Below are 72,089 nucleotides of genomic sequence, written 5' to 3'. Positions count from 1 at the left end.
TCAGGTATTTGGATGTGAACAGCGTTTCATTTGTCAAGTTATTCTGCATCAGCTTTTCAGTAATTTCACTTAGGAAAAAATGTTTGAGTGTTTGCTCCTAATCCTTTGCTCCATCAGAGCTTGGGTCCCCATATCTTTCTTTCTCTCTCTCTCTCTCCCTCCCTCCGGCTCTCTCTTTCACTTTCTTATTGTCTACTCCAGACCACCAGGTTCCGGTCCATTAGAGGACCCCAACAGTTGATTATATTTTCTGAGCCTGCATAAGTGGCCGTTTGTAGAAGATATCCTATGCGTCCCAGTAGCACACCCAACTCTGGTCACCAGAGCTGTGTGCTGTAGGGGTGCCCCCTATGTGGGCTGCATGGGTCCTTCTGTTGTGGTGGGCTGACTACTGTGGGTGGTGTGGTAGGCATGGCTGTCACCCAGTCCGATTGGTTGCCAGGCTCTGCCTTGTGCAGAGGCTGCAGGCTACTAGTGGGTGGGATCAGGTCATGAGGCTGCTGGCTTAAGAGCCCCAGTGGGTTCCAGGGCTACTTCTAGCCTACTGGTGAACAGAACCAGGTTCTGAGCTGGGTGGTTGGAGGGCCAAGGTTTCCAGATTTACTGTTATCCTGCTGATGGGTGGGGCTGATTCCTAACAAGGCTGGCTGAGGGTTCTGAGGTGTCCCAAAGGTGGCCCTGATCCACTGATGAGTTGGGCCAAATCTCAGGGCGACTGGCTGAGCCATCCAAGACATCTCAAAGCTTGTGCTGGCTTGCTGGTGGGAAGAGCTGGAGCCCATGGGGTCCAAGAACTAGTGCCAGCTTACTGGTGGGCAGAGCCAATTCCTGGGGTCTCTGGCTATAGGGCCTTGGAGGTCCCAAAGCTGGTGTCAGCCTACTGGTGGGTGGGGAAGGATCCCAGGACCACTGGCTAAGGGGCCCAGGGTGTCCCAGAGCTGGTGTTGGCCTGCTGGTGGACAGGGATGGGATCCAGGTGGTCCTGAGGCTGTGACAGCCTACTGGTCGGACCAGGGTACACCAGGTCCCTGGTGGGACCAGGGCCCAGGGGATCCCAGAGTTGGTGCCCACTCACTGGTGGGTGAAGGTGTTCCCAGGGCCAGTGCTGGTCCACTGATGGATGGAGCCAGGTCTCAGGATCTCTAGCTGCAGGGCCCTGGAAATCCCAGAGATGGTGCTAGTACACTGCTGTGCAAGGACAGGTCCTGGGCCCTGTGGTGAACAAGGCCAGGTCCCGGGGCAGCTGTGGGCTCAGGAGGTCTTAAGGTAGCAGGTCTGCTGGTGAGTGGGACTGTATCTCCTCTCAGCTACATGCTTGGCCTAAGGTCTCCCAGTACTGGTACCGACAGGCTGGTGAGCAGGGCTGGGGGCAGGTCCCTGCGCTAATAAGCTAGATCAGTTCAATTAGGTCGCTCAGTCCTATTCCACTCTTTGTGACCCCATGAATTGCAGAACAGGCCTCCCTCTCCATCACCAACTCCCTGAGTTCACTCAGACTCACGTCCATCGAGTCAGTGATGCCATCCACCCATCTCATCCTCTGTCATCCCCTTCTCCTCCTGCCCCCAATCCCTCCCAGCATCAGAGTCTTTTCCAATGAGTCAACTCTTCGCATGAGGTGGCCAAAGTACTGGAGTTTCAGCTTTAGCATCAGTGCTTCCAAAGAACACCCAGGACTGATCTCCTTTAGAATGGACTGGTTGGATCTCCTTGCCGTCCAAGGGACTCTCAAGAGTCTTCTCCAACACCACAGTTCAAAAGCATCAATTCTTCGGCGCTCAGCTTTCTTCACAGTCCAACTCTCACATCCATACATGACCACTGGAAAAACCATAGCCTTGACTAGACGGACCTTTATTGGCAAAGTAATGTCTCTGCTTTTGAATATGTTATCTAGGTTGGTCATAACTTTCCTTCCAAGGAGTAAGCGTCTTTTAATTTCATGGCTGCAGTCACCATCTGCAGTGATTTTGGAGCCCCCCAAAATAAAGTCTGCCACTGTTTCCACTGTTTCCCCATCTATTTCCCATGAAGTGATGGGACCAGATGCCATGATCTTCGTTTTCTGAATGTTGAACTTTAAGCCAACTTTTTCACTCTCCTCTTTCACTTTCATCAAGAGGCTTTTTAGTTCCCCTTCACTTTCTGCCATAAGGGTGGTGTCATCTGCATATCTGAGGTTATTGATATTTCTCCCAGCAATCTTGATTCCAGCTTGTGCTTCTTCCAGCCCAGCGTTTCTCATGATGTACTCTGCATAGAAGTTAAATAAGCAGGGTGACAGTATACAGCCTTGACGTACTCCTTTTCCTATTTGGAACCAGTCTGTTGTTCCATGTCCAGTTCTAACTGTTGCTTCCTGACCTGCATACAGATTTCTCAAGAGGCAGGTCAGGTGGTCTGGTATTCCCATCTCTTTCAGAATTTTCCACAGTTTATTGTGATCCACACAGTCAGAGGCTTTGGCATAGTCAATAAAGCAGAAATAGATGTTTTTCTGGAACTCTCTTGCTTTTTCCATGATCCAGCGGATGTTGGCGATTTGATCTCTGGTTCCTCTGCCTTTTCTACAACCAGCTTGAACATCTGGAAGTTCACGGTTCATGTATTGCTGAAGCCTGGCTTGGAGAATTTTGAGCATGACTTTGCTAGCGTGTGAGATGAGTGCAATTGTGTGGTAGTTTGAGCATTCTTTGGCATTGCCTTTCTTTGGGATTGGAATGAAAACTGACCTTTCCCAGTCCTGTGGCCACTGCTGAGTTTTCCACATTTGCTGGCATATTGAGTGCAGCAGTTTCACAGCATCATCTTTCAGGATTTGAAATAGCTCAACTGGAATTCCATCACCTCCACTAGCTTTGCTCGTAGTGATGCTTCCTAAGGCCCACTTGACTTTCATTCCAGGATGTCTGGCTCTAGGTGAGTGATCACACCATCGTGGTTATCTGGGTTGTGAAGATCTTTTTTGTACAGTTCTTCTGTGTATTCTTGCCACCTCTTCTTAACATCTTCTGCTTCTGTTAGGTCCATACCATTTCTGTCCTTTATCAAGCCCATCTTTGCATGAAATCTGATATCTCTAATTTTCTTGAAGAGATCTCTAGTCTTTCCCATTCTGTTGTTTTCCTCTATTTCTTTGCATTAATTGCTGAGGAAGGCTTTCTTATCTCTCCTTGCTATTCTTTGGAATAAGCTAGATGGAGGGCTCCAAAAGGCACTTGATAGCACCACTGTTCACGTGGTAGAACAAGCTGCCCAAAATGGCTGCTGCCAGGGTCTGTGTCCCTCGGGTGATCTCCAGTTACCTCTTCCTTCTGTGGGAAGCGCTCCAAGATCAGCAGGTGGATCTGACCCGGACTTCTCGCACATTACTGCTTCTGCCCTGGGTGCCAGAGTATGTGAGATTTTTCATGCACCCTTTCAGAGTGGATCTCTATTTCCCACAGCCTTCTTGCTCTCCCAAAAGTAAGCCTACTAGCCTTCAAAGACAAACATTCTGAGAGCTTATCTTCCAGGTGCAGAACCCCCAGGCTGGGGAGCCTGATGTGGGGCTCAGACTCATTGCTTCTTCCTTTGCAGTTGTAATTATCCTTGTTTGTGGGTTGCCCACCCAGTGGTATGGTCTTGACTATACTGCATCTCTGCTCCTCCTACCTGTCTCGTTGGGGCTCCTTCTTTATATCTTTAGTTGTAGAAGATCTTTTCTATTAGCCTTCTGGTCTTTCTCATCAATAGTTGCCACACAAATAGTTGTAATTTCGGTGTGCTTATGGAAGAGGTGAGTTTAGGGCCACACCCCCAGAAACAGGTTGGGTTTAAATACTGGCAGATTGGACAAGTTACTTAACTTCACTGTGCCTCTGTTTCCTCATCTGTAAAGTGGGAATAATAATAGTACTTACCTGATAAGATTGTTGTCAGGATTGAGCAAGATGATACTTACAAATTGTTTATAAAATAATCTCACACACAGGAAGCACTCAGTAAATTTTAGCCATTGTGATTGTTGTTGATGCTGCTATTGACTCTTCTTAGCTGTTTTTCCAGACTGAAGAGGTTCTTTATCCTTTTAGTCTTTTGTAAAACATCAGTTGCTGCACCCCTTTGATTATTTTAATTGCTCTTCTCTGGGCTTTTTCCAGATCCACTAATATTTCTCGTGGGGTTTCATTACTACATCTGTACCAAGTATCCTAGGTTACTTGGCTGAGGGTAATATGAGTATTCATTTCACATAGCCTTGACACTGAAAATGACACCAAAAATCTTATTTGCTTTTTTAGCACATTGGGCTGGTTTGTTTAGGAAATAAACTGAAAACTCCAGCATAATTATGTTGAGTCCTAATCAATATGTGTGACCTATTCTTTCTTCTGCTCTTTGAATATAGCATTCTCGATACTACTGGCCCAGGACTGGCTTTCTTCCTTACCTTCTTTGAAGAACACATGACTCCCATAGCTTCAACATTGTGCATATAGCTCCCAGATCTACCACTGGTCCTAACTTCACTCCTGAATTCTAGACCCAAGTTTCTAACTGCCCATTTTGATAACTTCACTTGGAAATCCCACCAGTCTCTTAAATCAGGAGTCCTCAACCTCCGAGATCTAATGCCTGATGGTGTGAGGTGGAGTTGATGTAATAGTAGTAAAAACAAAGTGGACAGTAAATGTAATGCTCTTGATTCATCCTGAAACAACCATTGCCCATGCCCCACCCCCCAAGTTTGTGGAAAAATTGTCTTCTATGAAACCAGTTCTTGGTGCCAAAAAGGTTGGAGACTGCTGCCTTAAATCCAACCTGTCCAGAGCTGAGCTCTACCTTCTGACTCCCATTTTAATGCTATTAGCTGTCCTGTGCTTTCCAGTCATCCAGGTTCAAAACCCTGGTGTCATCTTTCCATCCTTCTTTAAGCACTCCGCATCCACCCACCCCATTGGTTGCTAAAGCAGGGTAATCATACCTCGGCACTGGATTTCTCTTTCAGCTTTCCATTTCCATTCCTACTGCATCCTATAAATGAAGGCCTCACTACTTTTCAGCAAGACTACCTTTCCAACCTTTTCACTGGTCTCCCCTGTTGCCCATTTTGTTTATTCCCCTATCTGCTGCCAAATTAATATTGGTGAGGTTTTGAGCAGGGGAGTGGATGAGTTAAACTTTTATGTGGTGTTAAGACCTTCCACAATACGGCCTCAACTTAGCTTTTCAGCCTTTCCATCAACATGTGAATTAATTAAATCAGTGTTTATTATGCATCTCCAAAGAACCAAGGACTGCCACAAACACTAGACTAAACTTATGTATACTTTTCAATCAGTAAGTCCTTCCTGAGCATTTACTATGTACCCAATACCGTAAAGTCCTCTTTCAGTTTGTCCTTGAACTGAATCTAGGTACTTACGGGAACTGAATGTCATCTGCAAACATGGAGATTTCCTTGGTACTCAAGGAAATAGAACAGACATACACTGATGCTCACATATGTTGTAATTGAGTACCTATTTTTGTTAGGTGTTGGGCTAGTGGCTGTCAGTAAAGAAATAAGTAATACTTGCTTTCTGCCCTCAAGATACTCATGACATGGTATGAGAAACATGTAAATCAAACATAATATTTCAGGAGGGCTAAGAGAGAGATTTGCAGGAGGCAAGGGGTGGTACTCTGAAAGACCATATAGTTCAGTTCAGTTCAGTTCAGTCGATCAGTCGTGTGCAACTCTCTTCGCGACCCCATGAATCGCAGCACGCCAGGCCTCCCTGTCCATCACCAACTCCCGGAGTTCACTCAGACTCACATTCATTGAGTCAGTGATGCCATCCAGCCATCTCATCCTCTGTCATCCCCTTCTCCTCCTGCCCCCAATCCCTCCCAGCATCAGAGTCTTTTCCAATGAGTCAACTCGTCACATGAGGTGGTCAAAGTACTGGAGTTTCAGCTTCAGCATCATTCCCTCCAAAGAAATCCCAGGACTGATCTCCTTCAGAATGGACTGGTTGGATCTCCTTGCAGTCCAAGGGACTCTCAAGAGTCTTCTCCAACACCACAGTTCAAAAGCATCAATTCTTCGGCGCTCAGCTTTCTTCACAGTCCAACTCTCACATCCATACATGACCACTGGAAAAACCATAGCCTTGACTAGACAGACGGACCTTTGTTGGCAAAGTAATGTCTCTGCTTTTGAATATGCTATCTAGGTTGGTCATAACTTTCCTTCCAAGGAGTAAGCGTCTTTTAATTTCATGGCTGCAGTCACCATCTGCAGTGATTTTGGAGCCCAAAAAAGTAAAGTCTGCCACTGTTTCCACTGTTTCCCCATCTATTTCCCATGAAGTGATGGGACCAGATGCCATGATCTTCGTTTTCTGAATGTTGAACTTTAAGCCAACTTTTTCACTCTCCACTTTCACTTTCATCAAGAGGCTTTTTAGTTCCTCTCCACTTTCTGCCATAAGGGTGGTGTCATCTGTATATCTGAGGTTATTGATATTTCTCCTGGCAATCTTGATTCCAGCTTGTGTTTCTTCCAGTCCAGCGTTTCTCATGATGTACTCTGCATGTAAGTTAAACAAGCAGGGTGATAATATAACAGCCTTGATGTACTCCTTTTCCTATTTGGAACCAGTCTGTTGCTCCATGTCCAGTTCTAACTGTTGCTTCCTGACCTGCATACAGATTTCTCAAGAGGCAGGTCAGGTGGTCTGGTATTCCCATCTCTTTCAGAATTTTCCACAGTTTACTGTGATCCACACAGTCAGAGGCTTTGGCATAGTCAATAAAGCAGAAATAGATGTTTTTCTGGAACTCTCTTGCTTTTTCCATGATCCAGCGGATGTTGGCAATTTGATCTCTGGTTCCTCTGCCTTTTCTAAAACCAGCTTGAACATCAGGAAGTTCACGGTTCATGTATTGCTGAAGCCTGGCTAGGAGAATTTTGAGCATTACTTTAGGAGCCCCTAACTCAGCCTGAGGGCATCGTCGAAAGCTTGATGGCCATTTTTTTTTTTTTTAACTGGAGGATAATTACAATGTTGTGTTGATTTCTGCCTTAGAGTCAGCCATGAGTTTACATAGGTTCCCTCCCTCATGAACTGCCCTCACCTTCTCCCTCCATTCCACCCCTATAGGTTGTCACAGAGCACTGGGTTGAGCTCCCCATGCTATACAGCAACTTCCCACTGGCTATCTATTTTACACACAGTAGTGTATATGTTTCAATGCTACTCTCTCAATTCCGCCCCACTCTCTCCTTGGGCTTCCCTGGTGGCTCAGACTGTAAAGAATCTGCCTGCAATGCAGAAGCTCTGGTTTTGATCCCTGGGTCAGGAAGATCCCCTGAAGGAGGAAATGGCAACCCACTCCAGTATTCTTGCCTGGGGAATCCCATGATGAGAGGAGCCTGGTGGGCTACAATACATGGGGTTACAAAGAGTCAGACGTGACTGAGCAACCAACACTAACTCCTTTCACCATTGTAGCCACAAATCTGTTCCCTATGTCTGCATCTCTATTCCTGCCCTACAAATAGGTTCATCAGTACTATTTTTCTAGATTCCGTGTGCTGCTGCTGCTAAGTCACTTCAGTCGTGTCCGACTCTGTGCGACCCCATAGACAGCAGCCCACCAGGCTCCCCCGTCCCTGGGATTCTCCAGGCAAGAACACTGGAGTGGGTTGCCATTTCCTTCTCCAATGCATGAAAGTGAAAAGGGAAAGTGAAGTTGCTCAGTTGTGTCCGACCCTCAGCGACCCCATGGACTGCAGCCTTCCAGGCTCCTCCATCCATGGGATTTTCCAGGCAAGGGTACTGGAGTGGGGTGCCATTGCCTTCTCCGTAGATTCCGTATATATGTGTTAAAATACAATATTTGTTTTTCCCTTTCTGGCTTGCTTCACTCTGTATGATAGAGTCTATGTTCATCTACCTAACTAGAACTGACTCAAATTTGTTCCTTTTTATGGATGAGTAATATTCCATAGTATATATGTACTGTCAACTACAAATTGGCACTTGCCATGGGTGCTTGCCATCTACCTCTACCAAGGCTTCCCTGGTGGCTCAGACGGTAAAGTGTCTGCCTGCAGTGTGGGAGACCCGGATTCAATTCCTGGGTTGGGAAGATCGCCTGGAGAAGGAAATGGCAATCCACTCCAGTACTCTTGCCTGGAAAATCCCACGGACGGAGGAACCTGATAGGCTACAGTCCATGGGGTTGCAAAGAGTCAGACACGACTGAGCGACTTCTCTTTCACTTTCTATCAAGGATTAAATCATGTGCTGCTGCAGCTGCTGACCTTCAATACCCCCAAAGGAATTCAGGGTGGAGAGCAGAAATGAGGTACTCTGTGCTCTGGGAAAACTGGCAGGACAGGTCCTCAGATAGATATTCTCAGGAGGTAATTTTATGAGCCCAATTCTTGTATCTCCTCATATCTAGAAAAGCACTAAAATCCTTCACGGTGACCATTGTTTCTCATGACTAGTAGAAACTTCATGAGACCAGCAGAATTTTTTTACAAAAAATATGTGCTTGATTGCATGTAGTCTCCCTTTACCAAAATCACATATATACTGTCTGTCCCCACTACCTCTTTGGAGCAGTTTCTCAGCGCTATCTGAGGTGCTGTCTCCTGGACTGCAGTCCTCATATTGCCCCAAACAAACCTTAACTCACAACCCTCACATTGTACATATTTTTTTAGTCGGCAGTACCATGTTTGGTGACCTTTAAACTGAGTTTTGTCAGATGAGAAGTTAGTTCGGTGAGGAATGGGTTGAAGGACTCTTCAATCAGAGGGAGAACGTGGCGAGGCACATGAGAGCACATGAAGCTTTCAGGAAACTAACAAGTTCAGAAAGTCTGAAGCACAGTGTATTTGTGGGAGAAAGGCAGGATATATGGTGAAGAAGCTGTCTGGAGTCAGGATGTATGGACCTTTGTGTGCCAAGCTAAGGAGCCAGAACTGAAAGCCATGGGGTCAGTGGAGGGTTTGGAGCAGGGCTGTGGTATATATAGGGCTTCCCAGGAGGCACTATTGGTAAAGAACCCACCTGCCAATGCAGGAGACATAAGAGACACAGGTTTGGTCCCTGGGTTGGGAAGATCCCCTGGAGGAAGGCATGGCAACTGATTGCAGTATTCTTGCCTGGAGAATCCCATGGACAGAGGAGCCTGGCGGGCTATGGTCCAGTGTCCCAAAGAGTGGACATGACTGAAACAACACAGCACGCAGACACATGGTATATGTAATCAGACTTGTGCTTCAGAAAGATCCCTCTGATAAAAGTATAATGATTGGCAGTGGCCAAGGCAAAAGTCAGCAAAATTTCCTGTAAAGGACCAAATGGTAAATACTGGAGGCTTTGCAGACTATATACCGTCTGTTTTTCAACCACCCATTTGGGACTGCCTTGTAGTCCCAAAGCTGTCACAGACAGGGGCTTCCCAGGTGGCACTAGGGGTAAAGAACCCGCCTGCCAATGCAGGAGACTTAAAAGACACCGGTTCAATCCCTGGGTCGGGAAGATCCCCTGGAGGAGGCCATAGCAGCCCACTCCAGTATATTTGCCTAGAGAATCCCATGGACAGAAGAGCCTGGCGGGCTACTGTCCATAGGGTCACAAAGAGCCAGACATGACTGAAGTGACTTAGCACACACCCACAATGGTACCTGACCCCTAGAACAGAAATAATACCAAAGCTGGTATTATGTCTGCAAAGCTGCTGCAGACAATCAGTAGACTAATGTGTTTGGCCGTGTCCAGTAAACTTTTACTGGTGGACACTGAAGTATGAATTGCACTGGATTTCACGTGTCAGAAAACAGTCTTCTTTTGATTTTTTCAGCCACTAAAAAATGTCAAAAGCATGCTTCACAGCAGGTCATAGCAAAACAGGGGTCATAGCAAAACAGGGGCAGGCCAGTTTGGCTGGCTGATAGTGGATGGGAGTGTAGAGGACTCTTGAGAAACTCGATCTGAATGGGAGGAGAGAAACGTGCTAGTAGTAGAGGCGGGTGTGGATGGGGGGTGGGGGAAGCTGTTTCCTAGAAGAGAAACCTGAAAGTGTGTGTGTGTGTTTAATTTTTGGCTGCATCCCTTGGCATGTGGGACCTTAGTTTTCCACCAGGGATCGAACCCTGCACCCCCTGAGTTGGAAGGCAGAGTCTTAACCACTGAACTCCAAAACCACTGAAAAGTCCCTGAAAGTGGTTTTGGAGAACAGAAAGGGTGGTGAAGACTGAGCCACTGAAGATGGTGGAGGAAGATGATTCTTGGAGTAGTAGACCCTGAAAGAGGCAGGAAGCGGGTGGTGGAATGCTGGGTGGGACTGAGGCGTGCTTCATAAGGGAGGAGGGAACACCACTTGCACTGGGGCTGGAGAGGAGGAGGAAGGCATGGGCACTGATGGCATACTGAAAGAGACTGACTGCAGGGTGAGGACGGTGAAGACTATTTTTGAGGATCTTGATTTTCCTAATAAAAATGGAGGCAGGGCTCGAATTCCAGGTGACTGACCTGTTTGAGCTTCGAAGGCGGGGCTAAGGGAGCCTAGGCTTGGGGGTGGTGAGGGGAGGGAGGGGAGAGGAAGCTGTGAACCAGATACCCAAGTCCTTGCTGAATGTGTGAGAGTGATCAGGAAATCGTTTGAGGACCAGGGAAGGAGAGGGTGTTAGCATTCAGGGCAGGGTGGGGCAGTTAGGAGCTTGGAATGCAACCAATGGGTAGTGAGTGGAGTGCCAGCTCCTCCTTCAGGCAACCTGATACAGGGCGTGAGGTGTGTGTGTGTGTGTGTGTGTGTGTGTGTGTGTGTGCAGGACTGTGGAGTGGTGAGGGGTGTGTGTGTGTGTAGAAGTGTGGAGTGGTGAGGAAATAAGCAGGCTCCACTTGAAACAGCTGCAGAGCATGTGATGTGCTGGGCGAGGCTCAGGGACTGGGGAAAAGGGGAGATGTAGCAGGCATCATGCAGCAACTGAGAGCGTTGGGTACTTTGTTCCTAATAGAGGGCATTCCAGAAGGCACATGCAAGGATTGGCAGGGGGAGCAGCAGTGAGAGGAAAAATGGAGGGCGAGAGTCACACCAGGCAGTGTTGAGTTGAGAGAGAAGTATACTCTGAGGGGAGCCAAGGGCTCCCCTGCTAGGGGGTGGCCTGCCTGACAGAGTTATTGCCCTCTCAAGACTCCTTCTGGAACCCTGCTATAAAGACGTTGCTAGGGAGAGGGTAGGGGAAGGACACTAAGTTGCTGGGGCCATGTAATCAGAGGTAGAGTCTGGAGCTTGGAGAATTTTGCTGACTGTAGTCAGGAGAGCAGACTGTGACTTTTTTTTCCCTTAAGTTCCAAACACTAGGAGAATAAAAAATGGTTTTGCGCTGGGGCAAAAACAGCCTTGGATTGGGTGGTTAGGCCTGAAGAAGCTGAGATGCTCATGTGCTAGGTCTTCTGGGGTGACAGAGATAGGTCTGGGGAGGGAGGCAGTGGAGACACTGGGAATGATTCTCACTTGGGTTTTTTGTCTCTACACAGCCCAGCCTTGTGTGTACAGGGCAGTGTGGTTAGGCTGGAGGCAGGGTATAGGGACAGGCAGCCATGAAATTGGGAAGACAGGGGCAGACCCAGGTACTAAGAGGAGAGAATGGGTTCATAGTCACTGGCACAGATTCTGACCCAACGGGGCCAGAACTCCAAGATAAGCACCATTCCAGAACTTTCTTATTTTTAAGCTTACCATCTTAATGAACTGGTTAATGGGAGTGAACCACATCGGGGCAGCTGGGAGTTGCCTGGATGTTGTTTGTGTTAGCAAAGAGGTTATATGGCCATGAGATGAAAACGTTTGAGAGTCATGACTTCTAGGCAGTATGATAGGAATTGGATGGATAGCTAGTATCAACAGTATGAAAAAAATGAGAAAGAACATGTGTTGGTAGGGGTGAAATGAGCTCATTCAAAAACATTTCTAGGGGATTTCCCTGGTGATCCAGTGGCTAAGACTCCACACTCCCAATGTAGGGGGCCTGGGTTCAATCCCTGGTCAGGGAACTAGATCCCACATGCCACAACTAAGACCCAGCACATCTAAATAAATAAATAATTTTTAAAAAGCATTCTTAATTTTGGCAATTGGTAAGAGTCTCACCAGCATTACGTTCACGATCCAACAGGTAGAGGCCTGAGGGAGAGTGGCAGGTCAGGTCTTGGAACTGGAGTTCATTCCTGCAGAATTAGAAATGAAACATCTAGAGAAAGTCTAGAGAGAACAAAAAGCCCACAAAGACTAATGAGTGATCTGAGAGGAAGGGAGAAAATAGAAATCCACTGTTCTCAGAGTGGTGAGAACTGTGAAAATCTTGGGTACACGGTTGAAAGGCTGAGAACAGGGAAAATACTCTTTGAAGAAGAGAGATGAGATACGGTGTTAAAGGTGGCTTCTGAGCTGGGGAAATCTCCTTTAAGATGGCAGAGGAAAGGAGCAAGAGGAAAAGGAGAAACACATCACATCACAAAAGATTTCTTCCTGGGGAGAGAGGAGACTAGAGCACAGGGAAATTTAAGCACAAACCGACTGAATCTTTGCGAGATTGAGGAGTTTATCTGTAAGAGATGACTTACATCGGGTGTTTACGTGTAAAGAAAACCGAGCATAAAGACACACGCAGAATCCTTGCCTTTGAGTCAATTATTTATGAACTATTACAGTGCTATTTTTCCCCCCTTTGAGGACACAACAAGGAGAATCCAATTTAAATTAAAGATGGAGATTTAGGCCCTTCCCAAGAGGACAACTTCTTATCCTGTTAAGAGACACTGGGGGACAATGTTGAGATGGGTTATGAAAGATCCATTCCTCTGAGACCTTTAAGAATAGGATCAAACTAGACTGAGCGCAATCTGCCACTGCTTTGATTACGCTGAACCCAGGTTTCTCTTCCAGAAGGCGGTGGACTAGATTCGACGGCCTTTCATTCCCTGGCAGCGGAGCCTGGGGGGAAGCTGATGTGGCGGGGGACAGAAGGCCAAAGTCATAGGGCCCAGCGAGCTGGGAGTGGCGCGTCCGCTTTAAGAGCGGCGGCGGCGGCGGCAGCGGCGGCGCGCGCTCCGACGGCTTCCCTGGGGCCCCGCCCCTTTCCCGTGAGCCCTCGGGGAGTGGTCCGACCGCGGGCGGCTGCGGGTGAGGAGCGGGGCGGGCGGTGGGGGGAGTCATGGCTCGACGCGGCTGGCTGCGGGCGCCCCTCCGCCGCGGCGTCGACGGCGGCGGCCCCCGGGCCCGCCGGCTTACGCGGCCGCTCTGGTTACTTCTCGCAGTGGGCGTCTTTGGCTGGGCCAGGGCTTCGGACGGCGCTGGCGGAGAAGCGAGAGCCATGGACGAGGAAATCGTGTCAGAGAAGCAAGCTGAGGAGAGCCACCGGCAGGACAGCGCCAACCTGCTCATCTTCATCCTGCTGCTCACGCTTACCATTCTCACGATCTGGCTCTTCAAGCACCGCCGGGCCCGCTTCCTGCACGAAACCGGCCTGGCTATGATTTATGGCAAGTGTCTCAACCCCGTGTCTGCCCCGGGCGCTCCCCCTTTCTCTGTCCGCCGGCTGCCTCACCTCCTCTCTTGGCTCTGCTCGGCCTACGTACCGCTCCCCTTCCCATTGCTTCCATTTTCCGCCTCGCCTTTCTCCCGGATCTCCGTTTCTCTCCGTCGCCCCCTTTTTTTTCCTGCTTCACTCCTCGTTTCTCTGCCTCACCCCATTTTCTCCTAAGCTTCGTCCCCCGTTTTCTCGGCCTCGCTCCCCCCTTTCCTCTGCCGGTCCACACCATTTTCCCTCCGACCCCACCTCCCTTTTCTTCCGCACCCCTCCTCTCCGCCTCTGCCTACCGAGCTCGGGACCCAGGACTGAGGATGGAAAGGGAGTGGGTGCGGTGTCTCGGATTGGGTTGAGGACTGGGGGAGGGGAAGCCAGCCCAGCTATCCATTTCTCTGGGATGTCAGTTCGTTTAAGGTCCATTGAAGCTGCAGCAGTATCTCTGCTGCTCAGCATCTGGCGTTCCCTTGGAGCCAGAGTCCACCTTTCCCCATCACCCAGCTCTTGCTATGCCCTGTCTTTTGGAGGCTGAGAAAAACCTGAACGGGAAAGAAGCCGAAGGCGGCTTAGGGCAATTTTGATGACATCTTGATGTATTGTACTAGGCTTGTGATATCTGATATGAATACATATGGTTGACTCTTCTAATTCAGGCCGTGCCGAGGTAAGGACAAGAGATAAAGATCTTCCGGCAGCGTGTTGTACTGTAGGATGGTCAGAACAGTTCCGCCAAACAGTAATTAGGAGCACCACGCATATGCAGTGCGATGGGTGACTTGCTGATGGCATAAGGTTGTTGACAGATTGTTGAGTAAATGGCTTCAGTTCTTGTGTCTTAGTGTGCTTTCTTTTTGAGATTTCTTATTTATCTTTATTTTTTGATCATAAGGGGAGAAGGGCAAATCAAACCACAGACTCAGAGGCATTTTGGCCTCTGCTGGGGACTCATGAGAGGAAAAGATGCATATTGCTGTCTTAATCTAGGATGACCAGGAGGGGATATATGGCTGAAGAGAAGAGGGCAGATAAACAGTCCTTTCTGTGCAGTTCATGAGTGAAGATTATCTGCATTTGAAACAGGCTTAAACTGATGAGCTTGTTGAGCTTTGTGTCTCAGACTTGCAGATAGGTGGGAGAAGCCTTGGCATAAAAAGACGTTTCTCCACGCACCCCCCCACCCCCATCCCTTTCCAGTAAATACAGACTTCTGGAATGTGCAGCTCAAGGGTAGCATAGCAAGGAAAGGTAGCTGTGTGTATCAGGAAAATGCAGGAACTCAGACTTATTTTTCATTTGTAAGGTAATAAAATTCTAAGCCTGTGTGCAAAATATCTCTGCTTCCTGAGATTCTTAGATTTTAGACATATTGGGTGGTGGTTTTCATATTTCATGTTTTTGTATTCTATTTGCAGCACTCCTTAAGCTGAGTTAGTCAGATAAACTGTATATCTCTGTTTAATTTCTCTGTATAACAGTGTGTGATTTATTTACTATCCTCAACAAACATTTGCTACTCAGCTTACTATGTTATGCACAGAAAATACAAAGAAATATATGATCCCTACCTTAAAAGAACTTATCTTTCTTGGGTAGACAAGTCATATAAAGAAAATAAAGGATCTTAAATTCCATTAAATGCCAAATGAGTATTATGGTGTTAAAATAAGGAACCGATCACTGTAACCTCTTTCCTATAGAGTATGATAAAGTGGTTCAAGATGGTTAGATCACAGGTCTGCAAATTGTTTCTGAAAGGGGCCACAGAGTAAATATTGTCAGCTTTGTGGATCACATCAATCTCTGTGTTGTGAAAATGTTTGTTTTGTTTTGTTTTTCTTTTTGTAAACCTTTAAAAATTTAAAAGCCATTCTTAGCTCTTGTACCATACAAAAACAGACCACCACCGTGATTTCTAGCCCATGTTTTAGAGTCAGACCTGGGTTCCTATTTCGCTGTGCCAATAGCTCTGTGATCTTGGGCAAGTTCACCTTCTTACACTGTCATCTATAAATTGGGAACAATGATAGTAGCATTATTGTGAGGAAGAAATGTTTTTAGCTCAGTATCTGACCCCTAAGTAAATGCTCATTAAATGAGAGTTTCAATTGCATTATTATTGCTGTTATAACTGCATTTTCTCAGGTTAAGCTCAGAATGATTCTTTTAATTGACTCAGTCTTGTAAGTTAAGAGGCAGACATAGTATTTTTTACAAAAGTCAAATAGAGACTTAGAATTGCCCTGACAACATTTGTTCTTTGGTAGTTGATATCATTAACCTCCTCTAATTCTTGGGCTAAAGGAGAAAAGTGGGATTACTGATTTCCTTCCCTGATGTTTCTAAGTTAATAAAAAGTGATGGAGTACCTTAGTGTTGGTGTTGTGTGAAGAAAAAACAAGGGTGTCTCTTGTGGAATATAAAGTAAAAGAGATTTACCTGGGTGTCAAATCGGGTTGATTTGCCATGACTTGGCATTCTTTAGCCTGTCCCATTTTCTCAGTATGGGTGATCGGGGGCTGTGGATGAACAGCTCCTGACCAACTCCCAAATCCAGTTTGAGAATAGGTGAGGCTCAAAGTACTTTCAGTGCCATGAAAATTAGGACATTTTCTAGTCATAATTACCATCTGCCATTTACCTTTTCTTACAACTTGTACCATTATAGCTATTATGTTAATATAGTACTTTAAGACCTTTAGTTTTTAGCTTTACTTCCAGATGAAAAGACTTCTTACTCTGGGAATGTCCAGATCACCAAGATTCAGTCCACTGATGATTTAGCTACCTAAATCCTGGAAAAATGCTACTTAAAATAAGCCTCTCCTTTATCTTTTTGAGAAGCAAGGGTAAAAAAAGAAAATGAGATTAAATTGCCAACGTGGTCACTTTCTAGATTATAATATAGCCTAGTTACAAACACAATGCTGAAGCACCCAAGTGTTCTGTTCCCTGGGCTAGTTTGCTTAAGAAGCTTCAAAGTGAGTTACCGTTAGTAAGTCTGAAAACTGCAGTGTGCTTTTAGATGGTATAAAAAGCAAAAAGCAAGGAAGCAGTACTTATTATGCCTGAAACTACAGCATCCAGAGTCCCAAGTTTAACTAATGTGATTCATCAATAAATATTTATTGTCTTTGATGTATGAGACATAATGGGAAAATACAGATGAGTCATCCTCCCTGCCCACAAAGCACTTACAATCTAGTGACTGAATAGGAAGTGTTTACTGAGCATTATAACGTTAGACACTGCTAGATGGTCTCCAGATATCTCATTTAAACCTCATAATGACCCTGTAAGATGGGTACTATTATCTTTCCCATTTTACAGATGAGGAAATTGGGGCACAGGGAGGTTCAGTGACCTGCCTGAAGTCACATAACTTGTAAGGATGAAGTTCAATCAGTCAGCCTCAGAGCCCCATTCTCTTAGCCTCTTAAAACATATTACCTCATGTCGAAGAGATAAAGCTTATTTATGAAAACGAACTATGTTAGTATTATCATCACTACGTATGAGGAAACTGAGGTTCAATGAGAGATTATCTACGGTAGAATCACAGACTAGAACTTGATGGAGCCAGAATTGATACTTCTATCTGCCCTCCAAACTTGTGCTTTTTCTCCTTCACTATGTTATATTAAATTTCATAAGATCAGATATGAAGGGAGTTAATACTTAAAGTTACAGGGGTTTTAAAGTGAGTTGTGAGGGAAACCTGTGAGAGAATGGAGACATAACCACCAGAGAACAAGTTAGTGACATGAAAGCCAGGAAGTGATAAGAAAATTATAAAGACTTTGGAAATAGAAAATGCAGATTTTAATTCTGGTTTTGTCAATGCCAAATAATGTTGAGAAAGTCATTTATCCCCATTTTATAGATGAGAAAATAGTGACAGATTCGTAATAGTTGGATTAACTTTTAAGACAGAATCTAACAGCATTCTTCAAGAAGCAGATAAATATTATATATGTATACACACACATATACAAATATGCATATATTTTTAACCTGTAGAAATCTTTATCAATTTTGGCCATACTTAAGTTTCTTCCATATTTTTGACTATCAGAGGCTTCTAGTATGATAAGCTGGAAGGATGTGCTGAAATCCATTAAAAAACCAGTTTCCACTATGGGACTCATACAGTGGTTGGGCCTTGGGTCCAGAGGGCCTGAGTCCTCAGTCCTTGGGAGGATCTCCAGCACAAGAGGGTCAGGAATGTGTAGGAAGGGAGGGACTTGTCTCTTGTGAAAGATATCTCTTTGTGGTTGTACACTTTGTTGCCTGACAGTGGTAATTTTAAATGTCATGATATCAATATTTTTTGTGCCTCTGTGTAGGAAGCGAGAATTTTCTGCCTTATCCCCTTAACAAAGCACTCCTTTTGTGTACTTTCTCTTTACTGAGAACTGCCTTAACTCCATGATTAGGATTTGACCTTTCACAGAGCCCAAGTTAACTTGATCTGTCAACCTTATTCACAGAAATTCTAATTTTTCAGCTGTCTGATGCTGTAATAAGAAGATCTGATTTTTTTGCAACCTAAGTAATTATTCTCCTTGCTGGTGTTTTAACTGCCAGGGTATAAGATTTGTCCAAGTGCTGAGCCCTCCTCAGGACACACAGTGACATTTCAGCATTGGATTGGGGTGCAGTAGAACCTGTGGGTACTCTTCCTTATATAGTTAGGCTTGGGGATAAGGAAAGAATTTATGCTGATATTATTGCTGCTTGTAATAGCTTAACTGTGATTTTTGTACATCAATGTAAGGGGACAACTTAGTACTACTTAGCCTCTTAATTAGGAGGTCTTATGGGATAGTAGAAAAAAGAGATATTTCCATATCATATAGACAGGATGACTGTGGAGTGATAACCTTTTCTCTCCCAGATTATGTTTATCAAACACAGTATCCAGCCATCACTTTTTAATTTTGTTTTTTGGAGGTGAAATATTTTCAAAGTGTATCTTTTCCTGGTAGCTTAGTGGTAAAGAATCTGCCTTCCAGTGCAGGAGACATGGGTTTGATCCCTGGGTTGGAAGATCCCCTGGAGAAGGAAATGGCAACCCACTCCAGTATTCTTGCCTGGGAAATCCCATGGACAGAGGAGCCTGGTGGGCTACAGTCTATGGGATCACAAAACAATTGGACACGACTTAGTGACTAAACAGCAAGATCAAATCTTTCAATTATTATTTATTAAATTTTAAATAAATTTATACCCCTTTACCCATTTCTCCCATCCCTTTCCACCTGCCTCTGGCAACCACCAGAGCTTGTATCTATTGAGCTTGTTTTTTGTTTTATTCTTTTTAAGATTCCACATAAAAGAGAATACAGTATTTGTCTTTCTCTGTCCAACTTATTTCACTTAGCATAACGCCCTCAATGTCCATCATGTTGTTTCAAATATCTGAATCTTTGTTAAAATGTTTTTTAGAGTCGATGCCATTGTACTGGTTACCAGTTTCTCATTGTTGCTCATTTAAAAAAAGAAAATTACATGTGACTATAAGTTGAAGAGAAGGATCCTTCATCTCTGCTGCTTCCTCCTCCATTCCCGGCCAACTACTGCTCTGGCACTCCCCATTTCTGCTTTATCACTCCCCACTCTGGCCTAGCTTCTGCCTCCACTACTTCACTGAAATTGCTCTTACCAAGGTCACCTGTGACCTCCTTGTTGCCAAACCCAATTGACACTTCTTAATGCTTGTCTTCCTTGACTTTGCTGCAGCATTTACTAGTTTTCATCACTTCCTCCTCTGTTCTTCCTATGCCTGTGGCTTTTCTTTCTTAGACTCCATCGTCTTCTTCTCTTCTACCAGCCCCTTAATTTTGGCATAAAACTCTGGGCATATATCCATAGTCCTCTTCTCACTTTGTTTGCTCCCTAGGTAATCCCTTCTGCACTTGACTTCAACCATCTTATGACTGCCAAGTGTATATCGCCAGTCCAGACCCTCCCCCTTCCTTGAGGTCCAGATCCCACATACTCAACTGTGCATGTATCACAGGTACATCAAACTCAACATGTCCAAAATGAAGCTGCACATTTCCCCTAGAAATCTGTCCCCTGCCTCACTCACTGGCCCAGCTTATCCACCTAGTTGCCAAGTCACTTTAGGTTCCTCTTAGTTTTTCATCTCCCTTGCTCCCAGTCTGCTCAGTCACCAAATTCTTTTACAAGATAATACTTTCTAAAAAATCTCCCTCTCTCCCTATCTCTGCTGTCTTAGATTAGGCCCTGCATTCTTAGTGCCTGAATAACCTCAGTGGCCTTCTTATCTGACCTTCCCGAACCTCTGTAGTCTAGACCAGTCATGCTAAAATAGAAATCTGATGTCAAGCCCCTGCTTATAGGCTTTCTATGGCTTCATTTGCTTTCAGGATAAAGTCTAAACTCCCTTCCCCAACATGCAAGGTCTTTCGTGATTCAGCTCCTGCCAGTCTTTCACACCTCAACTCTTGACACTTGATATCCCAGCCATCCTGAACTATTTATGATTCCCTGAATGGGCTATGTTTTCTCACTCTTCCGTGACTGGATATGTACTGCTAGTCCTCATACCTGGGAAACCATTTTCTCTGACTTTGTTACTTGCTTAGATGACACCTCTGGAAAGACTTTCCTAATGTCCCACTCCCTTTGCCAAGTGGACTGAGAGCTACTTGAAGGAGGGACCTTGTTTTCATTTGTGAACCCTGTGGGCCTACTTAGCATAATAGTCCATTCACATATATTAAAAGAAAGACTGACCAGTTAGAGTGGACGGAGACAGGAAGGTAAAATGCCATTAAAGCAGAGTTAAGGAAAGTTCCAGATGTTTGAGTTCAATTTGCAGTTGAGGTATATCTATACACTGAAGCATTATTTGACCATAAAAAGAAATAAAGCACTGATATATGCTACAACATGGATAAACTCTGAAAACATTATGTTAAGGAAAAGAAGCCAGACATGAAAGGTCACATATTGTAGGATTCCATTTATATGAAATATCTGGAATAGGCAGATTTATCTAGAGAAAAAGTAGATTAGTGGCTGTCAGGGGATGGCAGTTGGGGTGGGGGAAATGGAGAGTGACTGCTAATAGGTCTAGGGTTTCTTTTTGGAGCAATGAAAATGTTTTGGAATTGGAAAGTAGTGATCAGTATACAACTTTGTGAATATACTAGAAGCCACTGAATTGTACAGTTTAAAAGGATAAACTTTGTGGTACTTGAGTTATATCACAATAAAGTCATTTTTAAACATTTTTGATCAATCTAGGTTTATAGTACTTAGAACATTGTGAATAACTGAATATCAATATGATGATCCAGGTAAAATTCTAATAATACATTGATATCATAGTGTCAAAGTCAGTTCTTCTGTCCATGTTTTCATTTTGAAACATATTTTAAAATTAAAATCTGAACCTTTAGTATTAGAAGAACTCAATCTACAAACATTAACTTTCCAGTTTGTAAAAGTTGTATTTGGCCAGCCGTGTGCTTTAGGAGGAGAAGGCAATGGCACCCCCACTCCAGTACTCTTGCCTGGAAAATCCCATGGATGGAGGAGCCTGGTAGGCTACAGTCCATGGGGTCCCTAAGAGTCGGACACGACTGAGCGACTTCACTTTCACTTTTCACTTTCATGCATTGGAGAAGGAAATGGCAACCCACTCCATTGTTCTTTCCTGGAGAATCCCAGGGACGGAAAGCCTGGTGGGCTGCCGTCTATGGGGTCGCACAGAGTCGGACATGACTAAAGTGACTTAGCAGCAGCAGCAGCAGTGCTTTAGGAATGACTTAAGAAAATAGCAAGAAGTTAGGACTTGTGAATTGGTATTAATAGATGGAGATGGTAAACACATTTCTAACATAATTATACTGTCAGGTTGGGACACCTTGGAGCATGTACTGTGTACAGATGATCTGAAGGTATTTCCTCATTTTGTTACTTTCCTAATCACTTATTTATATCTTAATCTAGGAATACAATATGCGTTGTTACCCCCAGGGATATTTTCCCCTCCTGTCACTGGAGTTAAATTGGGCACTTAGATTTGTGAATTTAGTAGGACTTTAAAATGTAACTGCATTTGGTATAAAAATGTATTTTGAACTACAGGAAACTATCATAAGAGATTTTCTGTTATTAATCCAGAGGTATGTGTGGGGTACACAAGAAGTAGTTTCTGTATGAAAGAAGAGCTTATATTATTCTTTTATTATTTCCAGGTCTTTTGGTGGGCCTTGTGCTTCGATATGGCATTCACGTTCCAAGCGATGTGAATAACGTGACCCTGAGCTGTGAAGTGCAGTCAAGCCCAACTACCTTATTGGTAAATGTTAGTGGAAAATTTTATGAGTATACGCTGAAAGGAGAGATTAGTTCACATGAACTCAATAACGTTCAAGATAATGAAATGCTTAGAAAGGTAAGTTCTTCATTAAAGAGAACCTTTGGATTTTTTAAAAAGTATATAATAGCAGCAAAGTGATTCAGGAGAAAAATAATGAATTTTTAATGATATTTAGAATAATCAGTATTTTCAAATGCATTAAAACCTCAATGAATGAATGTAATGCAGTGCTAAGGAAATTGTCATGTCTACAGTTTGATTTTCTGATTGAAACTAAGTACTGTAATTGTTTTTGTTTCACTCTGTAATGTTTACAGTTGTAATAAATGGTAACCGGTATTGAGTTAAGCAGAATTTATAAATATTTCTTTCAATTTGCCTATGGCCCTTGGAGTTTTATGGTACTTTAGCACATAGCATTTATATGATAATACCTAAAATATTCCATGAATATTTTTTTGAATTCTTTCTTGCCTTGATTGTGTTGTAGAGTGCTTAGTCACTCAGTCCCATCTGACTCTTTGCAACCAGTAGGACTGTAGCCTGCCAGGCTCCTCTGTCCATGGGATTTTTCAGGCAAGAATACTGGAGTGGGTTGCCATTTCCTCCTCCAGGGATCTTCCCAACTCAGGGATTGAACCGGCATCTCCTGTGTCTCCTGCGTTGCAGGCGGATTCTTTACCCACTGAGCCAGGAGGGATGCCCTTGTGTTGTATACTGAGCACAATTTAATCTTTCTTTGATTCATAAGGGCCTCAACCTGAGTATCAGGTACTGTACCATGGTGTGCATGAAACTTGATGTAGGTTGGTTTCAGTCTTACTGGCTCCCAGACATTCCTGGAGCTGCTTTCTCCTGACCCATTCATAGTTCCCATCCTGACGTGTCTCAGGGCCTCATATCTCTGTTTTCATCCACCCTTGACCATTTGCCTCCACATATGCTTTCTACATTGACAGGACTTGGCTTTTACAACTACTTGGTTGTGTTTTTGACCATCTTTAATGCTTTTCAAAATTTCACACAAACTTAAATTTTACTTTGTAGCTAGAGCTTTTTTCTACCTGTGGAAAATTCTAGTTCCTTAAAAGCTCTAGGAAATGAACTTTTAGCTTGGCTATGTGTGTAGCTGCTCTGTGTTCATGTCAAATCCTACTGTAGCCTTATGAACAGAAGGGGACATCTATATTATTATAGGGAATAGATAGTAAAAGAAATGGGCTGTCAGGACTAGAAATCTGATTTGTACAGAAACTTTTTATATTATGCTATATACCTTTAGAGATGTTACCTATGCAAGAACTCTGTTTCCTCTTGCCAACAATAATTCTGTACTCCCAAATTTTATGTTACCAGTTTGGGGCCTCTTTTATTTAAAGCAAAGACACGTTCATACTTTCTCTTATTTTGAAGAGTGTTACTATCATTTTAACCTACTTTGCATAGATAGGATGTAACTGATTGTTCCAATGCTATCTCCTTGTCATTTGGTTGAGAAGTGGAACACCAGCTATCCTGTATGAAATATTTTTCAGTTACCACAATGGTACTGTTCTTGGCTTTCACCAGTTTAACATTTAATCTTTTTTTCTTTTTGCTCATTTCATAGTGTAATAAGAAATCTTCTGAGCGAATTCATCTAAAAGAACTCTTTATTTTAACAGGTTACTTTTGATCCAGAAGTATTTTTCAACATATTACTTCCTCCTATCATATTTTATGCAGGATATAGCCTGAAAAGAGTAAGTGCTTTTGTATTTCATATGCTTTGAACACCCTTACACTCCACGGGCTTTACTATCGCTGCCGCTCAGAAATGGCCAGCTCACCCCTCGCTTCTCCCTCTCCTGATCCTTTTGAGATGCTGAATTTAATGCCTGTACGAAGTCTCTCTTAGTTATTTCTTTTAATGGATAATGCATTTAATATTAGCATAGTACACTAGAATATGAAACCTTTTCTTTTAAAAATAATTGGTGAATATTCTAACACAGTAAAACTTTTTTCCTATCAGAGACATTTCTTTCGAAACCTTGGGTCAATCCTAGCATACGCTTTTCTTGGAACTGCAATTTCTTGTTTTGTAATTGGGTGAGTATTTGAAGCTTAAAACACTTTTAGCCTTCAAATTATAATTTTAAAATAATGCATATTTGACTTCTGCAATATTGTATTCTTGAATGTGTCTAAGGACTTTTGTAGTAAAATGTATTCATATAGGTAATAAGTTCTTTGAATTTTCCTTAAGGCTAAGGCATTACGATATTTAAATGACATGCAGTAAATGCGGGTTTAGTCACAAAGTACTAATAGTAGACCCGTCTTATTCTTATTGTATTCTAACTTCTTTCGCAGTTGATGTTTTTTCTAAAGTAGACATATGTTTATTGAACAGATCAATAATGTATGGCTGTGTTACACTGATGAAAGTAACTGGACAACTTGCCGGAGATTTCTACTTTACAGATTGCCTGCTGTTTGGTGCCATCGTATCAGCAACTGATCCAGGTATGTTTTACATGAATATGGAACTTGAGTAGTTAAGGTGTACAGTGTTTTTCCAACAACACACATGCATGTATTTCTTGCTTTGAGGTGTAGAATTCAGTATTAGGTATTCCCCATCTTGCTATACTTTCCAGTTGTGGAAGGAAAAAACAAAATTCATGGATCCTTTTGGCTTAAGCACACAATTTTTTTCCTCTTTATTATATGTCCTAATACTGGTCCACAATTTGATGCTTTTTAGATGAGGACCGTAAAGCATTTCCTTCAAGAATTTTAGGTTGGTCTCTATCCCAGGTGACAGGGTATAGAAGACAAACTGTATTAGTTAAGAATGGGCAATGATGATACATTTCCTTTCAAGCTTCTAGAAAACAGATCCCTAAAAATCTGTTGACATTTAGCTAATCTGAATTTAAGAGTAAGAAAAATTGTTCTAAAATGACTGTTAGAAGGCCATTATACAAACAAGTGTGATTTGGGGCCATTGGTGGGTTGTAATATATATTAAAGAGCTATTTTTAGAAAATTGGCTTTCTGATTATGGAGTAGTTTTGATATTATCGTGACGTGACAGTGAATTTTGTTGTATTGAGTTAGATGAGTTAGACTGTAGTTTTCCTGATATAATATTGGTGATCTTCACAGCTACATTCAAATTAAGAATTTAGAGCATGTTTAGGCTGACGATGTAGGGATAAGAGCAGAGATTGCATTTTTTGAACTAAGGACGCAAGTTTTCTTTTACTAGATTTTGTTTTCTTGGTAGGTTTGTTTCGTTTTACCCTTTGACCTTGTAAGTTAATAATCTTCTTTAATTATCATCTAGCATAATCAAAGTTTATCTCTGAATTCCTGTGTTAACTCTGATAACACAGGGCATTATAGAATGTGGGAAAATATGCTCTATACTCTGTAAGAAATGATTTTAAGAGCTCAGAGGACATTTTAGAGAGGCATTTTTGTAGTCTGGCATTTTTAAAACTGAAAAGCAAATCACCTCCTTAAAGACAGTCGAGACTGCCCCCTTGTTGTTTGTAGCTATTCCCATTATCAGTATGAAGATGGGATGGTTTTTGCAGGAAGCTAGTGGTCTCTGTTCTCCATATTCTCTTACTGGAAGCAAAATCCTCAACTTTTCAAAGTCTAGGAGAAATCTCAGTCAGTTGGACTGGCCTACATTACTTAAAACTTCTGGTTTTGTTTTAGTGGGAGTATTGCCTGGATGGCTCAAGCAGAACTGTTTTGCTTATATAAAGCTGAATGGTTATATTTCTTCTGAGTTATATAGGTATTTACCCCTATAATAATTCTATTATTTTGCAGTTGTTCACTTGATAGAAGGGGGAGCCATAGGTTCTTTTTAAAATTTTACAGCATTGTTCCAGCCCTCCTTTTTGCCTTCTCTTGGTTAGCTTTGATATCAGGATATTCCGGATGAAATGCTTTGCAGTGGACACTTTATCTTTTAAAGTACAAGCTTCCTGTTTTTTAGTTGGCATTTGAAGAGGTTCTCCCAACTCTGGTTGTAATAATCTTTCATGTTTGCTTGAGTTTATCTAGCAAGTGAGCTGTACGTGACTCAGCAATTAAAGTTACAATGCAACTTCAGTCTCCTCTGATTTTCTAAGAATTCTCATGTAATGGTTTTCTAAGAGAAGGTTTTTTTGTTTTTGTTTTTTTTTCCCTCTCAAGCTGAAATAGCCTGATAGTTGTCCTCTTATTAAGTTAAATATAGCAGCTGTAATTCTGGTCATAAATTTTATGCCAACCGGAAACCAAACTCGTGTTTTCATTTCCCACTGTCTCTGCTAAGCTGGTATGCTTGAAATTTACAAGTCAAATAGAAGTGAGTTATAAGGCTCCAAGGAAAAAATGAAGTTTGCAGCAGGAAATGCTTTTTGTAATAGTCTTCTTTATCAAAGATTAATGATCACCTGGTCTGTAAGAAATTCTGAATGTATTTTTTATGGGAAAGAAATGTACAAGGCAAGATTATTAGCATTTGCATAAAGAATGTAGGCCAACTCAGTCCTCCAAGGTTATTTTTGACTGTTAGAAAAAGGAAGGAGATATTACAGGTACACAGTTAGGGAAAAGAAAAATATTGACATAAAATTACTGAATCTTTAATATGGTATGAATGTTTGTTAGGATTGAATTCTGAGATGAAGAAAGGAATTTCCAAATAACTAGTATGATCATCTATGGAGGGAAATATGTTATATTTGTAATGTCTTAATATTCCTGTGACTCTTTCTACTTGCTAGTGACTGTTCTTGCCATATTCCACGAGCTTCAAGTTGATGTTGAACTCTATGCACTTCTTTTTGGTGAAAGTGTCCTCAATGATGCTGTTGCCATAGTGCTCTCTTCGTAAGTGTGTTGTTTTTTTTTTCTTATTTTATTCTCTATGTCGAACATTAGGATTCTAAGAACCAGAAGTCACTTATTGAGTAGAGTAGATTATGAATAGAAACATTTGAAAACCTGAAGCATTTTCCCCTGTGAATAAATATATGCTTATAGATAACATGGAAAATTCATAGAAACCAAAAAAAGAGGGGAAGGAATATATGTATATGCATGGCTGATGCAGTTTGCTGTGCAGCAGAAAATAAGACAACATTGTGAAGCAGCTATACTCGAATAATTTTTTTTAAAAAATGCACAGAAGAAAAGGAAGAAAAAGCGACATGTATCCCTGACACCTAAAGACAATTACTGTAAGCATTCTAGGACATTTTAAAAATTTCTTTTCTTCTATACATAATATTTTTACATAGTTGTGATTGTAGTGTATATGTAATTTTGCATTCTGTTTTAACATGGACATTTTTTCTTCAAATTGAATTTTTTGGCATAGCTATATATTCACATGGTTCAAAAATCAAAACTATATAGAAAGGTATACATTGAAAAGTCACATTCTCACTCCTGTCCTCATCCACCTATCCCCTCAGTCCCTTTAGGTAACCATTTTTATTAGTTTCTTGTGTATCCTAGTGTTTCTTCAAATGCAAGCATGTATATGAATAAATATTCTTAATTTGCCTCATTTCATATTTTAAAAGTAGCATGCTGTATATGTTCTATACCTGACTTCCTCTCACGTAACTACATTCTGGAGATCTTTCTGTATCAAAGCCAGGAGTTTCTCATTCTTCATTTACAGGCACATAGTATTCTGTGTACAATACTATGAACTGTACTGTAGTTTACTTAATCAGTCTTCTATTGCTGGAAACATAAAGGGTTTACAATTCTTTGCTATCTCAAATAATGTTGCTGTGATTAACTTTGAACTTGCCTGTTTTATATGTACATTAGTATATTGATTATTGGTAGGATAAATTCTCAGAAGTGAGATTAGTGGGTTAAAGGGTAAATACATTTGTAATTTTGTTAAATTGCTAAAATGCCTGTCAATTAGCTGTTTTGCATTTTAGCCACCAAATTATGAGAGTGCCTGTTTCCTCACAACTTCACCAACATGGCAGACTTTGCTATTTTTGCCAATTTGATGATTAAGAAATACTTCATACTTTAATCCATATTTCTCTTATTTAACATAATCATTTCAGAAACTTAATTTTTAGAAGTGCTAAGTAGTATACTTTTTAAATTTATTTTTTTAATTGAAGGATAATTGTTTTACAGAATTTTGGTAAAGAATCTGCCTGCAATGTGGGAGAGCTGGGTTCGATCCATGGGTTGGGAAGATTCCCTGGAGAAGGGAATGGCTACCCACTCCAGTATTTTGGCCTGGAGAATCCCCATGGACTCCATGGGGTCACAAAGAGCTGGACACTTTTTGAAAACAATGAAAATGAGCAGTATTTTAATCTAAGTATAGAAATCACTATATATGCTACTAGAAGATATTTGCAGGTGAAAGAGTGGATGTGAACCTCTGAGGAGCTGTGGCCTGCCAACTCACTCCTACTAAGCAAATATCTAACCCTATAGACAACTGCCTTTACTCTACACCAGAACTTTCTACAAGAGAGAAGTAAAACTCTCTCACCTTTCCTCCTTACTTTTATTTCTCTCCTTAATTTCCACTTCATTAACCATAAAAGAGCAGTCAGTCACTGACTCTGGTTTACACAACTTGATTTACCCCATTGTCTAACTGCAAAGTGGAAAATTATCCTTTCTGAGATGTAACACTAATTCCTTAAATGTTGTGCATGAAGATGTGCAAAAGATCAGATCTTCTTTTGTGAATGTAGTGCATATAAATTCTACCCCCTCTACCATATTTATTGCCAGAATTTTTTGCGACTGTGGTGGCTCAGATGGTAAAGCATCTGCCTGCAGTGCAGGAGACCGAGGTTTGATCCCGGGGTAGGGAAAATCCTCTGGAGAAGGAAATGGCAAACCACTCTAGTATCCTTGCCTGGAAAATCCCATGGACAGAGGAGCCTGGTGGGCTGCAGTCCATGGGGTCTCAAAGAGTCGAGCATAAGTGAGCGACTAACACTTTCACTTTCGTAGGAGGTTCCTAACTGAAGTGCTTGGCATTACGTTTTTCATCATCTTTCGTTTGCCTTTAAAAGTACATTAGATAGCTCAGCTGGTAAAGAATCCGCCTGCAATGCAGGAGACCCTGGTTCGATTCCTGGGTCGGGAAGATCCCCTAGAGAAGGGAATGGCTACCCACTCGAGTGTTCTGGCCTGGAGAATTTCATGGATTGTATAGTCCATGGGGTCTCAAAGAGTCGGACACGACTGAGCAACTTTCACTAGATGTGAATAGTCTACTTTGTGTTGACTTCTGTTTGGTGATTTTCTAACGTGTATATTCTGTAGAAACAGCCTTGTGGAAAGAGGGGGACCCCTTCCTGAAGGACTTCTCTTAGGCAGTTAACAGGTTAAGATATCCATTCTCGAAATTTATGTTAGAAGTTGTTTTTATTTGTTTTTTGACCTGTTAGATTGACAGTAACTTTTTTTGTTGTTAATGTCAATACTTTAATCTGGTGAAGGTGGAGTGAAACTGATTCCCTCATTGCTGTATGAGGTAGAGCTTATGTACTGATAGGGTTGTGTATACCTAGAGATGGTCTACGTTGAATAGTATTCCTCTGAACGGGTATACCATGATTACCCTAGAGACCTAAGTTCATACTAATTTAAAATATGTTTTGAGGGTCATTTACATTTTATAAAATGTAAGTATGAGTAGACAAACATGACAGAAACTGTTTAGCTTTACTAGTCACCAGAGATATACATGTGAAATTAGTGGCCATTTTTACCTATTCAGTTACCAAGAACAAAATTGTTAATGAAAAATAGTTACTGCTGGTAATGGTCTACTATAGTCATTCTTAACTGGGGACAGTTTTGCACCATTACCACCCCCCAACCAGGGGATATTTGGCAACGTCTAGGGACATTTTGGTTATCAAGAACAGGAGGATGTTGCTGTTGGCATCTAGTGAGTAGAAGCCAAGGGTACTGTTAAATAATCCTTCAATACACAGGACAGCACCCACTACCCAACAAATAATTACCTGGCCCTGAATGTTAGTAATGCTGGGATTGAGAAACCCTGATGTCGTTTTAAAACTGCATCACTTGTACATTGTTATTGACATTGAAATTGGTAGTACCTGCTCTTTTGTATTTTATCTTTTGTCATTTATGATAATAAATTAATACATGTTTTTAACAAAAATTTAAAGTATCTGACTTAGTAGAAAATTCCTGAAATTTCAGCTCTCAGAAATAACCACTTATTAATGTTTTCATCCAGATTTTTTCCATTAAGATATTAGCATATGTATAAATAATATTAATTTTTAAACAAAATGGCATAGCACTGTACATACTTTTCTGTAACTTTCTTCTTTCACTTAGACATTGTACTACATTAATACCTCCTTTATCCCATTGTATGGATACACTACCAATGTACCTCCGCAGTTCCCTTGCTGATTAATATTTAGTGTTTTCTAATATCGTATTATTGTGAATAGCACTGCAGTGAATATATTTATATATAAATCTTTGTGAATCCTTGAGAGTATTTCTGTAGGATATTTTTTGAAAGTAGAATTTCTAGGCCATTGGATATCATTACTAAAAAATGAGAGATATAGTCATATTTCCCTCTTAAAATATAATAAAGATTTAGTTGAAAGCTATTGCTCAACATGTAAAAGCAGCTATAGGTTTAGTTAATACCTTGTTTCTAAGAATGTAGAATGGGAAAACAGTCCAAAATTTGTAAAAAGCACAAATATGTTCTTTCACACTGTTATTTATAGTAGCAAAAATATTAGAAGCAACTTTAAAATGTCCAATAGTGAGGAAATGGTTAAATAAATCATGTTATATCCATTTGGACCATTTTGATGTCTTAAAAAACCACGACTAGAGAGACTGTAGTCATTCTTATTGTCAGTTGAAGAAGCAGAATTCAGAACTGTATGTTCACTATGATTACAACTAAACATGAACTAGCATGCATGTAACAAAAAGATTGAGGACATAAGGAGAAGGGGGTGACAGAGGATGAGATGGTTGGATGGCATCATTGACTCAATGGACACGAGTTTGAGCAAACTCTGGGAGATAGTGAAGGACAGGGAAGCCTGTTGTGCTACAGTCCATGGGGTCACAAAGAGTTCGACACAACTGAGTGACTGAACAAAAACAAAAAGAGGGGGAAGAAATACAGAAGGAAAATAAGAGATCTGTCAGGGTAGTGGAATGATGGGGTGATTTTCCCCCCTAAATTGTACATTGTATTACTCTCAAGATTTTTTTTAAGTATTCATAAAAATGCTGCTGCCTCAAGTTAAAATGTTGACTGATGTAGAAAAGATGAGTTAAGATTTCAATCCAGAGGCCAGCATTTGAAAAGGAAGAAGACAAACCTGTCATGTGTTCTCAGCCCACCATGCTTTTCCTGTACATTTTAGTGATTAAAGAATAAAATAATGATTAATGTGAATCTTGAATTTCCATGAACTACTCCAGGGAAAGTGATCTCAGAAGGCATTGCATTGATACTTTGTTCCTGTCAGCATTTTGAAAACTATGGCCAGAGAGAAAGAACGTATTTCCTTTCTCCAGCCAGCTGCTATATTTTCATGCTATAATATAGTCAACTCTAATTTACAGTGGTAGGGTCCTTTATGTGTAGGTAAGATAGTATGACGTGAAAAGCCATTTCATATTCACTAAAACAGTAACAGATCTACCAATCACAAAATGATCTGGTCACTTTGAAGATTTAAATGCAGATTTTATTATTTTTTTAAATTTAATTTTATTTTTTAACTTTACAGGATTGGTTTTGCCATATATCAAAATGAATCTGCCACGGGTATACATGCGTTCTCCATCCTGAACCCTCCTCCCTCCCCATACCATCCCTCTGGGTCCAACCCAGTGCACCAGCCCCAAGCATCCAGTATCGTGCATCGAACCTGGACTAAATGCAGATTTTAAAGTTTTCAATTCAGATTGAGTCTCAGAAATTTCTATATTCCATTACCAGAAATTCATATTGGAGTTATACTTCAATAAGATAGGTAAAATTAGGAAATGTTAGCTTGGTCTTAGGTTTTGTTTTGTTTTTTAACTTAACTAGGGAGGTGTGAAGAGAACTTCGTGTACGTGGTATAGCAATGTCATTTTTTAGCCTCGAATCAGAAAAAACAAAAATCAGCAATAACCACGGGGAGAATTCATTATATTCTTAGGAATGTGTTTCTTCTGCTTCTTTTCTTTGACATGACTTGTGTGATGTCTTTGAGTCTGGATTCATTATATAAACACTGGTACTCAATTAACTGTGATGAAAACTGACTTAGTAATGGTAGGTGCTTTTGCCAGAGACCCACTAGCAAGAGTGATTTTCTCAGCTGTGTTTAGTTCCTGGGGCAACTGTTTCAAAAGAAGTATTTTTAGACCAGATTTAGACTGTGAGTTCAAGATGGAGAGTGTCCCTTCTAATTACCTGTCTTGGCCTCTTACAGAGTGACTTTCTTTCAGAAGTTTAGGTGAAGGATTCAGCTGGGTATGCTAAAAGTACTGTTGAGTGGACTCTTAACTCCTTGGAAGGCCTTTCAAGCCCTTCTATCTATAAAAGTCCATTTCAGTGAGTGAATAGATAGGAGGTTCTGGGCCATCTGGTATTCTAAAAGTTGAAAGGGTTCTTTAGTCATCCTTTTTATTTTTCCCATAGGAAAAACAAAATGTGACTGGATTGAGTATTGAACAGTGTTCTTTATATTTTTATGCATACTGTGTTGGAAACGTGGGGAATTTTTCATGAGTTTGTTCATATTATTAGTACGTTAGGGCTTTTAGGCACTCGGTACCAGTAAGTAAACAGTCACAAAAGAATAGTGCTGCATGGTATCTTGAGATGGGAGGAAAAGGCTTGGTTCGACCTTCATAAAGAGGATCTTACTGAATAACATGTTCTACCTCCTGAAATTGTCACTTAACAAAAGCTGAGTTTTCTTGTTAGCTGATCCACTGCAGCATGTTTTGGTAACCTTTGGTCCTTATTTTGGCAATTCAAATCCAAAGTTTTGGGGTTTTACCCCCTCTTATTTCATCATCAAGCTTGACACTAGGTAATTTTTAAAATTTTTTAGATAATGTTTTAAAAGTAAAAGTTGCTTCTCGAAGAAAGAGCCATTTCTTTCTCTTTCGTAGCTCAATAGTAGCATACCAGCCAGCTGGAGACAACAGCCACACCTTTGATGTCACAGCCATGTTCAAGTCTATTGGGATTTTCCTTGGAATCTTCAGTGGCTCTTTCGCGATGGGTGCTGCTACTGGAGTGGTGACAGCTTTAATATCCTTTTATTATACTTATCTTTTCTTGTTAACTTTACAGAGTAATGTAATACTGTGTTCCGTGGTCTCACCTACTTCTGCAATTGACATCATGTTATAATTATTAACCTTATAAGCAAGTGCTTGGTTTGAATTAGGCAATCATCTTTACCAGTAAATAAATAAAAGAATTTCATTGCTTTGTGTAGGGCTTCATGCCCTTAAACACTCACTATGGAGTTCTGTTTAGACATAGTGACCTTTTGGGGGTGAATTTTAAGGGAGAAGGCGATGGCACCCCACTCTGGTACTCTTGCCTGGAAAATCCCATGGATGGAGGAGCCTGGTGGGCTCCAGTCCATGAGGTCGCTAAGAGTCGGGCACGACTGAGCGACTTCACTTTCACGCATTGGAGAAGGAAATGGCAACCCACTCCAGTATTCTTGCCTGGAGAATCCCAGGGACAGAGGAGCCTAGTGGGCTGCCGTCTATGGGGTCGCACAGAGTCGGACACAACTGAAGTGACTTAGCGGCAACAGCAGCAGCAGATTGAATTGATATAAAGGTAGATATTTTCCAAAGAGCCCCTTGGGTGTTCCATGTGGCTGTTCAGCCTGGCATCCTTTTGCTCTTCATTTAATAGGACGAATAGGAATGTATGATCTTGATACCAATTGAATAAAATAAAGTTCCCGGCTTAGGATAGATGGGAGTTCATCTTAGCTCTCACCGATTTTAACCTTATGCTCTCAAGTCCTACACATTACCACTAGTTTGCTTTTAGAAACATTGAGCCAGTCATTCTTGTATTCATTCAAAAATTTTTCTTTTTTTCTTAGTCATTGCAGTTTCACGTTCATAAGTTAAAATATAATAGAAAATGACAGTTTAATAAATGAATCTAAATCTTCTGTTATTGGATTCTTTAAGTGCAAGTATACCTAAACTTCTGGAACTTCAATTTTCTGTTTTATATCAAGCTTTTAATTCTTCAAAAAAATTTCTTGATTATCTGTTATATACCACATGCTATGCCCTGTGTATCACAGATAAACAAGGCCTCTTGTGGTGTCTGCCTTTTGGAACTCCTAATATAGAAGAATTGCTGGCACTGCACTCCATGGGACCTCAGTGTAGGAAGGTGGAGGGTGAGGAGAGCGTGGAAGATGAGTAGGATTTGATCTCTAAAGAGCTTCCAGCTCCAGAACTTTCAAGGTACTTTCATAGAAAACAAATACTTTTCCAAGAATATATTCATTTTCTGTACTTAGTTTTGTTCTGGAAGAAGCTTGTCTTAGGGCTTTTTTTCAGGCACACTGAGCCTTAAAGGGACAGTGAAAACAGTTCTGAAGAAGGACCAGGCCAGCTAGTATCTCTTTCCTAGCCTAAGTTCCTTGAGGAACTTTATCATTGTGTTGTAGTACACATTTGTTGAAGGGAATGTAGACTACAGGCTGAGATTTGCCACAGCTTGATACAGGCCCTTCCACTGGCAACTATCAAATACTTGTTATACTAGTATGAGTGAGTGACATGCCTCAGTTTCCTCATGGGATACTCTACATCACAGAGAGGATTAAACATCAAATCTCATGAAAATGACATTTTTACTAGGTATAAATTGCTATTATTATGGAAGCTGTCTTGCTTTGGGTCTCAAATTAATAGAGTTGGCATATTGTGTATCTGATCTGTCACTCCTGTCCTTTACTGTCATGTTTGTTCTTTACTTGGATTAGGAAGGCAACCCACTCCAGTATTCTTGCCTGGAAAATTCCGTTGACAGGGGAGCCTGGTGGACTATAGTCCATGGGTCTCAGAAGAGTCAGACACAACTGAGTTACTGAGCACGCACACACACTGTTCCTTACTGCATGGTTTCTAACAAAGCATGTGATACCCATAAAACAATTGGATGGACTAAGCTGTAGAGCTTCCTCATGGAAGGGAGGACTGCTGACTCCTTAGTACAATGCTTGTGTTCAGAATTTCTTCACTTTGGTGCCTCCTTATTCTGTGACTTTTGTGTTAGAGACTAGAGAATCCTTCTGCTTTCAGGCTTGCCTTGCTTCAACTATTATTTTTTCTAGTAACACTTCTGTATTATGAGATCTTGTTATCAACCTTGACAGTCTTACGTGACAAAGTTCACCAAATTACGAGAGTTCCAGCTGTTGGAGACGGGCCTGTTCTTCTTGATGTCCTGGAGTACCTTCCTCTTAGCTGAAGCATGGGGTTTCACAGGTAGGTTACTTTCTCCTTTTAATTGTAAACCCTTATAGGGAGTGACTTAGCCAGTGATGTTTTTTCTATGTGTGGACCAACTCCTCTAGTGTTTGAGCACTCTTGTTAGGGTTGGCATTTATGCTATCATTTTAGAATGTAAAAGATTTTCAGTGGAAGCGGTTCCTCTCGACAAAGTGAGTCACAACTGAAAAATTTAACACTAAACATCTAATTTACTTCTATGAATAAGATCCTTAGTATAAAAGTTGGGAACACGCCTTTGATGTGAACTCGGAACTCATTGTCTTTATAGGTGTGGTTGCAGTGTTGTTTTGTGGCATCACACAGGCCCATTATACGTACAACAACTTGTCCACAGAGTCTCAGCATAGAACTAAACAGGTAAGAGAAACTATAGTTTGTCAATAAACTTTTTTTGCAGCAAAACAGTTTTTTTTTTACTTTAAAATAATCTTTGTTCTGTTCAAAGTGATGTCTGCTCACTTCAGTTCCTCTTCTGTTGGCTCCAGAAATAGATGAGACTGGCAGATTGAAGGGTGACAGCTTTTAGGGTAGAGATAGATCAGCAGAGTAGCCAGGGGCTGTTACTATTGTGATTCCAATGGTCAGTTAGCTTCTTTTCCTTGTTTTCCTCTAATAGCTTTTTTTCTTCTAGTTTTATTGAGTTATAATTGGCATACAGCACTGTCTTAAGTTTAAAGTGTACAGAGTAATGGTTTGATCTGTATACCTCATGAAATAGTGACCACATCATGTCGTATAGATACAAAATTAAAGAAATAGGAAAAGTTTTTTCTTGTGATGAGAACTCTTAGGATTTACTCTTAACAACTTTCATATATAACATATCACAGTGTTAATTATATTTATCATATTATGCATTACATCCCTAGTACTTGTTTATCTCATAACTGAAAGTTTGTACCTTTTTATTTCCTCTATCCAGTTCCCCTCTCCCTACAACTTGCGTTTGGTAACCACACATCTGATGTCTTTTTTCTATGAGTTAGTTTATTTTTGAAGTATAATTGACCTATGACACTGTGTTGTATGTGTATGCTCAGTCACTTCAATCATGTCTGACTCTTTGTGACCCTGTAGACTGTAGCCCATCAGGCTCCTTTGTCCATGGGATTCTCTAGGAAAGAATACTGGAGTGTATTGCCATGCCCTCCTCTAGGGGATCTTCTTGAACCCACACCTCCTGTGGCTCCTGCATTGCTGGTGATCCTTTACCGCTGAGCCACTGGGGAGGCCTGTAACACTATGTTAGTTCCTCTTATACAGCATAGCAATTTGGTTTTTATGTACATTTCAAAATAATCACCATGATAAAAGATAATACCTTATTATTGACTATATTCCCCAAACTGTGCCTTTCATCCCATGACTCATTTATTTGGCAACTTAAAATTTGTACCTCTTAATCTCCATCACCTATTTCTTTTCTTCCCCCAACTCTATCCCCTCTGGCCACCATCTGTTTGTTCTCTGTATCTATAACTCTGTTTCTGTTTTTTATTCTTTGTTTTTAGAATTCACATATAAGTGAGGTCACATAGTATTTGTCTTTCTCTGACTTATTTCATTTAGCATAGTACCCACTAGGTCCATCCGTATTGTTGCAAATGGCAAATTTTAATTCCTTTTCACGGTTGAGTAATATTCCATTGTGTGTGTGTGTGTGTGTACACCACATCTTATCCATTCATTTATTAATAGGCAGTCAGGTTGCTTCTATATCTCGGCTGTTGTTAATAATGCTGCCGTGAACGTTGGGGTGCATATATTTGCTGATCTCTTAAGTTCAAATGCATTTCCCCCCCTTGCCATGTTTACTGTTTTTGATATCATATTTTACATCATTTTGTTTTGTCTCTTATTGCAGATATAGATTATTTTACTACCTTTGTCTTTTAACCTTCCTACTAGCTTTATATATGGTTGATTTATTACCTTTACTGTTTATTTGCCTTTATAAATGAGATTTTTCCTTTTATAATTTTCATGCTTCTAGTTGTGGCCTTTTCATCACAGTGATGTAAACAGGTGGAGGTGGGCAGGTAGCAGGGCAGGGAACAGAGCACAGGACTATAATGTGCAAGCCCTCACTCTCTTAGTGAGGGCTGAGACCCATGTAAAAAGTGAAATCACATGGCAAGCTGGTGTGAGAGTTGTCATGAAGCACTCTGTACCAGGATAAAATGATTTGAACTGGGTCTTACAGCCTGTAAAGAGGGAAGTGTCTGGGACCTGCCATATTTAGGAATTAATTGAGTCAGGGTGTAGAAGTCGAGGGTGGCAGGGATACCACTTAGGGTCCATCCCCAGCAGTATCGATGGGAAGTGATGAAAGTTAGACTAACGCAGTGGCTGAGACAACCAAGAACATTCCAAAAAAAAAAATTGGCAGGGTTTGGAGGATGAGGGTGAGAATGACTGAATATGGGAATTGAAGAAGGGAAGTTGATTGGGCAAGTGAAGGGGAAACATTTATGGCTTTTTCTGTGGGACCAGAAATGTCATCTCTACATTTGCTTCCCTCTGAATCGCATGTTTTGGAGGATATACATGAACATTACATATTTGAAGTATCTGTTTCAATATCTTAGTAATACTCATGTTTTCAAATTAATGTAGATTTTTACTGGACTAACCTTTTGAAATTTCGTTTCAGTTGTTTGAGCTTCTCAATTTCTTGGCAGAGAATTTCATCTTCTCCTACATGGGACTGACACTGTTCACCTTCCAGAACCATGTCTTTAACCCAACATTTGTAGTAGGAGCATTTGTATCCTTTATTATGTATTCTGTTTTGGAAACTTCTTTTTAAATTGAGATTTGCACGTGTTTTCTTGGGGGTCGGATGATTGATAAGAATTGATAAGATTGATAAGAATTGATAAGGATACATATATTTTTAATATAAATAATATGTATAATAATATATATAATATTTTCCTCTGAGCGAAGTAAATAAGGATTTCAACTCTTTTATCTAGTCTATGCTATTTACGTTTTTGTTTATTGCACAAATAATACTGACAGATTGAAATGACAAGAAAAAGTCTCTTACCATTCTGCCAACTCCAAAAGATAAAACTGTTTGTCCTCTGTTACTGAAGGGAAGAAAGAGAGATTGGATGATGGAGAGCAGTTTGCAGTCTGTGCCACAGGGCAGTAGTTGAAAGATGATGAAAGATGGAAGGAGGCTTGCCCACTCTTTCCCTCTCCACCACCCTTCTTTTTCTCTTTCTCATTGAGTTTTTAAATCCTAGTTGAAAAGGAGACACTGATTACATGAAAGAGAGCAAGCAATAGTGCCAACTTCACAAGAAGGCAGGAAGAGATGGAGTCCAAAGCACATGGGGAGGGATGGGCCTCCAGAGGGAAGAAGCACAGTTCCGCCATTGTTCCAGGAGAAGGTAGAGTATGTAGAGATGAAGTATGTACATTTCCAAGATGGCATTTCTCTGATTACTTCTATTTTTATCTGAAAAGCAGGAGGTGAGATCATCTGCTGAAAGTGAGATAGGAGCAGGTGGCCTATCAGTTATCTATTATGTAACAAATTACCCTAAAATTTAGCAGCTTAAAACAACAAACATGTTATTTTGCAGTTTCTGAGAGTCTGGAATCCAGAAGCAACTTAACTGGCAGGTTAAGTTGGCAGGCTCCAGTATCCCTCATGAGGTTATAATCATGCTCTGGGCTGGGACTGTACTCTCTCAAGACTTGACTGGGGATGGAGGAGCCACCCCAAGCTCACTGACATGGCTGTTAGCTGGAGGCTTCAGTTCTTCTCCACATGGACCTCTCCATGGGGCAACTCACAACATAGCTTCCCCAGGGGAATAGAGTGAGATGAGAGAGCACCAAGATGGAGTGCAAAGGGCCTTTTATGACCTAGTCTTGGAGACAGTGTGCCATCTGCCTTCTGCTGTTTTCTGTTGATCACACATAAACCCTGGTAAAGTGTGAGCTGAGACTACACAAGGGTGTGAATACTAGGGAACCCTCTAGGAGGCTGGCTCCCATAGATGATAGGAGTTTTGAGGAAATAGTTGTTGCAGAGAGTAGAAAAGTGCATTGAGCAAAGAAATGCAGTAGAATCGCTGAGCGGTGTTAGGAACCCATTTGAGTTTGAGGAATAAATCTTAAAGTAGAGTCAGCCTGCCCTGTTGTATTACTTTATCCAGGACTATTTAGCTATAAGCATGGAGAAAACAGATAGCTGAGTCCATCTGAATTTGGAGTTTTGTCAAGTTGGTGCAGTGAAAACAGAGGGGAAAGGGATTGCTGAGTATTGGAAAGAGTTTTATTAAGATGCGTCTAGAAAAGGAAATGAAGAAGGGAGAGGACTGACTGATGGAAAAGCAGAGGGGTCTTTGGACTGGAGGTCCCAGTGAAATGGAAGAATTATCTGCAATAGATGGATGTGAAACATGGAAAGAAAAATTGTGGTCAGAGAGTGGGATGTTTGAATTAGTGATTTTCAAAAGAAGTAGTATTTTAAGAAACCACCTCAGAATGAAGATTCTGCCAAAAGAGATTGTTGGAAATATTTTCTTAGTTAAAACTCTAAGTAGGATCTGTGTTAGAAACTGAAGTATTACTGAAATACTATTCTACCGAGTCTTAGTCTTCTGAGAATGAACTTCAGGCAGAAACAGATAAAGCCTTATTCATAAGAGAAGAACCTTGACTTGAAGACTCCCATGAGATCAGTAACTTCATATCCTGCTAGTCTTTGAGAAATTTTTAAGCAGTCAAGTGGCTTGAATCCACAGTACTTACCCAGCACCAAGGCTAAATATTTTCTGTAGGTTTTTGAGTCTGTTAAGAGTTGAAATTCCTCAAAACAGAATCCTACCATGGAAATTGACTCTTAGCAGGAGATACTTGTTCTCCTTCTGGCTGTATTTGTTAGGATATAGGTTTGGTTTCATGTGGCAATTACCAAAGTTAACCAAAGTTTAAAAAAGATAGAAATGTATTTCTCTCTCATATAAAAGTCTGAACTGGTGTAGCAGGCTCTGCTCCACAAAGTCACCAGGGACCCGCACAGCCTTGTAACCATCCTTAGGGAGTTGTCCTTGTTCTTAGGGACCCAGGTGGCTCCCCCCTCAATCGTTAGCCATAATAGCAAAATCCTAGAAATAGTACAAAAGTCCAGTGATAGGAATGCATGGTCTAAATAACGTTAACAATAAAAAGAATTATCCTTAACGTATTAATAATTTTAGATTGCTATTTTCTTGGGAAGAGCTGCCAATATTTACCCCTTGTCCCTCTTACTTAATTTGGGTAGAAGAAGTAAGATTGGATCAAATTTTCAACACATGATGATGTTTGCTGGTAAGTTTTAACTCTCTATTTCTTGCCTCCTCCAGTAAACAACTCACCGTGCATATACGAGTCTGATTTTAGATGGAAATAATACGCCAATAATATATTCAGTGCAGTTCAGTTGCTCAGTTGTGTCTGACTCTTTGCGACCCCATGAATCACAGCACGCCAGGCCTCCCTGTCCATCACCAACTCCTGGAGTTCACCCAAACTCATGTCCATAGAGTCGGCGATGCCATCCATCCATCTCATCCTCTGTCGTCCCCTTCTCCTCCTGCCCCCAGTCCCTCCCAGCATCAGAGTCTTTTCCAATGACTCTTTGCATGAGGTGGCCAAAGTATTGGAGTTTCAGCTTTAGCATCAGCCCTTCCAAAGATAATATATTAGACTCCCTTAAACATTGAAATCACAGCCTCCAATAAAACATCCTTTTTAAAAGTGTCCCATTCCTTTCTGTGGGAGTTTTCTCATGTTCTGGTTCCAAATTCCCAGTTCAGAACTATGTTAAGTGTAGTGGAGGAGGTAAAGATGAACACATTTTCACACAAAAATCTATGTGCATGTTTATGGCAGTTCTCTTCATAATTGCCAAAACCTGGATACAGCCCAATTGTCTGTCTTCCAGTGAGTGAGGGAGTATGCAAAATAATGGCACCTCCATGCCATGGAATATTCCTCAGTGCTAAAAAGAACAAACCAGTGATACATAGAACATATATGGACCTCAGAGGCATTGTGCTGAGCGAAAGAAGCCAGGCTCAAATGGTTTCATTCTGTATGTTCCATTTACATGACATCCTCAAAAAGACAAAAACCCAGCAATGCAGAGAAAATCAATAGTTACCAAGAGTGTGGTAAGATTATGAGAAGTTAGACCAAAAAGAAGGTAGCACAAAGGAATTTGGGAGAGGGGTGATGAAACCACTGTGTCTCGGTTGTGGTAGTGGTCACACACCTCTATACATTTGTCAAAACTTACGGAACTGTACACCCGAAAGAGTGAACTTTAGTGTAAGTACATTTTACAATAGAGTTTAAAAAATTATTAAATGATCAATGCTTGTGAGTATCATCTACTAATTCTTTTTGTATTTGGTTGTATATACCTACGTATGTTGAAATATGTGTTTGTTCATGCTATTCTAAGGTCTCAGAATGTACCTTATGTCTTTGAATTTATGAAGTTCATGTTGTCCTCCTCCTATTCCCTTGTAGGCCTTCGTGGCGCGATGGCGTTTGCCTTGGCCATTCGAGATACGGCCACTTATGCCCGGCAGATGATGTTCAGCACCACACTTCTGATTGTGTTTTTTACTGTGTGGGTATTTGGTGGTGGCACCACTGCCATGCTGTCATGTTTGCATATAAGGTATGTATTGATTGGGGACCTCATTTTAGTATTAAAATGTAATTTGTGTTATTTTTCTTTTAACCATGAGAGAATTTTAAGCTTAGATAAGTCCCTAATATTTCATTTCTTCCTTATAATAAGTATATAACATGTAGCACAGAAAAAATGGAAAATATGCAAAGGAAGGATAAAAACTATTGTTAACACTTGGAGGGATGTCTTTCCAGACCTCTTGCTCTGCTCCATGTATTTTTTTTAACAAAAAGAGGCAACACTGTAGGTACTCTTATAAACTGATTTTTAAATATAATATAGCATAGACATTTATGTTAGTAAATATCATTATTTTAATGGCTGCTTATATTGTAATTTATTAACCAAATCTCTACCATTGGACTTTTGTGTTGTTTTTAGGTTTTTGTTATTACGGCTGAGAATTTTGCTCTTACTATGATTAACAGTGTGAGTGTTTGGAAATGCATGTACCAATGTGCACTTGGCTATTTCCTTAGGATGCATTCCTAGAAGTCGAATTGCTTGGTCAAGGGATATGCATATATTTAAGGCTTATTATTCTTATCTCCAAACTGGATCAAAAATTTTCTTGTATCTGCAGCATATGAGACAGTCCAATTTATCCCAGCCCAAATCAATAACTAGATATTATCATTCTTTCTTATCTTCATGATCAGCACTGTTTCTGACCTGACAATCCAAGGCCAAGGTTGTAAGATCTTAGTCTTGAATGCACACTAGTTACTGTATTCAGTTGGAAAAAGCTCTGTTGTATCTCAGGAGTTCTGCATTTGTTTCCATGGGTACAGCAGTCTATAGTTAAAGCCGTTGTAGGTTTTACTTCTGTGTTTGCTGTAACTTCATAGATCTTGAGAGCTACTGAGCTTCCATAATGTGTAAGGTTCATTAGAGAAAATAGTATTTCTTTCACATCTTACAGAGTCCATTCTCCATTTTATGCCTTTCTTTTAATACTCTAAATAGCAACCAGCCCTAAATCAGACTTTGAATATTGTTATGATTGTCTTTCTCTTTACTGTTCTAATCCTTTTATTACAATTCCTGTGCTGTTATTGTGGATAATTAAAAATACATCAAAATAATGTTCTTGTAACCCTGATTATTACTTTAGGGAGGACCTGGCATTTGTTGAACACCTTCTATGTGCTGGGCATTGTGCTAAGTGCATTTGATATATTTATCTAATCACAATCACTCCATTTTACAAGTGGGGAAATAGAGGCTTTAAAAGTTTCTAGTTGTTCAAGCTCATAAATACCATTAATGGTGGACAGAGGAGCCTCCAATCTCACTTGATTTGTCCTAGACCTCTGTATCAAGAAATGAGGATGGTCCATTTTGGAAGGATTAAACTCCTTTTTTTTCCTCAAGAGTTTTAAAACAAACGTTCTTCCTTATTCTACTAAGGAAAACAAAGCCAAAGCTAAATGTAAGATAATTTAGGAAAAATAACACTCTTAAGTGGAATCTCAGTGTTTAGGTAGAATCAGTTCTCTTCCCTCATTGCCTTTCACACGTACTAAACCAAATACCCATGTTTACCCCACCCCCCAGAAAAAGCTCCCCCAAAACCTACCTACTCACATAAAGCTGAATCCACCTCACCAGCTTTGCAAGCTCTTTGGCCCCATCTTGCCTGTCCTGTTTGGCATTCAGTTGTATACATTATCATACAGTCTTAGGTTAACTATTATTAATGTTGTTGTTTGGGGGTTTTTTGGCCTCTTTGCAGAGACTGGAATTTAAATTTCTCTTACCTCCCCCCAAATTTGTTGAGTATAATTGTGAGAATACTAAAAAGTCCTTCAGTTTTAACATATATGCAGGATTAGGCTTGACTTTGAGTTCTTGCCCCTTTGTTTAGTAATTCTGTGATCCTGAGCAAGTTCTTTAACCTTTCTAAGCCTCAGCTTCCCCATTGGTAACATGTGTGACAGTACTTTCCTCCAGGGTTGTTGTAAGGATTCCTGAGCTCATGTCTGTAAAGCTCTTAGTACAATACTTCAAATGTGTCTTTTATTCATTTATTCAATGAATACTAACTTAGCACCAGCCATGTTCCCAGTGCTGTTTTAAGGTGAAATTTAGTGGCCGTCAACTGGCAGCAGTTCCCCACAGGGGCATTTGGCAGTGCCTGGAAACATTTCTGATTGTCACAGTCAAAGAGAGGGGGCTGCTACTGGCATCTTGTTGGTAGAAGCCAAGGATACTGCTGAACATCCCACGAGTACACAGAGCAGCCCCCACAACAAAGAGTAATCTGAGCCAAAATGTTGGTACTGCAAAGGTTAAGAGACCCTGATCTGGAGAGGTACAGTGGTAGTAACAAGATAGAAAAGGTCTCTGGTCTCATAAAGTCTGTACTGTAGTGGGAGAAGACAGATAGTAAACTGGCAAGTAAGTAAATGAAGATGACTATTTTAGATGATGTTAAATGCTCTGATGGCAAACAAGGTGCTATGATAGTAGGTGGGCATAGAGTGCATTTTATCGATGGAGCTCAAGAAAGGTGTCTCTGAGGTTACATTGGAGCTTAGGATACCTGAATGACAAGATAATGCCAGTTAAGCAGTGAGCAGGAAGAAGAGTGGTCCAGGCAGAGGGGAGAGCAAGTACAAAGGTTCTGAGGCAGGAACAAACAGCCTGTTGAATGAAAAGGAAAAAAGCCCACCTAGGTGGAATATAGTAACCAAAAGGCAGGTAGGAAACAAGGTGGGCAAGATCCTTTAGGGGCAGAGCTTGACAAATGTGTCCTGTCAGGGGCCAGAGAATAATATTTTAGGCTTTGAAGGCCATATGGTCTCTGTCTCAACTACTCAACTCCAGCATGAAAGCCCCATAGACAATACATGAATCAGTTGCCATGGCCATGCTCCCACAAGACTTTATTCACAAAAGCAGGAGGTGCACCAACTTGGCGTGGTCGGTGGAGCCCTGCTATTGGTTCTAGTAGGACACAGTAAGGAGTTTGGATTTTAAAATCCACTCGGAACTTCCCTGGTGGTCCAGTGGTAAAGAATCCGCCTGCCAATGCAGGAGACAGGGGTTCGATCCCTGGTCTGACAAGATTCCACATGCGTTGGAGCAGCTAAGCCTGTGCACCACAGCTACTGAGCCTGGATGCCCTAGAGCCTGTGCTCCACAACAAGAAAAACCACAGCATGAGAAGCCCATATACCGCAACTTGAGAGTAGCCCCCACTCGCCACAACTAGAGAAAACCCTCACGCAGCAACGAAGACCCAGTGTAGCCATTAAAAAGAAAATGTAGTATAAATAAAACAAGAATGTCTTAAAAATAAACTTTCTGTTTAAAAATAAATAAAATCCAGTTGCTGTCTTGTAGGATTTCACAGCAAGAACGTGATGTCATCTGTCCTGTTGTGTGGACAGTGGCTCCTCAGTGAGTGAGAGCCAGCCAGCTCTTCCTCTGTCCTTTTGCGTAGTTTGTGACAGTCACCTTTGGCTCCTTGTTGTGTACCACACATAGTTTGCACTTCCCCGTCTCTGAACCTTTGCTCACATTGTTGGCTCTGCCTGGATTGCTCTTCCACTCCCAGGAAACGACATAGCTCAAACACCGCCTCCTTTCACCCTCTTCTTTTCTCTCAGAACCACTCTTCTGTCTGCTTACTGTAGAGTACGTCTGTTATAGCACTGTTTTCAGTCAGCCTTGTAATGATGATGTTATTATAAGAGTTACCATTTAGCAAGTGTTAATGATGAAGGACAGGGAAGTCTGGCCTGCTGCAGTCCACAGGGTCAGAAAGAGTCGGACACAACTGAGCGACTGAACAACAACAATGATGTATCACTGTTTTAAAATCTTTAGACACATTTTCTTGTTTAGTTCTTGCAGCAACTCTGCATGGGGGCCATCACCCCCATTTCTCAGGTGATAGAACTGTGGTTCATAGGGCCGCATGACTTGACTAAGTTCAAACAGCTAGAAAGGAGCTGAGGTCAGATTGGAACCCAGCTCTTCTGGACTGCAGAGCCCTTGGGGATTGCGCTGTAGTTATGTCTGTCTTTCCCACCAGTCTGTGAACTCCTGGAGGGCAGGGCTGTGTGTAAATCGTGTCTATGCCCTATGCTTAGCACAGTGCCTGGCAGGTGGTAACTGCTCTGATAAATGTTTATTACGTTAACTTGGCCTCCAACACTCTTGCATCTGAGAATTAAACTTGTGTTGTCAAGACCACTAGATGTCACTTGAGATACACAAATGTGGTTAGAGTTTAATATGGCGAAGGAGGTATTAAATAGCTTCTGGCCATCTTAACAAAGAAGAAACGAGCATTTCTTGGAATTCTGAATCTAGTTATGACCATCTGTTTTTCAAGTATTTGGCCCTGATTCTCTTGCCTTCCAGATAAGGTCGTGCATCATTTTCCTCCCTTTGGTGTTACTAGGCTGCTCCTGCTGCAGCTTCTCACACTGCTATTTTTTTCTGTGTTGTCTGTAGTAGTGGCCTTAATCGATAAACATTTGAGCACCTATTGTGTGTCAGGTACTGTGCTAGACTCTGGGGATACAGAGATGAATTGGGACATGACCTTTACCCTCAAGGAGCTCACAGTCTTATCTGGGGAGACGGACAGGTAAATAACTATACTCTACTATACTAAGTATTATAATAAAAGAATTAGAAAGTACTGTAAAAGCCCAGAGGAAAAATGATCCTGACTGAAGGGGTCATAGAATGGTTCCTTTGGAACTCAAAAAAGGAGAACAAAATAAGGGACAATACAGTTCAAATAGAGGGACCAGCACAAGCACAGACATGGAAGCTCAGGAGAGGACAGGGTCTGGGGCAAGGAGCAGTCGGGTCTCACTACCAGCAGGTGTTTGGGCGAGGGTGAGGGGAAAACTGGGCCAGAGTGGCAGGGGTGGCTAATTTGAAGAGTCTTGAATGCCACACAAAGGACTTTAGACCTGACCCTCTGAGTTACAAGCTGGTCTCAGAGACTTTTGTAAAGGTAGTAAGCCAGTGAGCTCTCTGCTTGAGATGGCTAACTCTCAGGGAGAGCCTGGCAGCAGGGGACCCTTACAGCCAGTTGCTCCAGATGCTGTGAGTCAGAATGAGGTCCCAGCTTGAGCAGTTGAAATGGAAAGGAGAGAGGATCTGAGAGACAGTTTAGAGGGAGAATGAACAGAGGTGGTGAGTGCTCAGATTGAGGAGATAGAGGAGTCAAAGAGAGCTTCTCATAATGAAGCTGTTCCCTGAGATATTGAAAGCAGATAAAAAAGAGTCATGAAGAACCAAGGCTAATAGCTATCCATTCACCTATGGAAAAACACCCTGGAATTGGACCTTCTCTTCAGTCATCATAACAGAATGTTGCCAGGAGAGCTGAGAGGTCTGAAAACATGCAGCTTCCTCTCGGAACTGCAATGGGCCAACCTTGTTTGTGGAACTGCCCTAGAGTTCTTATTCGGCCACTGGGCAGCACTGCTTGCCCTGACTCCTGCTTATTGTGGACTTGGTTACAAAAGAAAAAGTTATTTTTTCTGAAACTGGTAAGTGGGATTGGCTTGCGGGAAGAGAAGGTTAGTAGACCCTGCTTACCTTAGGAGTCAAGCTGTTGCTAAGGAAAGTGGCAGGAGCCAAAAGTCTACAGCAGCAGCCATTGAGAAGCACAAAAATATTAGTCATTTCATAGCTTCTGTGTTGAGAAAAATAGTTGCCTAAGAGTACTCATATGTGAATAGGGCTTTTTTTTTTTTTTTTTTTTTTTTTTTGCTTCAAGATCTCATTTGCCTTTTGTGTTTTTCTTTTAGGGTTGGTGTTGATTCAGACCAAGAACACTTGGTAAATATGCATTTGTGTTGTCCTGGCATTTCTGTCAAATGTGTGGTTGCTTGGAAAGAAAACAAGTCTACGTAGACTTCATGCCACTGTTATTTAGATTCTGTACTATTTGCATCAGCTTTTAACTGACATCATATCATTCCTGGCTTTTCTCACTGCTCGATAGAGACAAAACTGAATTTTAGGCCGCGTGTGGTTATCAAGGGTGACAGCTCCCCTATCTGTGGGCAAGGCTGGGCTTTGGCCACAGACAAGAGCAGTCCCTTAAGCACTCCTGGGTTTTCAAGTGACTGTTCTGGCACGGGGAGCCTTTTTCCATTTTGGTTTCCGCATGAAGTCTTGTCTCTGATGTAAGCCCCACTCCAGCTGCTTTTCCTGTGCAACTTTCAAATTGGATGACCAGCAGCTGCCCTTGAGAACTGCCTGGAAGCCTTGGGCTCTTCAGCCAGGCTTCCCTGCCTGTTCAGGAGAATGTGCTTTCTTACCCTCTGCCTCAGCCCTGCCCATGTTTCCTTGCTTACACTCATGTGTCACTTTCTCTGTTGTTTCCTTGAAACAGAACTTGGTAGACTAGTGCATTGTAACTCCGTGCTTTCTCTAGACTGACCACCTTTTCCTGGTATTTTTCTTCCACCTTTTAATGCTTTCTGAGCACAGCTGAATAGGTGCCTCTGCCCTAGACATGAGATGGGAAATAACAGAAATGAGGTTTTTGAAAATGGAAAGCATCTCTTTAAAAACAATAGTTCTTTTTCTTGTCTGAAACAGGCCCTGGTCTACTTGTCTTCAGAGTGTAATTAAAAAAATTTTTTTTGTCAGATTCATTTCCTGAATGCTAATTTTGCTAGCTATCGAGTGATGAGTTTGTATGTGACCTAGGACGCACCTGCCTCTTTTGTGATCAGAACCTTAAAGTATAATTTCATGGGTTTGAAATAATTGTACAAACCAGGCTGGATGAGTTCCCATGATGCTGAGTTCCTGGGGTAGTTTCCAAAGGGTAATAGCCCCTCAGTGCCTCCACCCCCATGTCGAAAAAAGAGTAGTGATCAGACAGCTCCCCAGACCAATGTTTGATCACCATCTGTGTATGCCTCTACCTGTTATGTCCCCTCTGTCACCACAGAGGACAAATGGAAATGGAGTGACAGGGAAAGAGCCAGGTAGGTGAGTACCAACTGTGACATCCAGAAAAAAATGTCATTTTTACTTTGCCCTCAAAACTGTGGATGCCTTGGCTCAGTATATTGTTTACTCAATATTTCAAGTGTCCACTGGGAAGCACAGAGGAAGATTTTAGTAACTATGGAACATGTAGGGGTTAGGTTTACAGGTGTTCGTGTGGTGAGGGGATCATGAGATTTGTAGATTTGTTGCTCTTCTAAAAAGTGGAGCTATACAAACTAATGCCTCCTGATGTGAAAGTAAACACTGTAAGCCTGTTCAGTGTTCTCAGACATTTTGTATTTTGATACCTACTGAGAGGAAGATTCACTTATTTTGAGGATCAGGAAAAACAGGAACAAAACAGGAACCAAACCCAGAATCTAAACTGTACTCTTTGAAAATCTTGGAAACAGAACATTCATGCTGGAAAGAGCTTTTGAGTAAGGTTCGCATTGTATTCATGAAAAAACTCAGGCTGGGAGGGGAAGGGACTTGCCCAACTAGTTCACATCAGAGCCGAGATGAACCAGATGGCCTCACAGCGCCACTGCTGACTGCTCCGTGTTACACATGGGGATGCAGTTTATGTTTTGGGGGGAGCTGTTTTTGAAGAGATCCGCTTGCTGTGTTAGTTTTCCCTCCTACCCAGCCTGGCTTACCATGGAATTTCCCTACTTACTTAAATTTTGCTAATGTTCTAACAACATAATAGCATCTTTGAAAATGCCAGTTAGTTTTGAGACCCATGACAACTCCCAAAGATCAGAATGTTTATGGGATGTTTTCCGCTTAAGGTGCAGTTCACATTGTGGGTGTAAAGCTTTCAGATTTAGGGGGTGGATTATCCCACATTAATTTTGCTAAATGCCAGTCGACTCATAAATCAGGAAGCAGCCTGAGTAATAGAAGTGTTCAGAAAAATACTTCAGTTTCTTATTCCTAAGCTGCAATATACAAGCTCTTAAATTAGGCTATATTTGTAATTCTACAAAGCAATGACTCTTAAATGAATGTGTTTTTTGTCTTTATGTATATATTGACTTACTTATTGTCTGTTTGCAGGGTATTCCTGAAAGTGAAAGAAGAACTACCAAAGCAGAGAGCGCGTGGCTCTTCCGGATGTGGTATAACTTTGATCACAAGTATCCTTAATTGAGAAAAAAACAGTATGGATATGAATGATTACAATTTAATGGAACAACTGTTTTGACTACTCTTTTCCTGAACTGGAATATAAAACATACCTTTGGTCTTCCTTTTCCCCTTCAGTGTAGTGGAGAAGGTTATCCACACACATGGATGAATTCCTCTGAAAACCCGTGAAGCCAGTAGGGACTCAAGAGCCTTTATGATAGACTTGCTTTGATATATAGGTTTATTTATGGAGTAAACTTTAATATTTATTGTCTTTTAGCTAATTGAGTGAATGCCGCAAAAGGAATTTGTTGGTGTTTGTCAGTGTGCTTGCTAGGGTAAAAAAGGAAAGGCAGGCTTAGGAAGAAGCATGGGAATGAGAAACTCAGCAATGCTAGATACCGCAGTGATCATTGATGTCTTTTCTCTGACCTTTCCAAAGACTGGAGGATTCTCCTCTCCATTCAGAATGCCAGTGCTTCATTATTTACCAGATTTCTTTCTTGTCCTATTGTAACAGTCTTCTTCATAGCTATACTTTAAGTCAGGTTATATATAATAACCTGTTTAAATCATGCTTTTAAAAAATTTTTTTAAAGGATACTTTTTATATGAACTATTTTTGAAGTCTTTATTACATTTGTTACAGTACTGCTTCTGTTTCTGGTTTTTTGGCCAAGAGACATGTGGGATCTTAGCTCCTGGACCAGAGCAAACCCAACCCCCCTGCATTGGAAGGCAAAGTCTTAATCACTGGCCCACCAGGGAAGTCCCTAAATCATGCCTTTTAAAAAATTGTATCACTCACTATTTATTAAAATTAATTTCTTATTTGAAAATTGAACTAGATAAAGGGATTATGGAGTTCTTTCTGGCTGAGACTTTAAGTGAATCAGAACCTAGTTTATGTTCTGTTGAAGTGACTTTGGGACAGCTATGTAAAATCCTTTTTCCTTGCTTTTGACTTTCTGATCAAAACCTTCTATGTTTAAGAAAAATGCACTTGACACTTATCATTAGAAGCTACTACTTACTATATTCTGTTTGCTAGATTTTTACATTCACTTTCTGGAAGGATTCTAATATATCGAAACACGAATGAATGCGTATCTATGGTATTGTTCAGTTGCTAACTTGTGTTCAACTCTTTGCTACCCCATGGACTACAGAACGCCAGGCTTCCCTGTCCTTCACTATCTCCTGGAGTTTACTTAAACTCATGTCCATTGAGTCGGTGTTGCTATCTAACCATCTCATCCACTGCTGCCCCCTTCTCCTTTTGCCTTCAACTTTTCCTAGCATCAGGGTCTTTTCCAGTGAGTCAGTACTTCGCATCAGGTGGCCAAAGTATTGGAGCTTCAGCTTCAGCATCAGTCCTTCCAATGAATATTCAGGACTGATTTCCTTTAAGATTGACTGGTTTGATTTCCTTGCTGTCCAAGGGACTCTCAAGATTCTTCTCCAGCACCACAATTTGAAAGCATCAATTCTTTGGTGCTCAGCCTTCTTTATGATCCAACTCTCACATCTGTACACGACTACTGGAAAAACAATAGCTTTGACTATTTGGACCATTGTCAGCAGAGTGATGTCTTTGCTTTTTTATTATGCTGTCTAGGTTTGTCATAGATTTCCTTCCAAGGAGCAAGCATCTTTTACTTTAATGGCTGCAGTCACCATCCACAGTGATTTTGGATCCTCCAAAAAAATCTGTCACTGCTTCTACTTTTTCCCTTCTATTTGCCATGAAGTGATGGGACTAGAGTTCAGATCATGAACTCCTTATTGCAAAATTCAGATTTAAATGGAAGAAAGTAAGGAAAACCACTAGGCCATTCAGGTATGACTTAAATCAAATCCCTTACGATTATATAGTGGAAATGACAAATAGATTCAAGGGCTTAGATCTGATAGACAGAGTACCTGAAGAACTATGGATGGAGGTTCATGACTTTGTACAGGAGGCAGTGATCAAGACCATCCCCAAGAAAAAGAAATGCAAAAAGGCAAAATGGTTGTCTGAGGAGGCCTTACAAATAGCTGAGAAAAGAACAGAAGCTAAAGGCAAAGGAGAAAAGGAAAGATATACCCATCTGAATGCAGAGTTCCAAAGAATAGCAAGGAGAGATAAGAAATCCTTCCTCAGTGATCAATGCAAAGAAATAGAGGCAAATAATAGAATAGGAAAGACTAGAGATCTCTTCAAGAAAATTAGAGATACTGAGGGAACACTTCATGCAAAGATGGACACAGTAAAGGACAGAAATGGTATGGGCCTAACAGAAACAGAAGTGACTAAGAAGAGGTGGCAAGAATACACAGAAGAACTATACAAAAAAAGATCTTAATGACACAGATAATCATGATGGTGTGATCACCAACCTAGAGCCAGACTTCCTGGAATGCCAAGTTGTGTGGGGCTTAGGAAGCATCACTATGAACAAAGCTAGTGGAGGTGATGGAATTCCAGTTGAGCTCTTTCAAATCCTGAAAGATGATGCTGTGAAACTGCTGCACTCAATATGCCAGCAAATTTGCAAAACTCAGCAGTGGCCACAGGACTGGAAAGGTCACTTTTCATTCCAATCCCAAAGAAAAGCAATGCCAAAGAATGTTCAAACTACCACACAATTGCACTCATTTCACACACTAGCAAAATAATGCTCAAAATTCTCCAAGCCAGGCTTCAGCAATCCATGAACGGTGAACTTCCAGATATTCAAGGTGGTTTTAGAATAGGCAGAGGAACCAGAGATCAAATTGCCAACATCTGCTGGATCATGGAAAAAGCAAGAGAGTTCCAGAAAAACATCTACTTCTGCTTTATTGACTATGCCAAAGCCTTTGACTGTGTGGATCACAATAAACTGTGGAAAATTCTGAAAGAGATGGGAGTACCAGACCACCTGATCTGCCTCCTGAGAAATCTGTATGCAGGTCAGGAAGCAACAGTTAGAACTGGACATGGAACAACAGACTGGTTCCAAATTGGGAAAGGAGTACGTCAAGGCTGTTTTATTTAACTTATATGCAGAGTACATCATGCAAAATGCCGGACTTGATGAAACACAAGCTGGAATCAAGATTGCCAAGAGAAATATCAATAACTTCAGATACGTAGATGACACCAGTCTTATGGCAGAAAGCGAAGAACTAAAGAGTCTCTTGGTGAAAATGAAAGGAAAGAGGAGAGTGAAAAAGCTGGCTTAAAACCTAACATTCCAAAAGCGAAGATCATGGCATCTGGTCCCATCACTTCATGGCAAATAGATGGGGAAATAGTGGAAACAGTGACAGACTTTTATTTTCTTGAGCTCCAAAATCACTGCAGATGGTGACTGCAGCCATGAAATTAAAAGACGCTTGCCTCTTGGAAGAAAAGCAATGACCAACCTAGACAGCATATTAAAAACCAGAGACGTTACTTTGCCAACAAAGGTCCATCTAGTTAAAGTTATGGTTTTTCCAGTAGTCATGTATGGATGTGAGAGTTAGACCATAAAGAAATCTGAGTGCCGAAGAATTGATGCTTTTGAACTGTGGTGTTGGAGAAGACTCTTGAGAATCCCTTGGACTGCAAGGAAATCAAACCAGTCAATGATAAAGGGAATTAGTCCTGAATATTCACTGGAAGGACTGATGTTGAAGCTGAAGCTCCAATACTTTTACCACCTGATGGGAAATACTGACTCATTGGAAAAGACCCTGATGCTGGGAAAGATTGAAGGCAGGAGAGAAGGGGGTGACAGGGGAAGAGATGGTTGGATGGCATCTCCAACTCGATGAACATGAGTTTGAGCAAGCTCTGGGAGTTGGTGATGGACAGGGAAGCCTGCAATGCTGCAGTCCTTGGGGTCACAAAGAGTTGGACCCAACTGAGCGAGTGAACTGAACTGATAGTGGCTGGACCTTCCCAATGCAGTGTTAAATATAAGTGATGACAGTGGGCATTCTTGTCTTATTCCTGACCTCAAGGGATATTTTTCAATATTTCACCATTAAGTATGATATTAGCTATAAGTTTTTGAGATATCTGTGATCAATTTAAGAAAATTCTCTTTTTTTCTAGTTTGCTGAGAGTTCTTATCATAAATAGGTATTGAGTATTATCAGACCCTTTTCCTGCATCAATTGAAATGATCACGTGTTTATTTTTTTCTCTGTTAGTGTTTTATCTTGCTGATTTTCATCAATTGAATGTTAAGCCAATCTTAGTTTGGTGGAACAAATCCCATTTGATCATGATATGTTATTCATTGTGTGACACTGGATTTAGTTGCTCATATTTTGTGTCTATTTTCATGAGAAGTATTGGCTTGTGATTTTTTTTCTTGTAATATCCTTATCATGTTTCTATAATAAGACTGTGCTAATTTTATAAAACAAGTAGGGAAGACTTTTTCTCTTTTTCTGTTTTGTGGAGGACTTTATGTAAGCTTGGTGTTGCTTCTTAAGTGCCAGGAAGATTTTAACCAGTGAAGCTTTCTGGGCCTGGAGCTTTTTGTATGAGCAATGTTTTAGTTTGTTTGATAGATACTGGACCATTCAGATTTTTTGGTCAATATTTGATAAGTTTTAGTTTGTAGGGAATTTGTTCTTGTAGAGTTAAACACCAAGACTTATTAGCCTCAGTACTAAGTACCCTGTTAAGTACCACTGAACTAAGATGTGGTAGTTTCTGTACTTGATGCACTAGTACAATTCATCATTCCAGATTTTCAGTGATTTTTGTGTGGCAAGATGTTTTATGAACTATATAAGTGTGTTTATACAAAGTACTTTAACCTTAGAGTTTATGGGAATTTATGTAAATTTCTTTCATTTTTAATTGAGAACAACCTTAGGTTGTAATTTTAGAAAGTAGGGAATATGTATATGTGTCTTTCTCCCTTTCTCTGCTTTTTCTTGTGATTCTCTCTTTTTTCCTTTCAAGTATCAAATATATTATTGCATCTGTTTTTATTTTTGGAGAATAGATGAATGCTAAAATGAGAGTCTGTGACAGAGGAACTCATGATGCATAATTTTTAAAAATATTTTTAGAATTGCATTTCCTCTGATACTGAAGTTTCAACTCATTGAAGAGGCCAGCTGAATCCATAGTAAATAATGAAAACCATTTTTTATTACTATATTCTACTACTGAAATGTTTAATCGCTTTTCAGGCTCTTTAGTATTCTTTCTTCTGTATCTCCTTCGGTGCTAAATCGAGTGTGATTTTGCCTTTAGTAAAATCATAAAGGCAATATGATGTAGTGGTCAAAAGGTCATAGGATCTGGAATCAGACTGATCTGGGTTTGAGTATTGGTCCTCCATTTACTTGTGTGACTTTAGGCAGATCGTTGACTTCTGTGAGCCTGAGTTTCCATATTTGTAAAACAGAGATAATATTACAAAATTTTAAAATGTTGCTATCTCACTGACATAACAGGGTCATGAAGTGGGATATTTGCTATCTGAAGTGGTTGGTACACTGTGACAGTGATTGTAATCAAGCAGAGTGTTCTTTTTAAATTGATAAAGAAAGGAACACAGCTCTTCCTTAACCAGCACAGCTATCTGAAGCCTCTGTTGACGCATAGCGGGCCTCCTCTTACCACCACCCTGCCTGCCTGCTGTGGCCCCATTGCAAGATGCCTGACCAGTCCCCAGGCCTATGAGGTAAGTTGGTTTCATCCAGAACCTCAGTTCTTCATTAAGTTAAATTTAAATGTATCTGCTCTATGGATGGGTGACTGCTGTTTTTGTTTTGTTTTGCTTTGCTTGCTTTTATGATATAAAAGCCACAAGCAGGAATATAAACATATGTTGCTCAGCTAGAAAGTGCACTGAAATCTCTAAATTTATTATATATATAATAATTTTTATATAAATTGTATATGGAATAGATATAATTTATCTCTAAATTTATTATAATTCACAGTGTTTGAAACATCATTTGAAAACAGATATGGAATAGCATCTTGCTATCAGTAATTTTAGTAAAAAAATTCTATTTCTGTGCTGGTTTTCAATTTCAGAGAAGGCAATGGCAACCCACTCCAGTATACTCTTGCCTGGAAAGTCCCATGGGTGGAGGAGCCTGGTAGGCTGCAGTCCATGGGGTCGCTAAGAGTCGGACACAACTGAGCGACTTCATTTTCACTTTTCACTTTACTGCATTGGAGAAGGAAATGGCAACCCACTCCAGTGTTCTTGCCTGGAGAATCAATTATTTGCAGCATGTGGTCTGAACTCAATACTAACTTTATATATTTTAATCTATAAATTTGGATCATCACAGTCATGATGAGAGGATTACTAAAACATTTTTTGATGCTCCTAAAGTGCAGCAGATGGTCTTTTATTTCATATATAAGGGCAAGTTTATCTACCTGTATTGTATATCTCATGGGAGGCATCAACATACCTAGATATAATCTAAATTCCATATTTTTCCTTAACTGCCAATGTAAGATTGGTAATTTAGCAGGTACTGCAACAAAGAAAGAAATGACAAATGCTAAGCAGTTTTTATTTTAAAATATGAGCATTTAGTTTTTTTCAAGTTTTTTGTTAAAAACTTTACTTCTAACCCAATCCTTCAAAAATAATCTGTGACATCAAATAAAGTCCCCATGTTAACAAAACCTGTCAGTTTTGACTACTCTGATGTAACACCTTGAGAGGCAAGGGTGTGGTAAAACAGTGTAGATGTGTGTGCACATGCACACCCACACACACATACACACTTCCTTATGACCTCCTCTGTGGTGTTTTAGCGTAGGTCTCATGGAGAATGGACAGGGAAGGGGAGCCTTAGCTGGGGTGGCACCTGGGTCAGGGAGGAGTACCCTGCAGCACTATGTTATGTTGAGTCCATACACTGACTGCTGGTGGGTGGGGGGCACACCCCATGTTGTCTTGTCCCTCCCTCCCACTTTACCCAGGCTCCCGTATCAAGCACAGTGCCCATTCCCTCTTTACCCTGTTAGCCCACATGGCTGTCTGCTGAGGGGTCAGCCAGCTTTGTCAGCTAAGTCAGTGAGGCCTGGCTGTTGGATTCCAGAGACCTACTCACCATCATGAAAAGCCAGAAGAGCTGCACAATGCCTGTGTGTTCTGTGGAATATAGCAGAATACAACATTGTTCTATTTGCTTCCTTGGGCTGTCATAACAGAGTACCCCAAACTTAACAGCAGAAATTTACTGTCTCACAGTCTGGAGGCTGGAAGTCTGAGGTCCAGGTGCCAGCAGGGTTGGGTCCTAAGGGCTCTGAGAGAGAGTCTATTCCAGACCTCTCTCTAGCTTCTAGCGGTTTGCAGGCCATCTTTGGCATTCCTTGGCTTGAAGATGCATCACCGTGATCTCTGTCTTCATCTTCACCTGGCATTTTCCCTGTGTGTGTGTGTGTGTGTGTGTGTGTGTGTGTGTGCACGTGCAGGTCTGTGTCTCCAAATTTCCCCTTTTTATAAGGACACCCTCCAGCCATACTTGATCAGGGCCCACACTAAAGACCTCATCTTAACATGATCCCTTAAAAGTCTGTACTTCCAGATAAGGTCACTTTCACAGATACTGGGAGTTAGGATTTCATATTTCTAGGGGATGAGGGGGATGCAGTGTAACCCAGAACAACCATAAAACTTCATTTCTAATTTAATTTTTTGTTATGCTGACTCCTTATTAAATTACAAAAGTAGCATACTTACAGGAGAAGGCAGTGGCACCCCACTCCAGTACTGTTGCCTGGAAAATCCCATGGATGGAGGAGCCTGGTAGGCTGCAGTCCATGGGGTCGCTAAGAGTCAGACACGACTGAGTGACTTCACTTTCACTTTCCACTTTCATGCATTGGAGAAGGAAATGGCAACCCACTCCAGTGTTCTTGCCTGGAGAATCCCAGGGACGGGGGAGCCTGGTGGGTGCCGTCTATGGGGTTGCACAGAGTCGGACACGACTGAAGCGACTTAGCAGCAGCAGCAGCAGCATACTTACAGCCAGATATTCAAACAGTATAGAATGTACAAAGTGATAAATGAAAGTCACTCTCTTTCTCCCACCACATCCCCTAGAGACAGTCTTTTTAAGAGTTTATTGTGGATAGTCCCAGATATATTTTATCTATACAAACTTCTATGTGTGTATATAACTGTCTGTTATTGTTTTTTTACAATGGGATTGTTGCAGGAAGGCGGACCCCTTCCAGGGCCCGAAACTGGGCTCTTGTCTAACACTCGGAAATGAACTGTCCGAGGAGACACATGTGCTGACAAAGCAAGAGATTTTATTGGGAAAGGGCACCCGGGTGGAGAGCAGTAGGGTAAGGGAACCCAGGAGAACTGCTCTGCTGTGTGGCTTGCAGTCTCGGGTTTTATGGTGATGGGATTAGTTTCCGGGTGGTCTTTGGCCAATCACTCTAATTCAGAGTCTTTCCTGGTGGCACACACATCGCTCAGCCAAGATGGATGCTAGCGAGAGGGATTCTGGGAAGTGGATGGACACATGGTGTCTCCTTTTAACCTTCCCCGAACTCTTCTGGTTGGTGGTGGCTTATTCCGTATTCCTTATCAGGATCTCCTGTCATACAACAACTCATGCAAAGTTACTATGGTGCCTGGCCAAGGTGGGCGGTTTCAATCGGTGTGCTTCCCTTAACAGGATTATAATAGTATTGTCCTGCTACTTGCTTTTTTTCACCTAATGATCCACAGCATGGATACCTTTGTAAGAGTCCACAAGAACCTTCTGTCTATTGGTGGCTGCGTAGTGTAGCTTTACTAAGGTTGATCTAGTCAGTCTCATTCCTTTTGTGTTTTTGTTATTACAAACAATGTTTACAGTGAGTATCCTTGTATATATGTTTACCCAATAATATAAAGTTATAAAGAATAGATTTTAAAGGTTAAATCGCTGGGTCAAAAGGCATATGCATTTTAAGATTTGGTAGCTATTGCCCCAAACTTCAAACTTAATAAAGGCAGTCCAAGGTGCTGAAGAGCCCCTGCTGATGTATGAAGGCCCCACAGAGCTTTGTTGTGGGCATTGCTGAATTAAGTGATAGACAGGCTCCTTAGACTTACAGCTTAGACTTACAGCTGGATTGGCTTGGAAGGGATTATGGCTGGTTGGTGGAGCGGGTTTCTTTGGTTTTTAATTTACAGGTCTTTTTCTTTGAGTGTTGAGGCAAATCTCTAGCAACAGCAAAGAATTTTAAAATTTCCAGCAACAGCAAATGTGAAATTTTAGTCTAATAGTGTCCTCAGTCTATTTGACTATCTTAGACAAACTTAACATTTTTAAATGCACAGGATAGGAGAGTTGGGTGTAGGAGGTTTCTATCTACTTCCCTCAAGGAGTATTAGTCACAGACTTTTTTTGCTGTATCAACATGAATATTTACAATGATTCTTACTCTACATTTAAATAAAATGACTTTCTGATTTTTAAAAGTAATAAGTATTCATTATAATAAAATTTCAGATAATACAGAAACATAAAGAAAACTATAAAAACCATTAGCAATCCTATCATGCAGAGCTTGCTATCATCATTTTGTTGAATACCCTTCTAGACTTTTCTATTGTTGACTGGAAAAATAGTCACAACCTAAAAGTTGGAATTTGGGGTACTTCAAGTCTGGGAGGCAGCATCTCAAGAAACCCTGAGAAAACTGTTCCCTGGAGGTGGGAGTGGGGGGAGTGGGGTGGATTGGAGCTGAGGCATAGGGTAGGTGGAACCAGGTTATATAAAAATTTTGCAACAAAGGGTGGGAAGTCTGAATGTCAAAAGTTTTTGTAAATTAAAGAAAACCAGATATCCCAAAAGAAGGAATCTAGTGCTTTTTTATGATGGGAAGATGGCAAAGTCTGGGCTCACTGAAAGCATTCCTTTGAAATGCACCTCAGCTGTGTGGGGCGGGTATCCTATGTTTTCACACCCTGAGCTCCCTTGGGGCTCACTGTGGGCTGTGGCTGCAGTTTGATGGCTGCTGGATGGCAGGTATTCTTTCCTTCCTGAGTTTCCTCAGGCTCACCAGCTCACATTGGAGGGCTGCAGTTTCTTGCTGACTGTGACATCATTGTTTACTGATATGTGGTGGTGGTTTAGTTACTCAGTTGTGTCTGACTCTTTGTGACCCTGTGGGCTGTACCCCACCAGGCTCCTCTGTCCATGGGACTCTTCAGGCAAGAATACTGGAGTGGGTTGCCATTTCCTTCTCCAGGGGATCTTCCAGACCCTTTCTCACTATGCACATGTACATTTTTTAATTAACCAAAATGGCACTATATATCCTGGACACTTTTCCCTCTTCTGGAACTTTATGAAATTATATTCTTTTTGGCCCCCAAATTTCCATTAGAACAAAAGCTTTTTGAGCTGCTTGACAAGTATGTAATGAGGGTAGTGAAGGTTCAATATTTCTAGGCATTGTTGACATGAAAGTAAGTGCTTCATTTATTTAAACCTATTCAGCAATGAATTGCACTTACATTTAGTGAATACTTTTCTGTGTACCCCAAATTGTTAGGTGGTTGAACTACAGCATACAAGGGATTTAGAGTCTAGTGGGGGGAGATGTGATGCAGATCCCTGCATGTGCAGCTATGAAAAGGGGTAAGTGCCACTGTAGGGAGAGGGCTAAGTGCAGGCTGCTAGGGAAGAACACAAGAGGGCACTAAGCTAGCCTTGGACGATCAAAGAAGACTTCTGGGAGAAAGTGACTTTTAAGTGAAAACCTCAGTGATAAGTAGGAGCTAATACCTGAAGGAGGGGAGAGGAGACAGGAGGTAAGAGAAAGCAGTAGAGATTTTGGCAGCTGTCAAGCACTTCAGTCTGCAGGCACACAATGGGGCAAGTGGGGTCAGAGAAAATACAGCATCCTTGAAAATTCAGCTATTGGAAATGTTTCTTTAATTTTTCATAATAATTCTCAAAACTTGTTTTATTTGCATTTAGAACCAGGAACAGTTGAAAGACGATGACTCTGATCTCATCCTCAATGATGGTGATATTAGTTTGACGTATGGCGATTCTACTGTGAACACTGAGTCAGCATCATCCGGTGCCCCTAGGAGACTTATGGGAAACAGTTCTGAAGATGCCTTTGATCGGGAACTTGCCTTTGGGGACCATGAACTGGTCATTCGGGGAACACGCCTGGTTCTACCTATGGATGATTCTGAGCCCCCCTTAAATTTGTTAGATAATACGAGACACGGTCCAGCCTAAGCTTACTAGTTACTCACTTAGTGATCTGTAAAATTTGCACATGTGATTGTGAAGAAATTCGTACTACCTAAAAAGTCCCAGTGCATGTCTCTGAATGTTTAAGCTATATAAATGCTATTTATTTATATAGCATTGAAAGACTATAAATACCCTGTACAAGGCAGATTGTGAACAAATTCTTCATTTTACTTTTTATTGGCCGCACTATGTAGACTGGACCTGTTTAGAAAGTTAATTTCACAGTGATGTCTTGTGTTCTGTTAGCTTTATGTCTCAGTTCAGGTATACAAGGTGACAGATTTACTCTTTCTTATATTTACCTGCCACTTAACCAGAGCACCAAGTTCTTGTGATGTGAATTAATTTTGTCTTGTGGGAGGGGAGGGAGAGGAAGGAGGGAGCACTGTTTCTGGGGGAGCCCAGGCAGGAGAAGTTGCTTTGTTGGAAAGTTATGTTGATTGCTGCTGCCTTTGTTGTGACCTTTTTCTTTCCTTTTTGTCTGGTGGCCTGTTATGGTGCATGAGGCCAGTGGCTTCGGATCTTGCCCATTCAGGTTGGGGAGTGAAGTGCTGGGGCCCCTTTTCCCCTTTGCCGTGAAAAAGTAAATTTTTTGGCTCCAGTACACTGCTACTCAGAAAAGAACGCTATGCATGACTTCCAAGACTTTGTTTCTTTTTTCCAGACCAAGACCTTGGAAAGAGTTGCACCATCCAGCCCACTTAGCCAAAGTATAGTTGTATATAGTTCGGAACACTTGATTTCGATTTGGAGGGGCTGGGGTGGGCAGAGGACAGGAGAAGTAAGGAGCGTAGTGGTTTCAGAGAGCTCTCCCCCCAAATCTGTAAATACTCTATACCAGATAAGTTTAAATGAGAAACTCGATTGCTGCTTACTTTTTGATTATGTACTTTATCTGTATAGCAAGCTTTGTGGTCAGAAGTTTTTATACCAATTTAAATCGCTGCTCTTTAGCAGCCAAACAGGAGCAAAATGTAAAATTTTTGAATTGACTGTGTCTACTTGTCATTCGTTAGTCTGTAGTTGATGTTAATTTATGAATCCATGACCGTTCCACAGGACACCACAGCCAGTCAGGAGAGAATACAGCGCTCCCGAGCTTGTTGTGAGGACGGTTCTGCCTTTGTGTTACCAGGTGTAGTTGTCTTCATGTTCATGTGACTTTTAATAGGAAATACCTAAGCTGCCATGTTTGTTTTGTTTCTTACAGTTTTCAAGGAAGAGTGTATAACAATTGCCCATTTCATATGCAGAGTATGAAAGTGTATTCTATTTTGTAATGCTGCAAATACCTAACAGTGTATTGAATGCTTAGCAGAGGGGATCCTTTCCAATGTTGATTCTGACCTGTCAGAGTTTTGGAAGAAAAACAAACTTCTGTAGGTTTTTTCCCCCTCAGGTCTGAGTAGCATTGCCTTAAATCTTATCCAATTTGAAAACGGTTTTGTTTATGTGATGTTCAAATTGTCCAATGCAAAATATCTTTCCAAACAAAATATACTTATTTTCCCAAAGGTTTTCTTGCTGTGATGCAAACACTCCTTGCGGTTTTAAGGGAATTCTACTGTTGATCCCTTGAGTGGCAGCTCTAACTGTTGGCATAGCCATTTGTTATGTAGTGGTAGCGACTTTCCTGCTATGCAGGAACCCGTGAAGTGTGCATTTTCTATAATGTGTGCCTCTTCATGCCGTCAGTAATTTCTTGTTAACATGTTTGAGGGGCTTTGAACTTCAGCGTCATTTACCCACAAAGTCATTCACGCTGTAAAAGGTTATACAAGGAATTCACAACTACCTTTTTTATCCTGTCAAGTTACTGGGCTCACTTTATGAAAATGACTGTAAATACTTAGCATGACAAATTCAGTAACTTGTCTGTTTCAGCATGCATGAGACTTTTTCTTAGGGAAACTGATAAAGCTTGAGTCAACTGAATCTGCCTTCGTACTTTATCAAAGGGGAACCAAGCCTGCTGTGCTTAAATCAGCATCTGGAAGATTCTCCTCTCCTCTAATCTATGTGTGCATCTCCAAGCAAAGAAGAAAACAAACTCTGCTCATCCATCTGTTGGTTTAAGACACCTGAATGAACCTGGATGAGGTAGAGCAGAATTCTCATCATGCACAAGTAGGACTGTTCTCGGACTTGTTTTCCTGTCCTTTGTGGACCCTACACGTGTGAATGACTTGAACGTTGTGTCTTTTCAAGTTATTTTTTAAGGTTCCTTGGCATTGTATCCTAGTTGTCCGTGTTTGGCAGTGTGCTGTTAAAGTAATAGACTTTTAATCTTTATGTATTTTTTTGTTTTCCCTTGGAGGACTTGGACAGACGTTATAGTGGTTTCTTTTAGGAAAATCTGTCATTAAAAAAATTATAGCCTTGCAAGTAACCATTCATGGTGTTTGAGTCACAGTTTATTCTAGTAAGAGGTAAAGAGTGCTGACTTCATTTATTTTTCTACCTATATACCTACTGGGAAAGGGGGAAGACTGGTGTTTTTTTTAAAAAAGCAGCAAACAGAAACCTAACAGAACATAACTTATGGGGTGGCACATTTTTGGTGCTTATGTGTAAGGCTGGATGTGTTTGCTCATGGGCACAGTTGGACCATTTAAGAAATATGATTCAAAGCAGTTGAATTCTGTTATATTGATTTGTAGCCTGTTAGCTCAGTAATGGATAATGTCATGAACATGTTAACTTCCATTATGTGGGGAGAGTAAATTCTGTAAAAAGTTAGGTAAGGTAGTTCCAAGTTGGGTTGAGAGTACAATCACACAAATAGTCCTTTTCCAAGTTAAAGACAGGTCTTGCTTATTGTGTGTAAGAAGTTCTCTAGGTTGGGGTTTGCTGACAGTCACTTCGCCTAGTCCGGTAATGGCACCAACCACACCATGATTGTCTTTTGGTGCCACCCACTCCAGCTCCCTTGCTCATGGTCCTTGAGGGGCCCAGGTGGTGGCCTCCACAGCACAGGCTTGTTTCTTCAGCCAACTCATGTTTTCTAATTCACACATAAAACCTTAACATTAAGTTTGAGAAAGTATATTTGTTTATCTGACTCAATGCACAAGTGTTTGGAGATGAAGATGTAAAAGCCTTGACTTAATCAGAAAGCCCTTGATAGGAAGTACTTCACACAAATGATGCAGCGTTGATGTGTGAGGCTTGCAATAAACTGGGAATGACAAAAATAGTCATTCAGTCACTAAGTAGTTTGCATTTTGGGGGCCCGCTTAGGTCTAGGCAATGTGTATGAGAGGTATTTTTTTCATTTCCATTTTAACTTAATCTTCATAATGCCGGGAGGGTATATTCCATTACTCGCTTTTCACTGATGAGGGAACTTAGCTGGAAGGAGGTTGATACACTGCTAGTAAGTGACAGAGCCAGGACTCAAATCCAGTCTTGACTCCAAAGTCTACATTTCTTCCCTGCTACTCTAGTAGCTCCAGTGCCAGGTGACAGGCTACTCCATCTTGAGTATTAGTAGAAGGATGATGAAGGCAATTACAGATGTCTGTCCTGCTGCCCACCCCCCACTTACTTGTCATCAGGCCAGGGTAGGGCATGAAGTCTCAGCTCTGTTCCTCCATTTGATGCACTGTTGGCTGCCAGACACACGTTCCCTGGTTGGGAAATTTCTTGAATTCTTAGTGAAGTGCCCCCTTGTATCTCTGAGTCCATGGACAAGGCAACGTGGCTAACACCATGCCTTCACAGTGTGCCTGCCAATATTTTCACTAAGGAGCCCACCTTTGATGGCAGAGCATGAGGTCCTAAACAATGGCTGTGAACCCACACAGAGTTTGGTATAATATTGATAGAAAAAGCCCAGGCTCTGGAGTTACACAGACCTGAGTTCAAATCTAGACTCTGCTGCTTGCTTATAGTGTAACATTGACCGCTTACTGTTGCCAAGCTTTTGCAATTTCTTAGCTGTAAAGTTAATTCATTTAAGAAATATTTGTGTATTTACTGTGCCCCACATGGTGGCTATAGCAGCAAACAGCAATGGTCCCTGCCCTCACAGCAGGGGATGCCAGTGACCATCTCATGGTGTTGCTGGGAATCATTCAGGCAAGACACACCAAGTGCCTTCTGGTGGGGGAGTACGTACCTCAAGTAGCAGACAACACCAAATACAGTCATCACAGGGTGGAAAAGTACAGGAGGCTCTAAGCGGGACTGTCATTTGGTCATGGGGGATAAGGAAGCTTTTCCTGATGATGAGATATTTAAGGTTAGACCACAGAATAAGCAGAGGGTCAAGCAGATGACAAGGTGAGGATGAGAAACATTCCAGGCAGTGAATAGTGACAGCCTCTACCTGTAACTTCCACACAAATTCATTCAGTCAAATAGATATTGAGTGAAACCATAACCAGGTACATATAGTGAGGAAGAAAATAGATGGAGGCAACCCTCTTATACTCACAGCTGAGTGTGCAAGACAGGAAGTACCCAGCACTCATAACGAGAAGCACCTTGAACCCAAACCTGTCCCTGCAACTTCCTCCCCTTCAGCCCTCTCCCACCAGCCCTTTGAGGCACGTCCATGGTCCTCTTTGGGATCACAGCCTTCAGTTATTGGAAAAGAAAAACTGCTGTGTCTCCCCTGAGTCTTTCTGCCCCTAGACTGACAATCTCATTGCCTTCCTGTATTTCAGATGCTCGCACTAGGAGTCCATTGTTCTAAACATATTTGTGGATTCACCTGAGACCATGTTGGCTTTTTGTTTTAGTGGCATCATCTCCCTCATCTTAAGTGTCACCAGAAAGTCTGAGCTGGCTTCCTGCCTTCATGGAACTTCCAGTTGGGGAAAGCCAACCATAAATAAACAAATATACACATCAAGTAATTAGAGGTTGGGATAAATACCAAACAGGAATCAGGTGAGAGGTACTGGGTGAGGAGGCAGGGGCTGGGTGGCTGTGGGAGGGCTCATCGAGGAGGCCTTGCTCAGGAGCTGATATTAAAACCAGGGCTTGAAGGAACTGGCCAGGCAGAGGACAGGGGAAGAGTAATGGGAAGTTCTGGTTTGGGGTAGATGCTCAACAAAAGTTTGCTGAAAAGGAGCAAAACATCCTCATACCCTTTACTGAGTTGGGTTTGGAAGGCCAGCATGGTGGAGTGGGAGAACAGAATGGCCAGGTTTCAGCCCTGCCTGCCACTGGGCACACTGAGGAAGCTACTTAAACCTCTCCGAGCCTGTTTCTTCCTTTATAAAATATGACAGGTCGTGGATCCAGTGAACACTTATTGAGCTACTGTCGTGTGCCAACACTGTGGTAGGTACTGAGTTATGATTCCAGGCCCAAGTAGCTGCCAGATCTGATTGGGGGATCAGATGAAGTGATGTACATGGAAACGTTTTGACCAGGATTCAGAAGGCTCTTGACACTGAGCTTGAGTATTCCGCCAGGTGTTGTGATGAGGTGCTACATGAATAAAATAGGGAAAACTCTCTGCAGGCCATGCTTCTACTGTGAGCGACTTTCCTTCCGAATCTCCAGTTCTGCAAGTTGGAGGGTTCCCAAGCGGTTGCCACGGTGAAGGCTGAACTCTGAGAACTGGCTTAGCTGGGGCTGTCATGGCTGGAGCCTGACTGCCGTGAGACCTGACAGTTTCTGGACAATTCTGTGTACTGAGTGAAAGAGCCCCTCTCCTTGAGCAGCACCGCCCTGCTGTCCAGGAGCCCCGCCCCTGGTGTCCTGCTCTTTTCCACTGCTGTGGTCTGATGGTGTGAGTCCCACTCAAGAGACAGCTTAGCAGTGCAAGTTCTTTCTTTTTGTAGTGATGGAAAAACACTTTGAAAGCTCTGTGAGCGCTTCTTGGAAACAAGGTTTAATTTCTCCAGATTTGTTGGAACTGAAGTGGTCCACTATGTGTTTAAATACTAATCCTACCAAAATTGCTTGACAAGTATTCAACTCTTGGTTGCTTGGGGAGTCACAAGGCTTTATTACATGATTTTTTTCTTCATTTGAATCTCCTATACAGCTGCGTTTCCATGTGCACTAGGCAAAAAGCATGTGAGCTGCTTTTGCATCTGAAAAATCCGGAGGACTTCTGTCAGACAATGAAAGCTGCCTGTTTTTCCCATCTGAGAGCTTGTTTGGTGTGAGAAAGTGAGATAATGGTGATCAGACCCCCTGTCTGCACTACACAATTGTTTTTTAACACTTTATTGAGACCAACAATCAGAGATCCATTTTCTAAGGGGAACCAAGAAGCTGATATTTAAACATTTGAGCCCACTAATATTTCACTTCCTAACTTGCCTGGAACCTGTGAATAGTAACATGGCAAAGAGAATTACAGTTGTAGATGAAATTAAGATTGCTAATCAGCCAACCTGGAGATGGGGAGGTTATCCTGGATTGTCCAGTTGGGTCCAGTCCAATCCCATAGGCCCACATAATTAGAGAACACTCCTGGCTGTGTTCAGAAAAACACATGTGACACCAGAAGCAGGGGTAGACACATGCTTCAGTGCTGGTTTGAAAGAGAGAGGAAAGCAGTCTCTAAAAGTTGGAAAAGGGAAGGAAACAGTTTCCCCCAGATTTTCTGGAAGGAGGGCAGCCCTGCTGACACCTTGATTTGAGCCCAGTGAGACTGTCAGACTTCTGGCCTCCAGAACCATAAGGTGACAAGTGCGGGTTGTTTTAAGGTGCTTTGTTTGTGGTGGGGCTTCCCAGGTGCCTCAGTAGTGAAGGGTACGCCTGCCAGTGCAGGAGACATAAGAGACACGGGTTTGATCCTTGGTTCAGGAGGTTCCTCCGGAGGAGGGCATGGCAACCCACTCCAGTATTCTTGCCTAGAGAATCCCACAGACAGAGGAACCTGGCAGGCTGCAGTCCATAGGATCGCAGAGAGGCAGACACGACTGAGAGACTAACACTTGCACTTCCTGTTTGTGGTAAATTGTCATGGCAGCAATAGGCAACTAACGCATTGCCTCTGAGGGAGAGGGGCTTGTTTTTATTTAGTTCTGAATGTCTGCTCTGTGTCAGGCATTGTGCACGATGCTATGGGTACGGAACTGCACAAGATCCAGAGTTCACAGTCCAGTGGGGTAGACTAGCAGGTATACAGACAACATGGCACTGGGATGGAGGAATGTCCGGATGATAAATGCCCAGCCCTGAGAGGGGTCAGGAGGCTGGGGAAGGAGGCCCTGCCATTTCTGTGATGTTAGCCTATCTTTAACAAATGCTTCCACATTACTCACTGTTGTCAGGAATTTTCCCAAGCCACCATGCCCACGCGCTGGCCAGGGAGTGGCAGTGTGTGGAAGACATGACCATATTTGGGTTCTAGAAAGCTCGCTCTCATTGTGGCTGCAATGGGAATGATGGATTATCTGGACAGACTAAGAGTGGACACAGAGATGATGGCTTAGCCTAGTGAAAGAGGGCATGGCCTGGACTGTACAAATGTCAAGAGTGGAGAGGAGGGAAAAAATGCAGGAGACATGCACAGGTGCTCCATAGATTCAACAGGACTTGGAGACTAAACGTGGTGATTGAGTTGAGGGTGAGGGGTGGTACAATGATTCCCAGTGATCTGGGTTAGGCAAGTGAGTGGGTAGAATGGTAGTACTATAATTTTATTTATTTTAAAAATTTCATTGGAATACAGTTGCTTTACACTGCTGTGTCAGTTTCTACTGTACAGCAAAGTGAATCAGCTGTACATATACATATATCCCCTATTTTTTGGATTTCCTTCCCATTTAGGTCACCACAGAGCATTGAGTAGGGTTCCCTGTGCTATACAGTAGGTTCTCATTAGCTTTCTATTTTATACACATTAGTGTGTATATGTCAGTCCCAATCTCCCAATTTATCCAACCTTGCCTTCTCTTTTTGGCATCTGTATGTTTGTTCTCTACATCTGTGTCTCTCTTTCTGCTTTGCAAATAAGTTCATCTATATCAAAAACCTTTTATGACAAAGATGTTCAGAGATGTAGGCAGTAAAGATATGAATCCAATTTTGCCTCTGGAAGGTAAGAGAAGATGGAACCCAATCAGGAAAAGCAGAGTAAGAGAAAATAACTCAGGGCCCCAAATGAAAAAGCTGGGAGAGGACACAAGCTTGGAAAACACTAGGACTTGCAATCTATTCTCCCATTATGACCTAAGAACATCTGGAGCTTTCTGCTTGGGGTGGCGTCTGGGGAAAATAATTGCTTTAACCAAAGTACAATAGATGGAGGAAAAAATAAATTATTTTCCTTTCTTACAAAAATACAGAATACTTCCAAAGTTCTCAGGGAATGATGGGTGGTGTTAGGAAACTTTAAAAAGTGTGTCACTCTGGATTTCAGTGTATCCTCCACTGGTCTGGGCAGGAGATGAAAATATATGTTGCAGGCGCTCTAAAGTTCTTAGCATTTTCTGGGAGGGTCAAGGGCCAAGAAGTGAATCCAGGATCTGGAAAGGAAGCCACTGCTAGCTGGCCGGACCCTTTCTGGTTCTGGGGAGGTTTACGTGCAAGCAAGGAGACGGCTTCACTTTGTGCTTCTCCCAAAGGCTGTTGGGACAGTTCTCCAGCGAACCCAGTGGAGCATCCAAAAGCCCTCTGGTGTGCTGTCCTCAAACACTGTGTCGTTCACTTGCTGAAAGCGTCCGTGCCGGGGCTGCAGTCTGTGTGGACATTTGAGCCAAACAGCCACTGTGGGACAGAGTTCATAAAAGATGCAGATATTCAAACTTTTTAAAGATTGATTTTTGCCTCAAGAGAAGGAAATCAGCAATTGACAGTAGAACTGACAAAAGAAAGCACAGAGGCCTATATTAAGATGAAGGAAACATCTGGTTTTTGTTTTCTTAACTTTTATTAATTCATCTGAGGTGTGACTCACCAGCTCACCAGCCAATGTTTCCAAAATGAAGTCTTCGTTGCCTCCAGAGTCGCTGGGAAAAGTCACTTCAGAACTACCTTGAGAGAAAGATGATCCACAGAGAGCTGTCATTTAAAAAAAAAAAAAGGTAATGTTGATCCTGTTAGGTATTTCCTAAAGTTGCTTCTGTGTTAACTCATGACTGCTTTCCTTCCTCAGTAGGATTTTATTCCCCCATCTAGAAACTGTAGGACTGATGTGCTGATCTAAAACTGTGTATTAAACCTCATGAAGTATGCCCTTCAGCTATTGAGAACACTTAATTGATTCACCTGAGTCTTTCCCTGTAGAGAGTGGGGTTAGAAGTACAGCCCCCGGGAAGGTGAAAAGTCTCCTCTCCCTCTCCCCAAGGTTTCCATCAGCCGACACTAATCCCACCTCTAAAGGGAGACATCAATGAAAGAATAAGATTACTTGCTGGGGTGAGACCCTACCACCATCCGGGTTTGTGATGCTGTGTTCTCACCCATTTCTCTTGATGACTAACGTTACATTTTCAAGACAGCTGGTCAGAGTTCACAGCTGGCCTCGAGTTACCATCCAGGACAAATCTGGCTGGTCTGGGTAATAATGCAGCCATCAACTCTGCTCTCATTACACTATACTCTATCCAGCTGAGCTCTACTCTTTTTGACCCATTGGTAGGGAAGTCAGTGTGTTCGTGCTCAGTCGCTAGGTCATGTTCGACTCCTTGCAACCCCATGGACTGTAGCCTGCCAGGCTCCTCTGACTATGGGTTTTTCCAGGCAAGAATACTGGAGTGGGTTGCCATTTCCTCCTCCAGTGGATCTTCCTGACACAGGAATTAAACCCCGCATCTCCTGCTTCTCCTGCATTGGCAGGTGGATTCTTTACCACTGAGCCACCTAGGAAGCCCAGGGATGTCAGTAGGGCGATTCAAACCTCTACCATTCATAGGAGACCAATTAGTTGATTCTACTAATCATTCATTCACTCACTCATTCAGCAAACTTTATCTGAGCACCTACCCAGGGTCCTGGCAATTCAGCAGTGAATATGGCACAGTTCCTGCTTTCAAGGGGCTCACAGTCTAGTAGTGAAGACAGGCCTATAATAAGATGAAGTACTCTTCTGTGATTCCTGAGGAAGGTGGCATTGAATTGAGTCTTAAAGGATGAGTTAATTATATAAGCCCAAAGCACAAGAGAGAGATTTAGACTTTGGGAGTAGATGAGCTCACCAAGAGAAAGTATATAATAGAAAGAGTCCTAGACAAAAATACAAAGCAACAACAAACAGACAAGCAAAACCAGTCATATTTAAAGGGATTAGAGAGGCTAGTAGAAAAGAAGAGTGGTGTTAGAGATATCAAAGGAGAAAAAGACTTTTTCATTAGGAAGGGACCTCCAGCAATGTCAGAATCAGTAAAGAGGTCAAAGTCATACAAAGATAGAAGAGCATCCACTGGATCCAGGAACGTGGAGACCAATGGTAACACTAAGGGAATGGCAAAGCACATTTGGGGGAAACCTATTGAATGCTTGCATACTGGAGGTGAGGAAGGTTAGGGTGTTAAGGATGACTGCCAGGTTTCTCTGGACTGAGTTACTGGTAGGTAGTAGCTCCATTCACCAGGATGGGGAAC

The 72,089-nt window shown here is 41.6% G+C and overlaps 1 protein-coding gene across 2 annotated transcripts; it reads left to right on the top strand.

Moving 5' to 3' along the window:
• Positions 1-13,069: 13,069 nt before the first annotated feature.
• Positions 13,070-63,964, top strand: SLC9A6 (solute carrier family 9 member A6). 2 transcript variants are annotated; one of them, XM_027533631.1, is made up of 17 exons: positions 13,070-13,173; positions 13,308-13,532; positions 21,808-22,007; positions 23,597-23,674; positions 23,947-24,023; positions 24,328-24,440; positions 26,708-26,813; positions 33,123-33,264; positions 35,384-35,489; positions 35,785-35,873; positions 38,170-38,283; positions 40,739-40,850; positions 42,057-42,210; positions 48,009-48,039; positions 50,269-50,348; positions 55,898-56,003; positions 61,282-63,964. In XM_027533631.1, exons 2-17 carry the CDS (start codon positions 13,364-13,366, stop codon positions 61,552-61,554), a joined length of 1,950 nt encoding a protein of 649 aa, XP_027389432.1. In that variant the 5' UTR covers positions 13,070-13,173; positions 13,308-13,363; the 3' UTR covers positions 61,555-63,964. The 2 variants fall into 2 exon arrangements, with proteins under 2 accessions (XP_027389432.1, XP_027389433.1); XM_027533632.1 differs by lacking the exon at positions 13,070-13,173 and having other exon boundaries at positions 13,184-13,532.
• The last annotated feature ends 8,125 nt before the right edge of the window (positions 63,965-72,089 follow it).

The sequence above is a fragment of the Bos indicus x Bos taurus genome, chromosome X (assembly GCF_003369695.1).
Source record: "Bos indicus x Bos taurus breed Angus x Brahman F1 hybrid chromosome X, Bos_hybrid_MaternalHap_v2.0, whole genome shotgun sequence".
Lineage (NCBI taxonomy): Eukaryota > Metazoa > Chordata > Mammalia > Artiodactyla > Bovidae > Bos > Bos indicus x Bos taurus.
Note: the sequence above shows the minus strand (reverse complement) of the source record. Positions and strands in the feature narration are given on the sequence as shown.

Coding starts and splice junctions, on each gene's coding strand:
- SLC9A6 (XM_027533632.1), top strand. CDS start 13,205: ATGGCTCGACGCGGCTGGCTGCGGGCGCCCCTCCGCCGCGGCGTCGAC. Junction 13,533..21,807: donor CGGCCTGGCTATGATTTATG/GCAAGTGTCTCA, acceptor TATTATTTCCAG/GTCTTTTGGTGGGCCTTGTG. Junction 22,008..23,596: donor ATAATGAAATGCTTAGAAAG/GTAAGTTCTTCA, acceptor TTATTTTAACAG/GTTACTTTTGATCCAGAAGT.